We start from the raw sequence: 72,089 nt of genomic DNA, 5'->3' as shown, positions 1-72,089 counted from the left end.
GAAGAGCTATGCAGATAAAAGGAGGAGAGATCTCGAGTTTGCCGTAGGAGATCACGTTTTTATCAAGATAGCACCTATGAAGGGTGTTATGAGATTTGGAAAGAGAGGCAAGTTGAGCCCGAGGTTTATTGGACCGTTTGAGATCTTGGACAGAGTTGGGACGCTAGCGTATCGTGTAGCCCTTCCGCCGAATCTGGCCGGGGTGCACAATGTGTTCCATGTCTCGATGCTGAGAAAATATTTGGCTAATCCTTCTCATGTTCTGAGTTATGAGCCGCTGCAGTTGACTCCAGACCTGTCTTACGAGGAGAAACCAGTCCAAATCCTAGACAGACAGGAGCGCAGACTTCGGAACAAGACGACTAAGTTGGTCAAAGTCCAATGGCTGAATCAATCGGTGGAAGAAGCCACTTGGGAGTCAGAGGCCGACATGAGACTTCGCTACCCGGAGTTGTTCGGTAAGACTTAATTTCGAGAACGAAATTTTTATAAGTGGGGGAGGAACTGTAGTGCCCAAATTTAATACACGTATAACCCATGCATTCATTTAATTATTAAATCATCTAAATTAAATTTAAATGAGTTTTGGCGATGCATGATTTATTTAAATGCATTATTTTAAATTATTTATGTTTATGTGATGCACGTTAAAATGTCTTTCGAGCTTAATGATGCAGGCGATTATTCGAGGCGAGATCGAAGAAGAGACCGGTGACGATTGTGACCAGTTAAAATATGGTATTTTATTTTAAGTTGAGTTTGGGGGCATTTTAATTAATTTAGTAAGTTTTAGCATCTTTGAATCCTAAATTAATTATTTCGTGAGTTTATGATTTTAGAACTTTTAAAGTCTAGTATGGTGTGTGTTATATTTTAATTAAAGAATTTTATTTAAAAGTGAGTAAAATTAGTATTTCTTTTTGTAGAGGTTTTATTATTTGAGGGAGACTAGCATTTTAGATTAGTTTAGTAATTATTTTAATTAGCAAGTTAGTCTCCTAAATATTTAAAACACACGCACACACACACCAACACACCTTTACACACACTAAAAATCGGTTAACACACACACACATTCACAAATCAGAATTTTTATTATTTTTGAGAGCAAAAGCTAGGGTTTTTGAGGAGTATAGCAGCCGCCCCTTCCCCTTGTCCTTCCATCGGGTTTTTGGTGGGTTTTATTGCAAGAAATCGGTGTCACGTTCGTCCCGGATCAAGCCTCTCTCTATCTCCGCTTCGGTGTCGTCTTTCGGTAACGTTATCATCAAAAAGGCACGTATAATCTGTTCTTACTGTGTCGATCAAGTCATATATTGTATTGCATTGTTTTTATGCGTAAAAGTTATGTATGATGATAGTAGTTTGAGCGGATCATGAATCGGATCGATTTCGAAGGAAAATTTTTAGATTTGAAACTCGTTTTTACTGTTCATGTCAAAACTGCGATTTTTCTGTTCATATTTTGGGAAAACTTTCAACGGAAAAAACGTAGAAATTTTCGATACCTTCGATTTGTTATATGATTCGAAATTTTTGGACGAAAAATGAGTGAGTTATGATATTTTCCGTGCGACTGCGCAAACTGAAATTTTCAGAAAATTATGTTATTGATACGTTCTTGAAGTTTTAAGTTGCAGGCTTCGTTGGAAATCGACGGGCGATTGTTGCTGCGTACGGGTATGTTAGTGATGATGTTAAGAGTGTTTTTTTTGAGGTTACGTTTCATGTCGATAGGCACTCGAGCTAACTAGAAGTCGTAGGAAACAGTTTGATGTCAATTGCCATATTTTGGGTCGTGTGTGTCGTAGAGCGAACACTGTTGTTTTGAAACGTTTGTACAATTTGGGTTTTATGTTGTGGTATGCTAGGATGAGTCTCGAGGTGTCGGTGCATGGTCCGTATAACCGAGTCTAGAAGGATGAATATTAGGTGTTCAGAATTTTCGTAAGTTCGCGATTACAGTGGGTGCACGGACCTGTACACGGACCCTGATACGGGGTCCGTGCCTTTGTTGTCTTCTCGGAGTCTTTTTCCAGTATCTACACGGACCCCTACACGGATGAGGGCACGGGGTCCGTGCCTTGGGGTTTCACTTAGTGTCTTTTTCCAGTGCCTACACGGACCCTCACCCGGACCCTGACACGGGGTCCGTGCCTTTGCTTCCTTTCAATGTCTTCTTCCAGAGTCTACACGGACCCCCATCCGGACCCGAGCACGGGGTCCGTACCCCTTCCGTTTCCCGACACACTCTAGGCAGTATGTACACGGGCCCTCTCCCGGACCCAAACACGGGGTCCGTGTACCCTTGTTTTGGGAAATATTTGTAAGTTCATTTTAAGTTTGATGTTATGGGTTAGTGCAAGGATTGTTAAGGGCGTGTCGTGGCAAATCGTAGAAGGTCCTAAGGTATGATTGAGCTTGAGAGTAAGCATGTGTTTTCTATGTCTAAGCAATGCAAGTTAAGTATGAAATTCACGTTAGTAAGTTGCAGCAACGGCCCTAGTCGAAGTCCAACGAATCCCTCAACGCCAAGTAAGTATGTTGACGTGCAAGAAAACATTTTTTAGTTTTTGAGGTATGCTAAATGTCTTGTGACCAAATTATGTTAGGATTGGAAAGCGTTAAATTATGAACGGGGACCAATCCGCCCGTTAAATTATGAACGGGTTAGATCGTGGTTGTGAAGCGTTAAATTATGAACGTGGATCAACTGGCCTGTTAAATTATGAACAGGGATTTTATGTATGCGGCAGCGGATACGTCCCTGTCAGCCCAGTACTGTGGTATAGTCTGATCAGGCTCATTTATGTTACGGGTCACTCGCTTTGAAACATCCTCTACGCAAATGATGAAGTTATGTATGTTAAAGTATGTTCACGTATGCAGCATGTTTATGAAAAGTTTAAGTTATGGCACGTCGAAGTATGTATGTACGTATGTTCAAGTTCATTATGCAAGTTCAAGTTCCAAGTATGTATGTCCTATTTTAAAGTTGCATGCGACCTTAATATGTAGTACTCGTTATTCCAGTTTATACGTGTTGAGTCTTTAGACTCACTAGACTTGATCGATGCAGGTGACTATGTTGAGGAGACAGGAGGTGATGACCAAGGGGCAGGCTTGGGCTGAGTGGCAGGCTAAACCCGAGGACCGCAAGTTTATGTTTATGCAAATTTGTAAAATACTCTGATGTTTTGATTTGAACGTGAGACGTTTTGAGACAGTTTATTTTAGCAAGATTTTATTGGTGACGGATGATGGTGAGATTTATTTTTATGAATGTTGAGTGACGACTGTATGAATGTTTTTATTTAAGAAAATTTTTAATTCTTCCGCAAATTTTAAGTAGTGTAGAATACGGTTCGTTACAGTTATAATAAATATATTGGTAGGATAGAAATGTAACATATTTTTATCGTACTCATATGATAATGTTTTATTGTATAATTATGACATATGTTATATTTTTCAATAAATTTTATATTTATTGTCAGTAAATTTTTTCATTGCATTTTTTTTAAGTTCAGATATGGAAAATGCTATGAACTAAGCTAAACAAGAATTAATCCTATGGAAATTTGCATACCTGATAGTTTTTCTCGCGAACTTTCAACTGTCTCGACGCATAGGCTATAACTCGGGCATTTTGCATCAGAACTGCGCCCAAACCAATTTTAGAAGCGTCGGTATAAAGAACATATTCTCCTTGCCCTGATGGCATAGATAACACTGGCGCTGATATCAAGGCTTTCTTCAACTTATCAAAACTGTTTTGACACTCGGATCCCCATACAAACGTTGTATTCTTCTTTGTCAAGGCTATAGATATCGCAATAGATGAGAATCCCTGAATAAACTTTCGATAGTAGCCCGCTAGTCTCAAGAAACTACGAATCTCGGTAACACTCTTCGGCACGGGCTACTCTCTCACTGCCTCAACTTTACTTGGATCAACTTCAACTCCATCACTAGAAATGGTGTGGCCTAAGAATGCCACTCTATCAAGTCAAAACTCGCACTTGCTGAATTTTGCATATAGCTTTCTATCTGCAGTACTTGCAGTGATGTCCTCAAATGACGAATGTGCTCCTCTTTATTCTTCGAATATATCAATATTGCATCAATGAAGACTATAATAAACTGATCCAGATACAGCTGAAATACGTGATTCATGAGATCCATGAAGATTGCTGATGCATTGATCAACCTAAATGGCATGATCATAAACTCATAGTGCCCATATCTAGTACGAAAAGATGTCATGTGAACATCCGACTCTTTCACTTTCAACTGATGGTATACCGAATGAAGATCAATCTTCGAGAATATCGATGGTCCTTGCAACTGATCAAATAAATCTTCAATTTTTGGTACATGATACTTATTCTTGATAGTGACTATATTCAGCTTTCGATAATCAATACAGAGTCGCATACTACCATCCTTCTTCTTCAAAAATAATATCGGTGTACCCCATGGAGAATAACTAGGGCAAATAAAACCCTTGTCTAGCAATTCTTAAATTTGATCTTTTAGTTCTTTCATTTCAGCAGGTGCTAGTCGATAAGTGTTTTAGAAATAGGTACTGTGCTCGGCATTAGTTCAATAGAGAATTCCACCTCACGATCAGGTGGAATACCAGAAACGTCCTCGGGAAAGACGTTAAGAAAGTCTCTGACAATATCAACATCTTTCAACTTCTGACTGATAGGAGCATGTGGGGTAGTGACACACGCTAGAAAGGCTTGGCATCCACGTCTAGTAAGCTTCCTCGCACATAGACAAGAGATAATGTGCGGTATTTGCTTGTTCCTCGCCGCCTCAAAGACAAAAGATTTACCACTAGGTGGTCGAATAGACATTGATCGCTGACGAAAATCAATCGAAGCTCCATTCGCTGATAACCAGTCCATACCGAGAATGATATCAAATTCAAGCATAAAGAATACAATAAGATCTGCCCGAACCACATATCTGTATAAACGAAGCTCCAGATTCTTGACAACTTTAGACGTGAGCATTTGGTCACCAGAAAGAATATAAACTTTGAAACCCAAACCCATATCCTTAGGAATAATATTCAGTCGCTTGATGAAGGTTTCAGATATGAAAGAATGTGTAGCTCCTAAATCTCGCAGTGCATGGATAGTTACAACTCGAATGATAATCCTCAATGCGGCGAAAATGTCTTTTAAATCTTTTCGTGTTGAAGTTTAAGGAATTTCTATCATTATTCTCCCAAAGTTATGTGAAGATTACGTGTTGAACTTAAGCATTTCTTGAAAAATTGTGTTGTAGCCCTTCATTTTTTGGAATTTGCATTTTAGTCCCTAGAATTTTCGAATATTGCAATTTAACCCTTAAATTTTTGGAAATTACATTATTTGTCCTTAAAGTTTTCAGTAATTACATTTTCGGTCCCTCAGCTTTTTGATAGTTGCAATTAAGTCCCTTATCTTTTTGATAATTACATTTTAGTCCTTAAACTTTTCAAAAATTGCACATGACCCCTCAAGAATATTCGAAACCCCTATCAACCCTTAGTTATGATTTTCTTTTAATTTTTGGCCATAAAACTTTTTATTTGGAATTATTTCATTCTTTACATAAAATCAAGGCTCACAAATCAATACCAATTCTATGGTTTCTAAAATCATACCTTGATTTACAACTAAGGTAGATAATGTAAACTAATTTCTACTAGGTTAATCTTGATCCTAATTCAATTCTAGTAACCAATTTACCATTTCATGCAATTAAAAGCAATATAAAAATGTTAAAGTTACCCGTAATGAGCGTAGTGTCTGGCTCTTCTTCTGCTTCTTCTGCATGCATGACATAAGCTCTTCCCACCATAAGTGCTATCTTCTTTGGACAATCAACAGCTTTGTGCCCATCTTCCTTGCAAATAAAACACTTTTATGTCCCCCACATGCATTTGCCAAAATGTGGGCGATTGCACTCCTTACATAGGGGCCTCTCAGCAGGCTTTGGTGCTCCTGGTTGTGGTGGCTTTGGTGGTCCTTGCTTCTTGTCTTGACCTTGGGGCTTTTGTGGCCCTTGAGGTCTAGGAGGACCCATATACAACTTCTTATTTGGCTGCGAATTATTTTGGTATTGCTGCCTCTTGTGCTGCATCTCAAAATCGACATCTTTCAAAGATTGCTCAGTTTGAAATGCATAGGTGGTAGTAGTAACATAATCCAGGGGACGCATCCTCGTCACATTGTGTCGTATTCGTAGACCATCCATGAAGTGTCTAAGCTTTTCCGCAGCATCCCTCGCAATAAGGGGTACAAGGTGACAACCCCTATCAAATCTCCTCAGCAACAGTCGAGTCTCCATGACGGAGGCTCATAAACTCCCTCTTTTGTCGTCCTCTAACATCAACAGCAAAATACTTCTCATAGAATATCTCCTTGAATCGAGCCTAAATAAGAGTAGCGATGTCAATACCATGCTCGGCTCTTTCCCAGCATAAAGAAGCATCATCCCTAAACATGTAAGTGGCACACCTCATACGGTCAGCATCCCCCATATTCAGATAACGAAAGTGCACCTCGAGTGCACGAGTCCAAGCCTCACCAGCAAAGGGATCAGTTGTGCCAGAAAATTCCGGCACTAGCCTCCGAAACTTTTCATAAATGTCGTGATGTGGCCTAGGAGCATGCTGAAACTGATCAAAGAAATGGGTCATGCCCTCAAGTGTGCGAACAGCAGCATCCCCACTAGGAAGTGGGGTGGATTCTCTTGAAGGTTCTCATTATTCTCAACCTGATTCTCAATAAAAGGGGTACGTCTGGAGGAATTTTATCCTAACTTTTCCAAATTCTAACGTAACCAACATACATTTAAATCTAAGTTTTCTAATCATGCATCATATCCTAATTCATTTTAGCAATTTCAAACATATAAAACATTTATTTTCATATAGCTTATTAAACATGTGACGTAAACATATATTTCATGTAACCATGCAGGTAACAACATAAAAATCATATTAAAACATGTAAACTTACAAGTTTGAGGCTTGACGACTGAGCTTCTCGGCACCGATGGTAGAACAACCCTTTACAGAACCATTGCTCTGATACCAACTGAAACGTCCACTACTCGTTTGGCTTAAAAAATACTAATTTTTTTTATATTTTTCTACTAATCGGCCGAAATACATATATATTTATAAAATATTATGCCACAATTTAAAATAAAACCAACCAACTAATATTTGAAAATCAAAGGAAATATCTCAAAACATAAAATCATCCAACATTTTACCAAACTTAAAAATAATATTTGAAAAGTATAGCCCATACTATCACCTCTCAAACCACTCAACACATAAAAAAAATTTCATAAAAATCTTTAACATAAATCATAATAGTAAGTTCAGAAAAATAGAAGCGCTTGTCCTCGGGTCATGTGCACCTTCAGTCCACTCAGATCAACCCTCAAGACCTCCACTACCATCGACATCAAACTCACCTGAATCGTTCACACCTAGTGAGTCTAAAGACTCAACACAACATATTTTTGATAACAAATAATATATATAAAAAAATCACATGTATCAGTGAAAATACTTGTACGCAAAATAACATTTTCATGAAGATGCATAGACTTAAACATAAACATTTTTCCTTTTCATCAATCCATATCATTCATCATTTTATTATAAGCATTTTCCTTGTTTCATCAAAGAATATATGTTTTTCTTTTATTGAATTTGGATAGTTAATTGTGACTTTCATATAATCATAAGGTCGATTGATCCATCTATCATGTAACCACAGTACTGAGCGGCGGGGACATCAGCGACACTCCCACCCGTCAACTAAGCCTTGACCTATCATCATCATATGGAAATACGATCGTTCGTGCTCTCTCTTGGGCCTTCTCCCATAGACGGGTTCTCTCTGGGGCCTTTCTCCCACGAATGGGCTCCCTCTGGAGCCTTTTCCCTCACGATACCCCAATCATAATATCATAATAGTTATTATTTCTTCACCTCCTCCAACGTTTCATATTATCATAACTTTACAAAAATCATGCATAAAAATATCATTTTTCTTTTTAAACCAAGCATGCAACATATCTTTTAATTGTTCATATTAAATCGTAAAAATCAATAAACATTTAAAATAATCATTTTAATATATAAAACAGCATTCAAAGCACTGCCATGACGTTTACTAATTTCTAGGTGTAAAATTATCGTTTTACCCCTAGATGTAAAAAGCCTCGAATTTGACATTTCTTAATTCCATTGACTCTAATATGTCCCAAATAATTGTTTGAGCTTAAATTATTTTTCTCATAATTTTATTTAGCTTAAATACTAGACTTTTTAATTAATCCTAAATTATTTTTTTTTGAGGCGTTTTAATCCCGAATTAATTCCAAATTTCCTAAATTAAAAACTTAGATTTTTTATATTATTTTAGCCATTGTGAACCATAACTCGAACAAACCATAATCGACTCCTATGCTTACCTTTCGAGCCAACTCTCAGTTTTGTCGAGCCATGCCCGAGCCAACTTGAGCCAACCCCGAGCCAGACCCTACTAGACCCTTAGAACCCATAGAACTTGACCCTAGTCCCAAAACCAAACCACCAAACCATAGCATGAAGCGGCCGAGAACTCCCTACTCGACAAGGACTCCTCGATCATCACCTAGGACCTAGCCAACCGACCCAAACCCTGAACCAGCCCCTTGTGCACCCTCTTAGGACCCTAGTGAGCCAACCTAACCCAGCCCAAGCCCCTTGGCCAAGCCTCTTCTTCCCTGCGCAAGCTGCAAACCTGCGCTTCTTCTTGTTGGCTCTCGGGTGGAAAAAGCTAGGACTCCTCCCCAGCCGTGACCCTCGAGTCCTAGCATGGCTATGAATCCTTACCTGACTCAAGCCAGGCCCCAGCCGTGACCCAAGCCAAGCCATGCAGCCATACACCCCTAAACCCGAGCCTTTCAAACACATAACAACAAGATGGTTGCAGCTTGTTTCTTCGTGCGTGTAGCCTGTTTTTGTGTGTGTTCTAAGACCCTAACTCGTGTAAAAAAAAACTTGATCAATACCCTAATCATGGAAGCCCCTTGACAACAAAATAAACATGATTTTTGCATCAAATTCAAGCCTTAAAATTAACATATGACATAAAAATGAAATTATTTCATGATGCACTTAATTTTCATGCAAAAACTCAATTAAATAAATACTATGGTGTGATAGATGAGTGAAAGAGAGAATATGGCGTGCCTTTGAGTATATTACTCACGATTATACGTTGACGATTGAAGAACGACGACACTAAGATCCTTGGCTTGAAAAATTATGCAAAACTTGATGCTATTTCCTCAAAACCTTTGTGTGCGTGTCCTGTATTTGAGAGGAAAGTGTTTGGGATTTGTTGGGGTGTAGGGCGTGGGAATGGTAGGGTTATGGGGTAGGTTTTGTATATTAAATAGTTAATTAAACACTAATCAAAGTCTTGACTCATTAACAATACTAATTAAACTCATTTAGCCCATTAGTGTTTAATTAAAATATTTTGAGTAGAAAAATTTGTGAATTTATTAGCCGGGTTGCCAACCCGTTCGTATTTTTGTTGAAAATCTAACACCGACAAAATTTACGTCCCGACGTATAAAATCATCTCAAAGACCCCTTATTTTCAAAAATAAGAAAAAGCATCAATCATATTTTAAATAATTAAAAATAATTATTTAATAAAAACATTTTTCATTTTTCAGTCATCGGTCTCCGTTCCTCAATCGCAACTCGAATAACCCTTAAAAATACATTTTAATCCATGTACGCAGAAAAACTACTAAAACATCATATAAACATGTCACACAATCAATTTAACAATTAAAATCAATTATTTAACCATTTTCCATATTTCTTAAATTTGCATGCAATTGTATTACGTCGTCTTAATTTTGGACCTTACAACTATCCACTGGGTCAGCTGCTCTGGATCGATAACTAAAGTTTTCTAAGGGATCTAGTTTTCTTGGGGAGCCTCTAAGTCTGTGATCTCCCTTCTCGAAATCATCGTCACGAACTGATTTTCGAGTAGAAACCATAAATATGTCATCTCTCATGATCAGACAACTGCCCACACTTGCCCTTTGATATTCTTATGACTAACAACCCATACTGCTCCTAATCTTGTCACATCATCCCTACGTGTGTTGATTGATATACTAGTGATATCTTGGTATGGTGATCCATAATTGTGGGCTCAGAGTCGATGTCTATCTCGAGATTCTCGGACAGTGGTCATTATGTGAGGGCATATATATGATCCCTCATCTATTATCTTGGCCTTCTTACTTAGCCCGGGCTAGGCTAGGAGCCCAGACTTTTATGAGTATGTGTTGGTCTAATCCGCTTCTCTAGTTGTTGCTTACCCATGGATGATTTATATAATAGCACTTTCTTTACCCGAGCTGGTTTACCCCTCGATAGCCACAGACTCCCGATCTCTTACTCTGCTAGAGTCTGAGGATGACCCGAGCTCTTTTCGAGCATCAAATAACAAGACTGTATTTTTTTATATCAACTTTTTTGACCTATCAATTAATGTCACACATATAAATAGCGTCAAATTTTGGTATACTGAAAACAATAAAAATATAATTAAATTTAATATGATTAAATAAATAATCGAGAATATTTTATATAGAAGATGAATCCCATTTATTTGGTATTTGTGATTAGATTATACTTGTATATTTTTTAAGGTAAATTGAAATATCAAAAGAGATAATAATCTATAAGCGCTTAAACTCATGCGCTTTTTAAAAATATGCTCACAGGCCCGTATAAAAATATTAAAATATTTAATAATTTTTCATCATAACTTTTTGTATATAATTCAAAAACTAATCGGTGTAAATGAATATTAAATCACATTATTTTTTATGTTTTATTTATTATTAAGGTTGTGGTATTATAATTTTATTTCTTTAATTATTTTCTAATGTTATGTTACAAAAATTATTAAATTTTTTAACTTTAAAAAAATTTGTATGATTTTAACGACAATTTTCCTACATTTAAACTCATAAAATGTGAATTACATATTATCAAAAGTATTAAAATAATTTACATCTAAAAAATAAAAGACAACACGTTATAAACTATTTTGATATTTCAAAGAGAGTTGTATGCAATTTACTCAATAAAATTATATGTAAAAAATTCTTTGTTGTAGGTTGTAATCGTTTTATCTTATTACCTTAACCTTATTAAAGAAGAGCAGCACCGTTTATATTATTACCAAAATCAATTATTTGAATTAACTAAAAGTTTTCAAATATCATAATTATTTAAATATTTTTTATAATAAATTATCATTTATAAAGGAAACAGGCAACACAAAAATCCAACCTAATAAATGTTAGTATATGGGCTGTAACACGGCCCATATACTGAAGTTAGGATCCAGCCCAAGTTGATGAATCGTTAGTTGGTTTTACGTCTTTAGCTTTCTGTAAACATGTTTCCTTTCTTGTATTATAAATACATGTACAGGACATTACAATTGAATTGAATCAAATAAATCAATTTCTTTCCCAACAGCGGTTATCAGTTTAACATGGTATCAGAGCGGATTGTGATCTTCACCACCGCCGATTCCCTATCTCTAGTTCAAGCTCACAGCTGAATTTGTGCTCTATCGGTTGAGGTCGACGAGTATTTCTTCTTCTCCTTGTAAATTCGAGTGATTTTCTTTACTCCGAGCAGCTGTGTATATGGCGAACAACACGAATTCAATGATCCATTGTTCTTGCACCCGTCGGATGCTCCATGTATGACTATCGTTACTGAGCAATTAACAGGGGTAGAAAATTATAGCGTATGGAGCCACGCTATGCTGATAGCACTCCGAGCCAAAAATAAGATAGCGCTTATTGATGGTACGTGTAAACGTCCAGCTACACGGCATGTTACATTACATCAGTGGGAAAGATGTAATGCATTGATATTATCATGGATCATGAATTCGGTTTCAAAAGATATATTCGGAGGAATTGTATATTCCAGCGAGGCTTCTATGTTTGGTCGGATTTAAAAGATCAATTCGATAAAATAAATGGCTCCAGGATCTTTTCTCTTCACCGAGAGCTTGGAAGATTGACTCAATGAAATAACACAATCTCTGTGTATTTTTGTAAATTGAAACAGCTGTGGGATGAATATATTTCTTTGGTGACTTTACCATCATGTGAATGTGCTACAGCACGAAAGTACGTTGAGCATGATCAGCAACAACATTTATTGCAATTTTTGATGGGGCTTAATGATAGTTATATGCATGTTCGAAGCCAAATTTTGATGATGGTGCCTCTGCCAACAATTGGTCAGGCCTTTTCCTTGCTATCTCAAGAAGAACCTCATCGCTTGCTATCTTCAGTTGAGCACCCTGCTGCAGTTTTCTACTCAAGACAGGGGCGGGATGATGAGCGAAGGAGAGATGTGCTGACATGTGACCACTGTGGGTTGAATGGTCATGTTAAAGCCCACTGCTTCAAATTGGTAGGATATCCGCCAGGACACAGATTGTATAAACCACAGCAGGGGAAAGAAAATTTTAGGCGTCCTAATCGAGACATTGACAGGCCCAAACTTGGTGCTATGGCTCACAATGTGACTGGAAATGATAATGAATCACCACCACAAGCCACTGAAGGGGCTAAATCTAGTTTTACACCAGCTCAATATGCTGAAATACTGAAGTACCTAAGCAGTAGTACCATGCATTCTTCAAACACTAATGTTGTCAATAATCTTCCATCATCGAGCACCAATGTTGCTAATATGACTGGGCATGTCATTGAAGAAACTCAAGCAGATTGGATCACCGATACAGGGGCTAACGAGCATATGACTGGTAATTATTCCCTCTTACATGGTGCTAAGTCTTTGTGTGCTTCCCCTAGTTCCGTGAGGTTGCCAAATGGTGATTACCTCCTCGTTAGTGATAAAGGATCTGTAGCCATTTCAGAAAACATTCTTGTTCATGATGTGCTATTTGTTCCTAACTTTCGATACAACCTCCTCTCCGTTTCCAAGTTCACAAAATCATATAATTGTTGTGTTACATTTCATCCCAATTGTTGCACATTTCAGGAACGCACAAGTGGGAGGATAATTTGGACTGGTAAAGAGCGCCATGGACTTTATTACTTGTCTACAGCATTGTCCTAGCCTTCCTCCATCCACCATAATACACCACAATGTAACGCTTTCATTTCTTGTACTTCGGTGAGTAGTGACTTGTGGCATCAAAGACTAGGACATATGTCTTTGTCTAGAATGCATTTGTTACCCTTTTTGTCAAAGCAATTAGATTTGTCTCATTGTGGGATTTGTCCTAAGTCGAAACAAACATGATTGAGTTTTCCTAAAGCTAGTTTGTCTAAATCGTTTGGTTTGTTCGAATTAGTCCATATGGACATTTTGGGCCCTTTTAGAACACCAACCTATAATGGAGAAAAGTATTTTCTCGCAATTTTGGATGATTTTTCTCGAGGGACATGGATTTATCTTATGCGGTCTAAGATGGATATTCTTCGGCTTTTAAGCCAGTTTATTGCTATGGTTACCACACAATTTTCGTCCAAAATCAAAACAATTCGGACGGATAATGCTTCTGATTTCTTTAAGCATGAATGTAGTTCATTGTTTATGTCACTTGGGATTGTGCACCAAAGCTCATGCCCATATACTCCTCAATAAAATGGGGTAGTTGAAAGAAAACACCGCCATATACTTGACTTAGCCCGAGCTTTATTTTTCCAATCATCCATTCCTCTTCGTTTTGGGGAGATTGTGTTCTCACCGTGGTGTACCTTATAAATCGCACTCCCAGCCCCCTCATTACCAATAAAACTCCTTTTGAAGTCATTTCTGGCAAGCCTCCTTCCTATGATTTTTTAAGAGTGTTTGGTTGCTTGTGTTATGCGATGTCTCTACATGTCGATCACAAATTCTCACCTCGAGCTAAGGCCTGTGTCTTCTTAGGATATTTTGTCCATCAAAAAGGATATAAGATTATGGACCTTGACACCAAAAGATTTTTTGTTTCCAAAGATGTTGTGTTTCATGAATCTTGTTTTCCATTTGCCACAAACTTTCGGCCCAACACCATTTTCCCTGCGTCCAACCCGATTACTGATTACTCTCCACTGGAAGACCTCAACTTGTCAAATATTACCACCCCAGTTGATACATCTCCTCCTTCCTTGCGGAGATCGTCTCGGTTTACTAAGCCCCCAACTTGGACAAAGGATTTTTCTTGTCCCTCTTTGTCTCAAGTCCACACCACTTCATGTACGTACTTCATTTCCAACCATATCAGTTATTCTCAATTTTCTCCATCCTATCAAAGTTTTCTCACAGAGATTTCTTCTACCACCGAGCCACTTTCTTACCACGAGGCAATCTCATATCCTAGGTGGAAGCATGCAATGGAGTTAAAACTCACAGCTCTTGACTCTAACCATATATGGGATGTAGTTGATTTACCTCCTTATGCCAAGCCTATCAGATGTCAATGGGTGTATAAATTGAAATTCTTACCTAATGCAAAAGTTGACAAGTTTAAGCGCGTCTTGTTGCAAAGGGCTATACACAACAAGCCGGAGTTGACATCCATGACACATTCTCCCCTACAGCTAAGATCACCACCATCTATTGTTTGTTGAGTACAGCTGCCGTCCGTGATTGGAATTTGTTTCAAATGGGTGTTGCTAATGCTTTTCTTCAAGGGGATTTGGATGAAGAGATTTTTATGCACCTTCCCCTTGGCTATCATGTTAGAGGGAAGAATCGGGTTTGCCGCCTTCGCAAGTCACTATATGGGTTGAAACAGGCCTCCCGTCAATGGAGTCAAAAAATTTCTGTTGTAATGATTGAAGCAGGTTTTGCACAGTCGCACCATGATCACTCCTTATTCTTCCATCACTATGATCATGCTACCACTCTTTTAGTGGTCTATGTCGATGATATTATCATTACTGGTAGTAGCACAAATGCCATTACTGGTTTGAAGAAATTTTTACATTCTAAGCTTGAGCTTTGGGACCTTGGACCATTGAAATATTTCTTTGCATTGCAATATCATGCTCAACCATTGGGATGTTTTTGAATCAGCGTAAGTATGCCTTGGATCTCATTGCTGCAGCTGGCATTCTGGGAGCTAAACCATTAGATAGCCCTGCTGAACAACATCTGAAAATCACTTCTCATGAGTTTGATCTTTTGTTCCCTTCTCCATCACTCCCTGCCTCGGATGGCATTCTTGCTGATCCTGGCGCCTATAAGCGGTTAGTTGGGAGACTGATTTATCTAACCATTACCAGGCCCGACATTTGCTATGTTGTTCAACGATTGAGCCAATTTATGCATTCTCCCAAACGCTCTCATATGGACGCTGCTATCCGCATTGTTAAATATCTCAAAGGCTCTCCTGGTATGGGCATTCTTTTGTCCGCTAACAGTTCATTCCACTTGTCTGCCTATTTGTGACTCGGATTGGGCCTCTTGTCCCATGTCTCGTCGATCACTTACTGGTTTTTGCATTAAAATGGGTGATTCCCTGGTGTCATGGCGTACAAAGAAGCAAAGTGTCATTTCCAGATCCTCGGCTAAGGCGGAATATCGAGCCATGGCCACTACCTCCTGTGAGATCATTTGGATACAAGGCTTGCTCACTGATATGGGTGTGCAGCTCACTGGTCCTACTATATTATACTGTGATAACAATGCTGCTATGCACATTGCCTCCAATCCAATGTTCCATGAACGCAGCAAACATATTGACATCGATTGTCACCTCGTCGCGACAAGATCAAAGATGGGTGCTTTCAGACGGCATATGTAGCTTCTTCGCAGCAACTCGCGGATATCTTCCCCAAAGGCTTGAGTGCCGATCAACATCATTTTCTCTTATCCAAGCTTGGTGTCCACAACTTATTCCAAGCTTTAAGGGGTGGGGGGGGGGGGGGGGGTGTTAGTATATGGGCCGTAACATGGCCCATGTACTGAAGTTAGGATCCAGCCTAAGTTAGGGGTGTGCAACGGTCGGTTTGGTTCGGTTTTAATAAACTTCGGTTCGGTTTACGGTTTTTCGAATGCTTAATCCTAAACCAAACCATTTTAATTCGATCCGGTTTTGTTTTTTTGTATTACGGTTTGGTTATTACGGTTTATGTAATAAATTTAGTTATAAATGAAGTTGTACGTCATAAATTTTTAAAAAATATAATAAAAAACCACAATCAAAATTGTTTGATTATCTTACAAAAACAAAAATAAAGTAATCAAAAACATGCATAGCTATCATTCGTGTTACCAATTTGCCAAGTATATCACAAACATCAAAATAATAAAAATTACAGCTATGACATTATAAGGAATTTGGAATTTGGATATGTTGATAGTGAATAATTCCAACAATAGATTTATCAACTCCTACAACAAATATATTCATGTATATGGAAATTAAAATATCAACCCATTATATATTTTTAAGTTTTATTTTTAATTTTTAAGTTGGGACATTTTTGGAGTACAATATAATAAAAAAAACAAATAATTCTCAGATATTCGGTTTTTCGGTTATTTCGGTTTTTTTTTAAAAAAAAACCGAAAATGCGTAATATAGAAACCGAAACCGGTCAAATAACCGAAAAAACCGAACCGCAAAAACTGAATTTTACGGTTCGGCCGGTTTTTTCGGTTTTAACCGAAATTTGAACACCTCTAGCCCAAGTTGATGAATTGTTATTTGGTTTTACGTCTTTAGCTTTCTGTAAACACATTTCCTTTCTTGTATTATAAATACATGTACAGGACATTACAATTGAATTGAATCGAATAAATCAATTTCTTTCCCAACAGCGGTTATCAGTTTAACAATAAAAATAAATCAACTATAAAGTTTGCCGACCATCAAATAAATGAGGGAATATTAACTATTGAGCACGTGAAAATTATTCTAGAAATATATTTTAGATTAATATATATATATATATATATATATATAAATATATATATATATATATATATATATATATATATATTTATTTATTTATAAATATGAATGCCACAAAATGTTAGTGCGAACGACGTAAAAAAATTTAATGCAGCACGTTTCTTGATATTAAAAAATTGTATCAGAAAAAACTTATGTGACATTCTTCAAGATGTTTATGAGAAGTCCAATGAGAGACACTCACAAAAGTTTGTCATAATTTCTTGTCTCAATTTAAAAACTTTAATCATTTTCTAGAGTCGCTCAAATTGAGACAACTATTTAAGTTAATAATTAACCTATTTTTTAAGAAAACACTGCTAGGATAACATGGGTTTAACAGATCTCTACCTATATATAAACATAAAAGAATATAATAAAAAAAATTTCGAGAAAAGATATTATGTCAACACCTCCTCAAATGTTATACAAATAAAATCATAACAACATTCAGATTAGGGTAAACACGAGTAAACAAATACACAGACAGTTCCAGATATAAAATAACTTTATTACCATGTGTTATTAAAATTAATATATATGTGTGTACATCTTTTAATTAATTTAATAAATGCTTATATAACATAATATCACCAATAATTTTTATTTTCAAACAATCGAAACTAATTTATATAACATTCTCTAACGTAATCTCTTAAATATATATTTAAAAATTTCCACAACCGTAAAAGATACTAACAAGGGTAATATGCCGAAGCCTCAAAAGCAAACTGATCTTTGCTTTCAATTTCAAGTTTCGCGTCAAAGAATTTGTATGCTCAGTCCATCTTCCTATTTATTTGTTCGTTTGTTTGAGCTTCCAAGTAGGCACCAAACTGCACTTAATAGTTAATTGGGAACCCACTGTTACTTTATATAAAAAAGCACTAACATGTTTTTATATATTATTATAATAAGCAGAGGCATAGTCAGGATTTTGAATCTAAAGAACCAAATTTAATGTTAAAACATTTAATTGATAAAAAATGATGAGTTTGTTGGGGAATTTACCTGAAACGATGCCGATCACGATGATAATAGCACCCCAAAAATTGCGGAATAAAACAACCAACAAGAACACAAAGATTTACGTGGTTCACCCAAAATAGGCTACGTCCACGGAGCACTGCAACTTTTATAACCGGAAGAAATATTACAACAAGTGTATACACCAATACACTCAATATCTCACGATTCCAACCCGAGTATACCGAGAAAATAATTTCTCTAACTCACCAAAGAGAATTCCCGCACTCAAGAAAAAAAAATACACTCTTTTTTTCTATGCACTCTCTTTTTATCAAAGCTGAAAAACTTTTGATTTTTGGGATACAATAACTGAAAGAATTGAGCTCTATTTATAACTAATTCCTACGATCAGTTTTTTTTAAACATTTCCGATGTGGGATTCTAAATTCTGAATATAAAATTCAGCGTGGGCCCCACATCATTTAAAAACTCACCTAACAATTCTCCCACTTGAAGACTTGATTCCAATCATGTCTTCACACCATCAGTGCAGCAGCTCATACCTCCTTTGTTAGTCCAGGAGACCAACTGAAGTCAAACACAACTTCAGTTTTTCAATGATAACTGCCTTCGTGAGCACATTAGTTGGATTCTTGCTTCCAGGAATCTTCTCAAGCTTCAAGACTCCATTCACCCGATCTCTAAGGATCCTCATTCCAAGGATTTGTTTTGCAACACCCAAATCCTTCAAAGCAAATTCTTTTGATAACTCTTTATCGAGTTTATCAATCTCCTCCAGACAAGCTCCTGCTATCAACATCTCATCTACATATATCAGTAGTATGATATAATAAACATCAAGCTTCACATAACAACAGTGATCAGCCTGATACCTCCGAAAACCATCATTATTCATTACACCATCAAACTTCTTGTACCACTGTCTTGGAGCTTGTTTGAGACCATACAAGCTCTTCTGAAGTTTGCACATCATTTTCTCTTTCCCTCATACTTCAAATCCCTGTGATTGATTCATTTCTTCATCTAGCTCACCATGAAGAAAAATCGTGTTTACATCTAATAGTTCAAGATGTAAATCTTCTTTTACCATCAATCCAAGTACAGTCCTGATAGTAGTTAACTTTACCACCAAGGAGAAAATATCAGTGTAACCAATGACTTCCTTTTCACCTTTTACAACAAGTATTTCTTTGTACCGCTTGCTACCGTCATGTTCTAACCGGTACTCCTACTTGCTATGTAAAACCTTTTTACCTTCAGAAAGTTCTGACAACTTCCACATGTAATTGGATGACAGTGAATCCATCACATCTTCCATGGCTAACTCCCACTGTTTAAGGGTCTCACAAACATCCGATTTATTTTCCACAAAATAAACCCAAAATTTCCTGCTCGAATCGTCAACAGTAGTGCCATAATATCTTGAGTGATCTTCAAGAGATGTCACAGGAGATGGTCCACATACATCAGTATGTACCAGCCTCAAATCCGTCGATATCGGTTCTCTGACCTCTTTTGAAAAGCTCACCTTTTTCTGCTTTCCAAAAAATACAGCTTCACACAGCTTGTGTTCAATGATTTTTAATTTCGGTAGCTTTCCGTTTGAAACAAGCATCTTCATTCCCTTCTCACTCGTATCCCCAAGCCTACTATGCCATAGACTTGAATTAGCTCCAGCATCCACAACCGCTAATTTACCCCTCAAACTGGAAGTCATATAAAGTGTTCCAGTTTTCTTTCCTCGAGCAACAATCATGGCTCCCTTTTTCACTTTCCAAGAACCATCACCAAAGGTCACCTTGACCTTCGTCATCAAGCTGTCCCACTGAAATCAGATTGTGTGTCAACTTTGGTACATGCCTGACTTTGTTGATTTTCCAGACAGATCCATTTGACATCTTCATTCGTACATCACCCATACCAACAATTTCCAAGGGTTTTCCATCAGCCAGGAAAACTTTTCCGTAATCACCAGCGATGTAATTATCAAATACATCACGATCACCAGTGGTATGAAACGAAGCTCCCGAGTCCATAACCCAAGAATCAACAGGGCTTTCCATGGATAATAGCAGAGCGTCATGTACTTCCTCAGTGACAGCATTGGCATTATTCTTCGTCGATCTGCAGTTCTTTTTCAAGTGACCAGTCTCACCACAGCTCCAGCACTTCACATTCTTTTCAAATGTCTTATTGTCTTTTTCATTTCTTGACTTGGATCTACCATGCCATTGGTTAAAACTCTTTTCGCCACTCCTGCCCCTTCCTCTATTCTCGAGATTTAGAGCAGAACTTGATGATGTTCCTTCACCAGAATCCATCTTGCGAACTTCCTCGGCAAGAATTTGATCTCTGACATCATTAAATTGTAGCTTTTTTTCCCAACAGAGTTGCTAACCGATGCCCGCATTGGTTCCCAATTGTCTGGTAAAGACGCCAAAAGAATAAGTACACGAATCTCATCATCAAAATTAATTTCAACCGATGTTAGCTGAGAAACAATCATGTTGAACTCATTGATGTGTTTAGCCACCGAAGCACCTTCTCCCATTTTCAAGTTGAATAACTTTTTCATGAGATGCACTTTGTTTCTTGCTGATGGCTTCTCGTACATGTCCGATAAAATGGACATCATCTCCTCCGTTGTTTTTGCCTCCGCCACGTTCTTCGTTAGGGTCAATCGTATTACACCTAACACTTGTCGGTCAAGAAGCTTCCAGTCATCATCCTCCATCTTTTCCGGCTTCTTTCTAGATAGAGGTTGATGCAACTTCCTACTATACAGATAATCTATAATCTGTAACCGCCAGAACGAAAAATCTGTTCCGTCAAACTTTCTGATTCCCGGTCCCGATCCATCATCTCCGACCATCACTTCTCTAGCCTTAAAAGAAAATCAAAAAAATCTTTTCTGATGTGGAAGATCAGACAAAGCTGCAACCACAGAGCATACTCAGAATTCTTAAGAATTTTCACAACAAGTCTCTGATACCAGTTTTTGGGGAATTTACCCGAAGCGATGCCGATCACGATGATAATAGCACCCCAAAAATTGCGGAATAAAACAACCAACAAGAACACAAAGATTTACGTGGTTCACCCAATATAGGCTATGTCCACGGAGCACTGCAACTTTTATAACTGGAAGAAATATTACAACAAGTGTATACACCAATACACTCAATATCTCACGATCCCAACCCGAGTATACCGAGAAAATAATTTCTCTAACTCACAAAAGAGAATTCCCGCACTCAAGAAAAAAAATACACTCTTTTTTTCTATGCACTCTCTTTTTATCAAAGCTGAAAAGCTTTTGATTTTGGGATACAATAACTGAAAGAATTGAGCTCTATTTATAACTAATTCCTACGATCAGTTTTTTTTAAACATTTCCGATGTGGGATTCTAAATTTTGAATATAAAATTCAGCGTGAGCCCCACATCATTTAAAAACTCACCTAACAGAGTTAACACATTAGAAATACATGTTTTTCAATCTTTTAGTCTCTTAACATATTTATTCGAAATCTTGTTGGAAAATTACAAGTTTCGTATTTTGACAAACCAACCAGCAATCGAACTGTTGGAATATTTCATGTTCGCAATCTTTATTTTGATGCTAACAAAACTTGTTATTGTGTTTCTAACATATTTACTCAACTGTGAAGTTGTTAACACAAGAAGCAAACTGAAACCGAAAACTGCGCAAACTGAATTTCTGGAGAGCTTTGGTGTTTTGATGATATCTCCCATTTGGATAATCCAAATGACAATCCGCCAATTTGACTGATCAGAAAACTCAATTTGGAACAAGTCGTATTGCACGTTAGTCGGTCAAATTCGGAATTTATCATGGTCTAACTGATTGCTGATTACCGAACCGATTGCACGAAAACAACAATTAGTTGGGTATAACCAGTTGCGGTATTTTTGTCATATCTCTCAGCTGGGTTATTGAAATGAAGCGATTCACTATGCGTTGGAAAGATAAGACGATGTTATGCAAATCCTCTTCAGAAGTCAAAATCTGAATCAAAGCTTAAGATACTGATAAATGATGATGAAGTTACAGGTTCTGCACAAACTGAAATCAGCTAGGCTGATTTCAGTACACCAGCTGAAACTGAACTGAACCGAACTAGTTGAACTGAACCAGACTAGCTGAAAACTAGTTGAATTAGATCAGTTGAACTGAACCAACGGAACTGGACCAAACTAGCTAAAGACCAGTTGAACCCAACCAGCTGAACTGAACCGAATCAGTTGAACCGAACCAGATCAACTAAACCAGCTGAACTGAACCGAACCAGATCAACTGAACCAGCTGAACTGAACCGAACCAGGAGCTGACCAACTGAACTGAACTAGACCAGCTACTGACCAGTTGAACTGAACGACCAGTTGAGTTGACCAGTCGGGAAAATGCCCAGCAAGACGAATTTGACCGTTGCAATTTCAAAAACAGTACAAAAATTTTCCAAACGATCATATTCTTGTGTCTAACGTATATATCATTGTTGGGGTTTATAAATACAACATCTTGAAGATCAAATAAGAACTTTTGAAGGGGATTAAAAGCATGTGCAGTTAGCATGAATATATCAGCTAAGTTGAGAGCACAAGCCCTTGTGTGAAGATACATTTGAGATATACAATGTGAATGATAAATTTCTCACACACAATCACTCACACATATACAAGAGAGTTGAACTTCAAAGTTTAGTTGAGAGAGTCTTGCACAAAGACAATAAACTTGTGTATGTAGTCTTTGCATATGAGGCATTAAACAATATGCTGATTGTGAGGTGCTGTCTACAATCTTGAGTGCTAGGAGTTCAGTTTAGGCAGTGGGTAAGTCCTAGCTGAGTGTGTTTGTACAAAGAATTGTATAAATCAAATTCTTCTAGTGAATATCCTTCCCAAGGGGAAGAAAGAGTGACGTAGGAGCATTTGAAGTCTCCGAACATCTATAAACAAATTCATGTCTATTTGTTTATTGCATTTACTTATCATTTTCATAGTTTTAAAGAAGCATCGGCATACCAATTGTTTGATAAAATGCTTCAACTAAAATATTTTTACTCATTCAACTTGCATATATTTTAAATGATTTAAAAAATATTTATTCCATTTCTACAAAGGATTATTTCGAGTATTTTCCGCTTGGTTTAAACACCAAGCTCGATTTAATTCATCGGTGTTCAATAATTCAAGAACCGAGCTATTGTAGTTCAACGGTGATCCCCTTAACCGATCCTAACACGAACTGAAGACCAGAACTGAACAGTGACCGAACTGATATCACATAAATGATCATAAAACTGAAGAAAACTTATCGGACCAAAATGAGTTAAGTAGAACTTTAAACTTTAATAAGTCTCATAACTGAAGAACATAAAAGATTCAGAGATTGACAAACTGATCGAAAGATCAGAACTGAATGTGATATTCGCAGAACTGGTATATCAAACTGGGATACTCAAACTGAAGCTAACAGAGCTTTTAAAACTGAAAGGGCATAGTTAGAACTGATTATCAAATATAGAACAACTTAACTGATCAGTCGACCAATTTAACTCCTGATCAGTTGGTCATGTCATCCGTTGTAGTTTGAATTCCAGTAGACAAACCGACATTCTGTACATGAGCAAATCAGTCGGCGTACAATAATACTATTGTCAGAAGAATGTCTACGTGGACAAAAGAACGACCCAACGCATACTATTTCTTGAACGCATTCAATGTTAGTAGCAATCAGACTACTATTTGAACAATTCAGTTATTAACTGATAAGTTTAAAAGAAGCTAAAAGTTTTAATTTGACAGTGTTTAAGTCCAAATTGAAGTGAATTATTATTATATCTTGTTGTATTAATCAAAGTTTTTTAATAAAAACAAATAATTGAGATAAAATGAGTGACATATGAGCATTTGAAGTCTCCAAACATCCAGAAAAATCCTCGTGTTCAATTTTCTTATTCACTATTTCAAATATTAAGTTTTTACAGTATCCAAGCCAAAATATTCAAATCTATCTCTCAGTTTATTTCCGCACTATTTTTAGTTAACAGATTGATATTGACATACAAGATTTCGAGATCAGTTCTTCAAAGAACTGAGTCACATTCGAAAAAGAATTCAAAAAGTCTAAATGTTTATTCAACCTATTTCTAAACACTTTACCTGAGTTAACCGATACTAACAAATCTTATGTTTTTTTTTTAGCTTTGAATAATTATCTCACCAGTAATTATTAAAAAACTAAGTTTTATCATATAAATATTTTGAATTTGATAATACTAATGTTTTCTAATTTAAATATGCTAAGATCGGTGCCATATGTGTGCACGTGAATTGATATGATGTGAGCTTGAACTGGTGCTGCCTTGACTAATCTCCTCGAATATCCATTTTTGGCATTCATTGTGTGGGAACCCGGACGCAAATCATCTTCTTAATCGTCATTGGGACTAATTCAATTATCAATTAAGATAAACAGGGTCTAAAAAATGTTTCTTTTTAAAATGCAAGTGCGGAAGGTAATGGAATGTAACTCATATACATCTCAGTACAAAAGTACAATAAGGTACAATAATTATTCAAACTAGTCTAAGGTTCAACTACTAAATTTCAAGTATCAAACCAAGTCTACATCCAAGTCCGGAATCACCACACTAATCTCGATCTCCTCTCATCATCTTCTTGACCCCGATCCTATCCCACCTGTTGTCATGCACACATACAAAACAAGACAACAGCCGGATAACTCCGGTGAGATATAAATATCCCAGTATAAACAATGTAAGCATGCAATCATATAAAACATATATAAGAGCATAAACAAACATTGAAACATGTATCAAATCTGACCACATGAATTAATACAAATCTGTATTTAAGTCCATGACTTGTTATCTTATCTCAACTTATTTCTATCCTAGGGATCCCAATCTAATTTAGACTTCGGCATGCTGTATCGAATGTCTACAATAGAAGTCGATCTACATCTAAGCTCATCGATACATCGTAAGTCTAGAGTCTCAGCTGTTCTGACAAAGACTCGGCGGTTCTGCCCTAGCTAGGCAGATCTGTCCTAGACTCCAACTATGACTCTGCTCTAAGTCGATAGATTAACATATCAATCTGATAATCTGTAAATATCAATGCAATAAAATAAAGTATGTGATTTAGGGAAACTCAAGTCAAACCTAACTTGAGTTGTACAATCCCGAATCAACATTTATTTATACCTTTATCTTCTTGGTCTGACGAAATCGAAGTCTCGAAGTCAAATATCTCCATATCCAATCTAACATGACAATATCGAATAGACACAATATCAATATACAACTTATTCAAGATCTGTTCTGATCAATACTCAAATCAGTATATAATCTGATCCATATCTGAACAAGGTACAATCTAATTCATATCAACGATATCATCGAAATTATTACTGAATCTGATCACTCTAAATCAACTGATGTTTCGACGGCATAACAATACAGTTTCGATAACCCCGTCAATCTCAACATCGCGAGTATAATATCAGAATTCCTAATCAGTATCAGTATAATTCATAATCAACAACAATAATACAAATCTGATATCGAATCTCAATCAAATCAACTCCGAAAATCATAACAATGACATAAACAGTCTGTTCTTCAATCTGTCTTCAATTATACAATGTCTACTGTATCAGAAACACCATATACGATTCATATTCGATTCTGACAATATCATATTTTCAACTCGTGCCTAAGCGTAACAAAACTTACGTCCAGTTGTAGCTGTCGTCGCTAGGAACTCGGTGCTGTACTCGGATTCAAAAACAGACGGGCGGATCGTTCACAATTCCCAAATCTCCACGTCAAACTCTCTCCTTCGGTTGTCTTTTTTTTTGTGTTTCCTTCATTACAACTGATACGGGTGTGTGTGTGTGTGTGTGTCTATATATATATATATATATATATATATACACGCGTTGCATGTATAGCCAAGTGGCTCGTTCTTGTTTTGCATGATCCGCGCTCGGGCGGTCATGAATTTCCGCTTGGGCGCTTGTTCGGCGCTCGGGCGGTTAAAACTTACCGCTCGGGCGCGACTGTTTCTGTCGAGATACTCGGCTGAACATCTCCTGGCGCTCGGGCGGTAATATTCTACTGCTCGGGCGCCAAACATTCTGTCCAATAAGTAAAATTGGCGCTCGGACGGTTCTTTTCTACCGCTAGGACGCGAGATGTTCGGTTCAACATCTTGGCTTAAAATAAACCAATGCCCGGCTTCGTCACTTGAACTCCTAAAACCTTCATTCATCAAAATCTTGTCAATTAATCAACATCTGATTACAGTAATTAAATCTCAGGCCTTACATTTCTCCCCCTCTTAGATCTGAGTTCGTCCTCGAACTCACAGGCAATCAAATCAGGTATATATACGCCAGAAATGTATAATAGAGGTTAATCAGAAAACTCATCTCTCTGAACCAATCCTGAAATCTCAGTCTTATATTAGATTCTATCTCTCAAATAGTTTCTTTGAGATTCTGATAATCTTACTATATTTATAATAACAGAATAATTTTTGTTCGGAAATATCTTTCTTTTACATATTTCCGATTCCAATCTGGAATAAGAATTCAAGAGTATAATATCGTAATACCCCTCAAAATAGCTCTGACAAAATCCATCTCGCAATACTGGCTATACAACATCCGTATATACCAATCAACAACTCATAACAAATCAACATCATCAGCTGTTATCAAATCTGTTTATCCCGGTCAAGGATATACTCAATCTCCGGCTTCAAATACCAATAGTCATCGTCCGACTTTGGCATATTCAGTCTGTTTATTCGAAGTTGGTTTTCATTCTTTTCTGAATCAGCTTCATTTTCTTTATCAGATTTCTGTTTTTCTCAACTTCAATCTTACATATTACCGTAACATCATTCCCATTCAAAGGAAATCCGCAGTACTCACTGTACAATGTCTCATCTGTAGCTATCCTAATACTCATTGGATAACTATCATTATACAATAATTCATATAGTGACAATATATCATGTCAACTAGTGCTAGCATCCAACACTACAGCTCCATAATTATCTTCCAATATCTGGATAGTACAATCTGGCTATCTGTCAGTCTGTGACTAATATATGAATGAGTTCATGGTATGTTCTGTCACAAATACAACATCAATCAAAATCACAATTTGATATAGTCCACTGCTATATTCTGGTCAATCTGACCATTTCTTTGACATCGATCTTTGTCATCTGGTCATGTTTGTACGTCATCTTGTACAAACTAATAGATATAGATTGAACAATCTGTCAATCACAATCATATCATATCACAATCTGGAAAGTATTGCAGTGATCTCATTTCGAAATTTATCGAATTATACTCCCCATGTCTAGTCAGAAATATACAAATTCTGTAATAAATCTTCTGATTTTTATCTTTCTATCTTCATTTATTGGCGATTCAGACATTTCAGTACAAATTCTGCCAACATTTCAGCATAAATTCTGCCATAACTGAGTTAATCTGTCTATATCAAAACTGTCTGTTCGAATATTATACATTCTCAGTCACCAAAATGAAAACTGAATCCACCACTGTGTGTTGCTGACACTGTCTGTCATTTCAAATTCGAACTATTTTATACAAACAACCAGTTAATAATGTAAATTAAAGAAAAATATCTACCTGGTATTCGGTTCTGACTATCGATATCAAATTCTGTTGTACAATTCTGAAACATTTGACATCACCAGATACTCATTCTCATACAGTACGAATCACATATCTGTCACTCTGATCGATGCTCTGCTCTGATTATCGAAATCTAGTTATGAACATTCTGATCAAATTTCTAGACTGCTGTAATTCTCGAATTCAATTCTGATTCAGTTTGAACGGTATATAATCACAACGGTTCAAAAAAAATATTTGTATCAAACATGGATTTAGCACAACAGTACTATCAAATCAGATTCAGAATATCAATAATCTATACTGATCTAGAAGCTAACAATTCTCAAGAAGTTCAAAACATAATCAGATAAGATAATCTGCCAACTCAGACAAAATAAGTTTCTGCCATTTCTGACAATTCTGAAATTTCTGATATTTCTGATATCGGTATCATTCTCAGCCACTGATCATAATCTCAACTGTGTCAAAATCAATCGGTATACTAACTTTAGATATCACATACTCTGAATACAATCTGTTTCAAGCAGGATTATATCTGAATAATTTCTGTATACAGTAATCGCAATTCTCGGAGTATTCAATACAATCTTCGGATATTCGATTCAATCAATCAGATACTGCAAGTATATCAACATATCATAGATACAACAAGCATGAAATCAACAGAATATCCCTGAACATACTAAAACATGCCAAAGAGAAACACTAACTCAGATGTAACTCTTGGTCAGTACTCTTCTACTGATCTTTCAATTCTTTTAATTCATTCTGTATCATTCTGTATATTCACTGTCATTCTGTGCTAAATTCTAAAGCACAAACAGTACCTGATCTCAATTCAATTCTGGAATCTATCTTTCTGATATAAAGCAATTCTGAAATCTTATCTGGGCAACATCAGCCAACTCGTATATCATTGGCAAATCTGTCAATGTTAGGCTCGATTTCAGTAGGTCTACTGAATACATAAGGATACCATCTGTTCCTTTCTGTAACAATCAAGTCATAACCATACAGATATCAAAGGAATTCTGAATCTAGAATCCTTACCGTAAAATCTTTACTCATCAGCCATATCTGGTCTGAATATCATATTCTCCTAAAAGGAATCTATAATAGTTCTGTACTTGTTCAGCATATTAATATCAATAATGCAGTCAAATCAGAAAACACAAGTACACTACAATCTAACTCGATCTTATTCTCATCTTACTGTAGTATATAATATGTCACAGAAATCTCTGATATCAATCTTTCTTTCCCAAAAGGTACAGAGATTAATACTACAGCAATACAGACCCAATAGGTACCATATATATCAATGCAACTCAGTCAAAGATAACCATAAGAAATGCATTAGTAAATATCAATACATATGCAACATAATCATAAAAGAACAGTACGTGTGTTGGAAACAAGATTCTGGAGTTTGACAAAACGTAAATCAATCAATTAACAAAATATGAATCAACTGATGAGCACAAGCATATTCGGCAACTGAAGACAGTTGACACAATGATACGAAGTAAAATGATCAGTTGAAAGTGATCAGTTAAAAACAGAATGTCTTAAAAGCTTCTCAACTGAAGACATCTCGGGAAAGACCAAAGGAGACAAATGAATTACAAGAGTGTCGCACCTCGATCACTACAGCATAGAACAATGTGTTTCGGCTATTGCATTTAAGACGCCGTATCACAATCAATGAAGAAGAACTTTGCCCAAGGAATGATGAAGAAGAAATCAACGGATACTAGAATTCAAATGCATATCAAAGTTACCGTTGAAAAAGAAGTATAAATACAACTGAAGAACAGCAGATGAAGTAGTGACAATCATTCAAATCTTAAGCTTGTTGTTACTCTGTCAAGATTCTGAAAGCAAACACAGCAATAGCTATAACTGAAGGGGCACCACAGAGAATTCAGAAGCCCAGAGAAGAGTGGACAACTGAGGACAAGAGAAAAGCCAACCTTGACAACGTGGCCAAAGATACTCTATACAAAACATTGGATAAAGCAACCTTCAACAAAATAAAGATGTGCAAAACAGCAAAAGAAATTTGGGAGAAGTTGACTCAGTTGTATGAAGGAAACGACCAAACAAAAGAAAACAAACTATCTGTTGCTGTCCAGAAATTCAACAATATCAAAATGAAGGTTGGAGAGTCAATGAATGAGTATGATGAAAGAGTGAGCAGTATTGTAAATGAATTAAATGCACTCGGAAAAGTGCATACTAACAAAGAAGTTGCATTGAAAGTAATGAGAGGTCTTCCAAAGGAATGGGACGTCAAAACAATGGCTATGAGAGAATCAAAAGACTTGAATCAGATCGAAATTCATGAACTGTTCGCTGACTTAAAAGCTTATGAATTTGAATTGCAGAACAGAGAAGGAGAAGCATCTACTCCCACAACTACAACTGCCTTAGCAGCTATCAGAACTGAATCAAACAGTTCAACTGAGAAATCTGCTGATCAATTAAGCAGTGATGCAATGCCATTATTCATCAAAAAGTTCGGGAGGTTCATGAGAAAGAACCAAGGAAACTTTCAGAAGCAATACCAGAAAAACAATCCAAAAGAAGAAACAAATGCTTGCTACAATTGTGGCAAAACATGTCATTACATTGCAGACGGTCCTAAACCTAAAAAGGACAGTCAAGGATCAACTGACAGAAGAAAGAAACCATATGATCATAAAAGAAGGCCCAGAGAAGATAAGAAAACCTACAGAAAGAAACACGAAGTTCTACTAGCTGAAGAGAGCAAATCCAGATGGGCAGAAACTGATAGTGATGAATCAGAACCAGAAAGTTCAAATAGCTCAAGTGATGAAGAGGAGGTCAAATGTCTAATGGCAAATCAAACTGAAGAAGAATCGACAAGTCACCAGGTATTTGATTTTAGTTCAATTGACTTTACAAGAGAAGAACTCATCTTGACATTGCATGATATGGTAAATGAGTACCAGAAACTTGCATCATCATTTGAGGAAATGAAATCAAAGCAAAATGATCCCATAGACAACAAAACCAAAACTGATGAGTCAGTTGATGTGTGAGTCTAAGAAGGGAAATTGCTGAAATGAAAGAAGAAAGAAAGAAAGATCAGTCACTGATCCAGAAATTGATCCTTGAAAATTCAAAACAGACTGAACTTATTCAATCCTGGAATAAGTCTTCTACTGCATTAAATGAAATGCATAACTCACAAAAATCAGTTTGTGACAATACTGGTTTAGGATTCAGTAATCAAGGAGAAATGTTTTCAAATGATACACAACCATTGTTGACAGCAAACAAAGGAAAGTATATTCAATTTGTCAGATCAACAGTAGATCAAGAAAAATTTGAGCCTAGCAAAATGAATAAACAATCCATTGAGAATATGTATAAGGGCAAAAGACATGGAGTTGGTTACAGTCCAAAAATCTCTACTGCCTCAGTAGGTCAGTCATCAAAAATGTTTGGAAGGAATCGTTCAAATAACTACTCGAATTATTACAACTGCAAACCAGTTCAGAAAAGATACAGACTAAACAATCAGTCGAACCAAATCAAAATGTATACTGTGTCATCTATACAACACACACCTAACACACAGAAGCCAAGAAAAACAATGTGGAACACAGCTACTGGAAAGACAGTTAGACTAATCCAAGTATGGATTCCAAAGGGACTAATAAATCGTGGCCCCAAATAGATATGGGTATCAAATCATATTATGTATGTGCTTGCAGGTAACAGGAACATATAGAAATTCAATATGGTATTTGGACAGCGGTTGCTCATGACATATGACAGGAGATGCAAATGTGCTATCTCAACTGACCAAATATAGTGGTCCAAACATCAGCTTCGGAGATAATTCCAAAGGTAAAACCGTGGGTAAGGGTAAGATTATCCATGGTAACTTTACTATTAAAGATGTTTTATTGGTAGAAAATCTAAAGTATAACTTGATTAGTATAAGTCAATTATGCGACAATGGATTTCTAGTACAGTTTGATAAAAACTCATGCTCAGTTAAAACATCAACTGATGAAATCATACTAACTGGAAAAAGATGTGGAAACACATATAAAGTCAGTTGGAATGAACAGCCTCATGCACCAGTCTGCTTCATTGCTTCAAATTCATCTCAAAACTGGTTGTGGCATAAAAGGTTAAATCATTTGAACTTTAAATCCATTGCTTATCTGAGTAAACATGAACTTGTAACTGGTCTGCCCAAAATAAATTTTTCAAAAGAAAAACTTTGCTCAGCATGTCAATATGGAAAACAAGTACGATCTTCTTTAAAAAACAAGGGCTGTAAATCTTCATCCCGATACTTAGAACTATTGCACATGGATCTCTTCGGTCCAATTTCAGTCATGAGCTTAGGGGGAATGAAATACACCCAGGTGGTCGTAGATGACTTTTCAAGATTTACTTGGGTTATATTTCTAAAATCCAAAGACCATACGGCTGCCCAACTGATTAAACTTTTCAAAAGACTTTTAAATGAAAAATCAGTTGGGATTGATCGAATCAGATCTGATCGAGGAACTGAATTCATCAATCAAACACTTTCAAATTTTCTAGAAAACGCTGGAATCAAGCATGAGCTCTCAGCAGCAAGAACTCCTCAGCAAAACGGTGTAGCTGAGAGAAGAAATCGGACCCTAAAGGAAGCTGCTAGAACAATGCTTGCTGATTCTGGGATTTCTCAAAGATTTTGGGCAGAGGCAGTAAACACTGCGTGCTATACTCAGAACAGATCGATGATTAATAAGAATCATATGAAAACACCATATGAGATTTGGCATGGAAGAAAAAGTATAATCACCTATTTTAAAATATTTGGCTGTAAATGCTTCATTCATGATAATGGTAAAAATTATTTAAAGGCATTTGATGCAAAATCTGCAGAAGGAATTTTCCTTGGATATTCATCAGTTAGTATAGCCTATAGAGTCTTTAATAAGAAAACTTTAAATGTTGAAGAATCTGCGCATGTTAATTTTGATGAACATGAACTAACTGACAAGCCAACTGATCAAGTTGAGTTAGCTGATCGATTGACAGATATTAGCTTGGACGATGATGATAGAGATGAAAGTCATAACATTCAAGACATCTTCCAAACATCAGAACCAGAGATTCTAGACCAATTAAATGAGCATGAAGTCAATAACAACAATCAGTTATTAGGGAAACTGATAGCATTCAAATACCAGCTGGTGAGAGATCAACTGAAACTGAAAATCACACTCAGATGCCAACTGAAGAAGTTGCAGATGCAACAAATACAGAATACAGATGGAAAAAATCACATCCACCTCATCTGGTAATAGGAAATCCATCTGATCCTGTAAGAACTCGTAATCAAATGTTAAATTTATTTATTCACTCAGCTTTTGTCTCACAACTGGAACCAAAGAAAACTGATGAAGCTCTTGTTGATCCCAACTGGGTAAATGCTATGCAAGAAGAGCTAAATCAGTTCACTCACAATAACGTCTGGAACTTAGTTCCAAGACCAACTTCAAAAACCATTATAGGTACGAAATGGGTTTACAGGAATAAGCTAAACGAGGATGGCTCAGTTATACGCAACAAAGCAAGACTAGTGGCACAGGGATATAGGCAAGAAGAAGGAATTGACTATGATGAGACGTATGCTCCAGTTGCAAGATTGGAAGCAATCAGGATATTTCTTGCTTATGCATCCCACAAAAACTTCAAAGTTTATCAGATGGATGTGAAAAGTGCATTCCTAAATGGTCAGTTACAGGAAGAAGTATATGTCGAACAACCTCCAGGTTTTATTAATCACAAATTTCCTGATCACATATATTATTTAAACAAAGCATTATATGGTCTTAAACAAGCTCCCAGAGCTTGGTACGAAACTCTCTCAAAATTCCTAACTGATCATGATTTTTCAGTAGGATCAGTTGATAAGACCTTATTCAAATTTACTAAAAATAATCATATCTTGTTAGTTCAAATTTATGTTGATGATATAATTTTGGGTCAACTAACCCCAAATTGTGTGAAAAGTTTACTAAGTTAATGCAGGATAAATTTGAAATGAGTATGATGGGTGAACTGACATTCTTTCTTGGACTGCAAGTGAAGCAACTGGAAACTGGTATATTCATTAGTCAAACAAAATATACAAAGGAGCTGCTAAAGAAATTTGGTATGGAATCATGTTCAGCAGCAACAATACCCATGAGCTCATCAGTTAAGCTAGACATTGACGAAGGGGGAATATCAGTAGAAGCGACATTATACAGAGGATTAATAGGTTCATTGCTATATCTAACAGCCAGTCGCCTTGATATTGTTTTTGCTATCTGTATGTGTGCCAGATTTCAAGCAAACCCTAAGCAATCACATTTCTCAGCAGCCAAAAGAATGCTAAGATATCTTAAGGATACACAAAATGTTGGATTATGGTATTCCAAAGACTCCACCTTCAATTTAGTTGGATACTCAGATGCAGATTATGCAGGATGTAAGCTTGATCGCAAAAGTACAAGTGGATCTTGTCAATTATTAGGAGATAGACCGATCTCTTGGTTCAGCAAGAAACAGACATCTATAGCTACATCAACTACTGAAGCAGAATATCTTGCTGCTGGTAGCTGTTGTGCACAACTGATTTGGATTCAGCAACAACTGAAGGATTATGGAATCAAGTCAACTGAATCGCCCATATTTTGTGATAATACAAGCACAATTGCCATTACTTATAATCCAGTTCTTCACTCAAGGACCAAGCATATAGATGTCAGGCATCACTTTATCAGGGATCATGCATTGAAGAAGGATATTTGACTAGAATATATTTCAACTGAACAGCAAGCAGCTGACATCTTCACAAAACCATTACCCGAGGCTAAGTTTTCTTATTTTAGAAATATACTTGGCTTAATTGATTTGTCTTAGAAATTATTTATTTTGCTTCACTAACAGAATTATATGCAGAAAATAAGAACACAACAAATAAAAAATAACACTTTATTAATCATACCAACGTTTCCAGTTTACAGAACATATCATTGCATAAATTGAATCAAGCCATGCTCTAACCCAATCATTTAATTCATAAATTCGAACTCTAGCAAATGCCCTAGATTTCGAAATCTTATCAACAACATGCCACTCCTTCCACAACAATGCCTCCAAAAGACAATCGTCTTCAATCAAATCTCTAACATGCCTAACTTCAAAACGAGCAAGATACTTCAGTGCTCTTGCCTCCTGAGCACGAGTAGGAATAGCACCACTGTCACTAACCCTTTTCAATTTATGAATTTTCTCCCATGTTGTCAACACCTTCTGCAGGACATATCTTTCCATCTTTCTTTTGATATCTGCTAACCGAGGAGCTGATTGCTCAGTCACATGTACATGAGTACTGCTGCATGTATCAGAATCGGACATATTGAAATATTTTGCACTAATACTGCATTACACTCTAATCACTATCATCCTATTTATAGGACAAAGACATTGGAGAAGCTGAAGAGTCTCAAGTCAATTAAAGAGGCTTTCACATATACCGAGGACTATTAAGTTATCAGTTGTTCACTATCAACTGACACTAGTTTCATTTTCATTAACAACCGTTTAAATAGTATCAGTTCATAATAAATTTATGATAATTAGTTTCTTAAACAGTTTACTTAATTACTTATATTCTTTGTTCATAAGTTTGCAAATGATGAATTTTACACAGATCATTATGTGCAGAAAAGAAGAAAAGTGACGCATCATCAAAATAAACATTTTATTTATCCATAAATTTTGTAGAGAACAACATGTTGATAAGTTTCTTCAACACTAGCTATCCACATCCTCATCCAAACAGCCAAAGCTGAAGAAGAAGTCTTGGAGAAGCTGTGAGAAGAAGCAATGTCGTTAAGGATCTCCAGCTCCTTGCGAAGCATTAGCTCATAGAGATGGCCTTCCTTGAAAGCATCCACCTCCACAGAAATATTTAAGTGCCTTCGCACCTCTCTCAGCTAGGCCATCCGCTTGAAAGTGGTAACCCTCCCAGAATTGTACAGAAGCTCCAGCTCCTGTAACTCTTCCCAATAGGGAAGACTGGCATAAAAAACCTTGTCTTCTATGGCAGCTTTTTCAGCCTCAAGCAAAAATGGAGAAACGTTTGAACTGCTTACTCCTTCCATTTTTTTTCTGATACTTGTGACTAACTCCTCTACTTTTATTTATAGGTCAAGACGAGGAAAATGAAAAGACACTTCCTTAAATGACGATTACTCTACTAAGCCTCAATATTTTCTTAATTAATCAGCATTATTTTATTTTAACACATTTATTTAGGGGGAATGGTGGTTTAAGAGGTTAACTGGGAAGACAGTTGTTAGTGTATTCTCAACTGAAAGGACTCAGCTTCACTAACTGATCGATCAGTTGACAATTTCACTAATCTTCTCATATAAGTTAATTAATTAAATCTATTATATTCCAAATCAAATGACGTGACTGTCTGCCAAATCATGATGAATTTCAGATTATAAAGTGGACACATTTTTAACCGTTCAAAATTGTTCACACGCTTACAGCACACGTACACACATTTCTTATTCAAAATTTTTCCTGGACTGACACGTGTCCAATAATTCAAACAGTCACAAACAAAAGTACTTTACCCGCTTTGATTCAGTTCGTCTTCCTTACATTCACGATTATTTTCTATTCTCAAAGCAAATCTATAATTTTTGTCTCTAACAGGAAATCACTCAGCTATCAATGGCAACTCAAATTCCTGCTCATATATTGAATGCACTGGTCATCGATTTTGACTCCGTTCTATCGATTCAAGAAACAGCTATTAAGGATGTATTTCTAAAGCTTGAATTAGCAGGTCTCAGGAAATTCTTAGGACAATCTTCCCAGAAGATATATCTCAAAGAAGTCAACGAATTCTACAGAAAAGGATTTATCACTAATAATGACACTATATCTGTGACTATCAACGATCAGTTGTTACGTCTTTCTGAGGAATCTTTCGGAGAAATCTTTTCTCTACCAACTGATGGTTATGTGAATTTTTATGAAGTGAAAACTCAGGACATTGAAGAAATGCAATCCCGACTATCTGCTGATGGACAAAAAAATCAAGGTTTCCGATCCAAAGAAGGAACTGAAACCAGAAATTCAGTTGCTAGCTGATATCGTAGCAAAGGGAATATTAGAAAAAGCCGGTTCTTACGCTGCTCTTACACTCGAAAAATTCCAGGTAATGACCTTAATCATGAGTGAAAAGAAAGTAAATTGGAGATGTATTCTGTTTAACATCTTGAAGAATATGCTCAAGTCATCCAAACAATCATGTGGCTTTGCTATCCAGATCAGTTATCTATTAAAACTGAAAGGTTTAGTAACTGAAAATGCTGAAGTATCATCAAAATTCAAAGTTTTTACTGCCAAAAACGTCTTGGTATCAAGGACCAAACTGGAAGTTGAATCATCACCAGTTAAGAAGGTCAAAACGACAAAAAGAAAACTGATTCTCAGTGAATCAGACACAGAGAAAACTCCTTCACCGAGGCTTGCCAAAAGACCAAGGACTAAAAGAACCAAAACAACAATCACAATGGAAGTTTTCCAATCAGCTGATCAACAACCCATTCAAGCTATACCCTTGCAGGTACTCTCACCTGATGAACCAGTTACCAAAGCCACGACAACAGCTACAGTTAAAGCCCCATTAACCCTTGTGAATCACCCTACCATCTTGCCAAGGGCCAGATCTAAAGGAATAATATTAAGAGAACCAGTGCAATCAACACACTCAGGGATGGATCTTCCTCACATTCTTTCAACTGATAAAGGCTAAGGACAGCTAGTTGAAGAATCCCGACCATCCAATGTGATTCAAACACACATTGACCTTGTTTGGGAACAAGTTAATGCCTTTGCCACATCACAATTAAAATCTTTTGACCGTTGGAAAAGCTTCAGAACAGAAATCTTTGCTAAAGAACTAAAGCATAGATCTCAACTGAAAAAGTTCATCAAATTAGAAGCAATTGTGATGAAAGTAGTCAAAGCTGCTACCATTTCACAAGCATTAGAAAGACAGAAATACTTCTTTGATCAAATTCGCGTCAAAAAGTTGGCAAAAATGGTAGCACAGCTGAAGTCCAACTACCATCCAACAAGTCCAACCGCATACAATGATAGAGCTGTGTTCACTCAACTAGACGCAGATCTTAGTAGCCTCCAAAGGGAAATAAGATTTTGGGAAGAAGATCAGGAACCGGTTATTCATGAAAAACTTTTCAACTCAAATCCTGGAAAAGATTCATCCTTCTCTCCACAGAAAGAACCATCTCCACCACAGTCAACTGAATACCCAGTTCAGAAAATGCCTCAATCTTCTCAGCAAGAAAAACAGTTATACTCTGAAGAAGATCTATCTTTGGCAAACATCGATGAAATCATTCAAGCCGTTGCATTAGAAACTCAGTATGACCCAGTTGCTCAGTCAGCCGAACAACCAGAGCAAGATATTAAAATATCATCTGAAGCTCCAACTGAGTCACTCATCGATGAAAAAGTTATATCTGCTCAAACTGAAGACCCAACTGAAGAACCAATCCAAAATTCAGAAAAAGAAACAATTGCATCGGAAAAAGCTCAAACTGAAGTACCTGTTCAGTCAGAAATTTCTGCTGAACAAGTTACTCAAACTGACGAACAAGCAAAACCATCAGACCCAGAAACTGCTGAACATAAAGAAAGTCAGTTGCTCACTCAATCAAAAGAGAAAGAACAGAGTCCAGCTAATCCTCCACAGGAAGCCTCTATGCATGAACCATCCATCTCCATCATTCAGGCAAACAGACCATTATTTGATCAAATTCAAGAAGAAATTCCAACTCAATCTGCGGATGGTACAATGGAAACTAACCAAGCATTAGTTCTTTTTGGACAACTATCAAAGCATTCAGATACACCCAACAAGCAACCATCAATTCAATCTACAGAAATGGATACTGTTCTTGAAGAAATTCAGAATATACAGTACAGCATGCAGCAGATGATAACTGACATCAAGAAAATTCAACACGAACAGTTGACGCATACTGTCAAATTAGATTCTTCGATTGAATTTGACTCAGCAAAATAAAAAAATCTTCAAGCCAACATGGACTCTCTTAGCAAGACTATTCAAGAAATGAAGCAAGGGCTAATTGGATCATTCTTTACAACTCAGAATATAATCAGTCAGAGAGTGGAGCGACTGAAAACCTCTGTTTCTAATCAAACCACATCGCTACAAACCTTCTTCACAACTGTCGCCTCAAGTATCTCAGCAGATGTAAAACTATTATCCATTGACGTTCGAAAGTTATCAGACCAAATGGAAATGTTTGACAAAAAGGGGGAAGGACAAAGCAGCTGAAGAAGATCTAATCAAATTATTCTCAGATTTTATGTTATCTACAAGGAATCCAGATATTATTCTCAGTCTTTATGTTATCTACAAGAAACCCAGTTATTTTATAATTCAGCTGCATAGTCTACAAAGAGCTCAGCTATCCGACCTTAAATCACTTGGTTTTGTCAAACACCATAAAGGGGGAAATTGTTGGAAACAAGATTCTGGAGTTTGACAAAACGTAAATCAATCAATTAACAAAATATGAATCAACTGATGAGCACAAGCATAGTCGGCAACTGAAGACAGTTGACACAATGATACGAAGTAAAATGATCAGTTGAAAGTGATCAGTTAAAAACATAATGTCTTAAAAGCTTCTCAACTGAAGACATCTCGGGAAAGACCAAAGGAGACAAACGAATTACAAGAGTGTCGCACCTCGATCACTACAGCATAGAACAATGTGTTTCGGCTATTGCATTTAAGACGCCGTATCACAATCAATGAAGAAGAACTTTGCCCAAGGAATGATGAAGAAGAAATCAACGGATACTAGAATTCAAATGCATATCAAAGTTACCGTTGAAAAAGAAATATAAATACAACTGAAGAACAGCAGATGAAGTAGTGACAATCATTCAAATCTTAAGCTTGTTGTTACTCTGTCAAAATCTCAGCTCACTCTCATTTGAATTACTCGTAGCAATCAAGGCTACAATCTGAGCTTATTAGCACTCTCTAAAAAGTTGTTAGACTCAATTGTGCAAATATCAGTTACGTACTGAAAACATTGTGTATAACTAAGAGTTTCAGTTTTGGCAGTTGTAAGTCCAAACTGAAGTGGGTCTGTACAAGTATTGTATTTGATCAAAGTATTTTACTGAATATCTTATCCTTGTGATAGAAGGGGTGACGTAGGAGTAATTAAATTCTCCGAACATCCAGAAACAACTCTTGCATATTTATTTCAGTTTTGTATTCTATCTTTCAGTCAGTTACTTTCCGCAACTACTCCAGTTTAACTGATTGTTGTTGACCAACAAGATTCCGAGTTTCAGTTTGTCACTAAACTGAACTCAAATATTCTTAAAGAACAATTTTAAGTGTGAGTGTTTATTCAACCCCCCTTCTAAACACTCTTAGTGTGATAACCGATCCTATCAACGTGCCACTATATCATTAAGTGCCTCTTGAATCTGTTCCTCGGTCACTGCTACCAGATGGTCCTGCTCCCTGAAATCTTCGAGAACTTTTCTGGGGACAAACTCTAGCAAAGTGTCCCGGCTGTCGACAGATACGACAACTACCAGTCACTCCCTGGCATTGCTCCGTGGAATGTCTCCCTCCGCAAGTTCTGCAATACACTCCGGTATAATTTGGGCTAGAACCACTGGAGCGAGATGAACCACTCAGTCCGCTCCCTAACTTCTTAAACTGTTTTTTTCGAGCTTTCAGCAAATCTTGCTTTCCACTCGTGCTGCCGCGATCAAATCGGAGAGGGGATTGCTGTGTCTGGGGTTGCATCGTACACACCCTTTCTAGTTGTCTAATCAGACTCGCCTCTGCTCTCTTCGCTCTACTCAAGACATCAGCAAAATGGTAAGGTCGTTGTATATTCATCAATGCAACTATCTCCGAATTCAATCCTCTGATGAACTGATCCGCTACAGCTTCATCATTTCCGACTATATGAGGAGCAAAACGCAGTAGAGTAAAGAATTTAGTAACATATCCTTCAATATTCAGTTGACCTTGTCTCAAATTCTCAAACTCTGCTTTCTTGTCCCCTCGGTACGAAAATGAGAAAAATCTTCGATAAAATTCAGTTCTGAATATTTCCCACGAAATCACTGTACCTCTCTGTTCTAACATTCTTTTACTTGTAATCTACCAACTTCTGGCGGCTTCTCGTAACTGGTTAGGCACCATTTTAACTCTTTGTTCATCTGTACAATCAAGTAAATCGAAAAGTATTTCTAAGTCATCAAACCAATTTTCACAATCTTCAGACGTCTCGATACCACTCAGAATCGGCGGCTGCAATAACTGAAACTCTTTCAACTTTATTTCCATCTGAGTTTCTGATACATCTATCTGTTCAGTCGAAGTACTACCCCTTTCTGGAATTCTTCGTGGAGGTATATCTGATTATCAAAACATTAGTACCCAAATACTACAAATCTGTTCAAATCTTTCTCTGATCATCTTACTGCGGATCAAGAATCAAATCTGATTCATACTCAATAATACATATTACCAATTTAATCAGATAATTAGATAACATGTATTTCAAAGCAGTAAAGCATAATGTCATGCTAGCATACACCAAGTCAATCAACATTAAAATAAATCTCATGCTAACAATCACATGCAAGGAAAGAAAACTTAATCTACCCCGCTCATTCTCTTCTATCTCAGTCTAAAGGATCTATCGCTCTGATACCACCTGTTGTGGGGACCCGGACGCTAATCATCTTCTTAATCGTCATTGGGACTAATTCAATTATCAATTAAGATAAACAGGGTCTAAAAATTTTTCTTTTTAAAATGCAAGTGCGGAAGGTAATGGAATGTAACTCATATACATCTCAGTACAAAAGTACAATAAGGTACAATAATTATTCAAACTAGTCTAAGGTTCAACTACTAAATTTCAAGTATCAAACCAAGTCTACATCCAAGTCCGGAATCACCACTCTAATCTCGATCTCCTCTCATCATCTTCTTGACCCCGATCCTGTCCCACATGTTGTCATGCACACATACAAAACAAGACAACAACCGGATAACTCCGGTGAGATATAAATATCCCAGTATAAACAATGTAAGCATGCAATCATATAAAACATATATAAGAGCATAAACAAACATTGAAGCATGTATCAAATCTGACCACATGAATTAATACAAATCTGTATTTAAGTCCATGCCTTATTATCTTATCTCAACTTATTTCTATCCTAGGGATCCCAATCTAATTTAGACTTCGGCATGCTGTATCGAATGTCTACAATAGAAGTCGATCTACATCTAAGCTCATCGATACACCGTAAGTCTAGAGTCTCAGCTGTTCTAACAAAGACTCGGCGGTTCTGCCCTAGCTAGGCTGATCTGTCATAGACTCCAACTATGACTCTGCTCTAAGTCGATAGATTAACATATCAATCTGATAATCTGCAAATATCAATGCAATAAAATAAAGTATGTGATTTAGGGAAATTCAAGTCAAACTTAACTTGAGTTGTGCAATCCCGAATCAACATTTATTTATACCTTTATCTTCTTGGTCTGACGAAATCGAAGTCTCGAAGTCACATCTGTCCATATCCAATCTGACATGACAATATCGAATAGACACAATATCAATATACAACTTATTCAAGATCTGTTCTGATCAATACTCAAATCAATATATAATCTGATCCATATCTGAACAAGGTACAATCTAATTCATATCAACGATATCATCGAAATTATTACTGAATCTGATCACTCTAAATCAACTGATGTTTCGACGGCATATCAATACAGCTTCGATAACCCCGTCAATCTCAACATCGCAAGTATAATATCAGAATTCCTAATCAGTATCAGTACAATTCATAATCAACAACAATAATACAAATCTGATATCGAATCTCAATCAAATCAACTCCGAAAATCATAACAATGACATAAACAGTCTGTTCTTCAATATGTCTTCAATTATACAATGTCTACTGTATCAGAAACACCATATACGATTCATATTCGATTATGAAAATATCATGATTTCAACTCGTGCCTAAACGTAACAAAACTTACGTCCAGTTGTAGCTGTCGTCGCTAGGAACTCGGTGATGTACTCGGATTCAAAAACAGACGGGCGGATCGTTCACAATTCCCAAATCTCCACGTCAAACTCTCTCCTTCGGTTTTTCTTTTTCTATATATATATATATATATATATATATATATATATATATATATATATACACACGCGCGCGTTGCATGTATGGCCAAGTGGCTCGTTCTTGTTTTGCATGATTCGCGCTCGGGCGGTCATGAATTTCCGCTCGGGCGCTTGTTCGGCGCTCGGGCTGTGAAAACTTACCGCTCGGGCGCGGCCGTTTCTGTCGAGATACTCGGCTGAGCATCTCCTGGCTCTCGGGCGGTAATATTATACCGCTCGGGCGCCAAACATTCTGTCCAATAAGTAAAACTGGCGCTCGGGCGGTTCTTTTCTACAGCTCGGGCGCGAGATATTCGGTTCAACATCTTGGCTTAAAATAAACCAATGCCCGGCTTCGTCACTTGAACTCCTAAAACCTTCATTTATCAAAATCTTGTCAATTAATCAACATCTGATTACAGTAATTAAATCTCGGGCCATACACATTGGAATGATAAATAACTTCTCCAGCTTTCGGTCTTGGCAAAAACTTGTGTGAGACCGTTTCACAGGTCGTATTTGTGAGACAGATCTCTTATTTGGGTCACCCATGAAAAAATATTACTTTTTATGCTAAGAATATTACTTTTTATTGTGAATATGAGTAGGGTTGACCCGTCTCACAGATTATAATTCGTGAACGGTCTCAAATAAGGCTCACTCTTCAGCCTTTACACTTAACCTTTCAAGAACTGATTTGCCATTCAAATTAATCTCATAACTCATTTGGCTTCAACTACATGAACTGATCTTGGACTCAAATGATTACTTGTAGATTGTTCCAAGAAGCTTAGAACCAAAATATTTCCGCACCAAATATAATATCTCTTTACGTTTAGTTCAAATTATTGGACTAAAAAATAATTTTGGGATGTTTTGTTTTTAAAAAATTACTAATATTTTATTTCAATAGAGTTAAATCATTTATTTTATGAAAACAATGATTGTAAAGATCTTATAATTTTTTAAATTATTTTTAAAATATAGAAAAAAATGCACTGTCATATAATTACTACTTTTTGAAATTAAGTTAATAAAGATAATTTGTGGAAATCGAAAAAAAAATGTAAATATGGATGGGTTTTAATTATTCTAAGATTTTATGTTTAGAAAAAAAAAAAAACAAGTATGTTTTCTTTGAATTTGAAAAAAATTTCAATGTTTTAAAGGAATTTTTTCTAACGTATTTGTAAACGGTTTGGCAAAGGAAGCCCATTTGTCATGTAAAGCCCATTGGCTTGTAAAGCCCATGATGCTCAATAAATTTAAGCTTCCTTCTCCCAAAACATGAGCCGCAGATTTCCATTCTCTGAACCTTCTTCAGTTAATCTCAGGCTTTTTAGGGTTCTTAGGCTGCAGGTATTTTACCCCTTTCTGAAATAAATTTGTCTAGGGTTTTCTGAAATAAATTTGTCTAGGGTCTTGTTTTATGTTCGTTTGTAGTTTGCGTCTTGATTTCAATTTTGGATTTAAGATATGTTAAAATTGGAATTTTATTTTCACGTTATTTTACTTGTTTCGAAGTGTGGTGTTATCTTCTGATGAATTTTTGTTGATTGACGCTTTAATTTTTGTTTTAGATCTATCATGGATGATGAAGAAAATCAGAACCAAATGAAAGACGAGATCAAGGATGATGTAAGTTTATGTTGAAGGCCTTATTATTTTTAGTGAGAGTTGCTTAATTTTCATCCTGTTTTGTTTCTTTTATACTCTGTTAAAGAATCAGGAGCCGAGGTTTTTATGCGGTTATTTTTGGACCTAGAATCCTTCATTGCCAGTCAAGAATCATTCACTGGAAGTCATTAATTATAAGCATTTTGATGAAAGAGATATGGCCTTTTGTTCTTTTCTTTTCCTGGTTTTATATAGATATGGCCTTTCATGTTTACTGCTTGTGGAGAGTACCAAACCTTATAACTCTATTACACATTTGAGATCAATTTATGTTATTCGAAGTGAAATATGTTCTGATATTCATCTCATTATCGATGTGTAGCCATGTGAAAACTATATAATTTTGATTACAGGGAATTATTTGTTATTTTGTTCTTTAATAGTTGCAGATTGCTCCTTTTGACCCCACAAAAAAGAAGAAAAAGAAGAAGACTGTAATTCAAGATCCAGTTGAAGAGGAGTCTGTTGAAACTCTAGCTGAGAAAACAGAGAGCTTGTCTGGTACATACCTTTTCCTGTTGCAGAAGTTTTTATAACTATTTTCTTTTTGGAACCCCCTTTCTTGGGATGGCAATACATGTGCTCATATTTGTACTACTTTGTCATGCAGTTTCTGATGGTCTTGAAACTTCATTTGCTGGTCTGAAAAAGAAGAAGAAAAAACCAGTTAGTCATTGTGTTATCTTCCCTTTCCCCCCTAAAATGATGACTTGTTTGTGACTTTCTTTTGAATTAACCTTATGTTTCACCTTTGTAGGTGCATACTGATCTGGATGATGAACCAGAGAATATTGAGGATGAATTGGATGGTTGGGTTTGTTTGGAATTCTTATGTGACGTTGCATTTGATTTTTGCATTTTCTTATCTGGAAGAATAGTACCTCTTAATTTTTAAAATTTTAGATTTAGAAACAATTGGAGAGGATGAGGAAGGGCAAGGAATTATCCTGCAAAGTTACCCTTGGGAAGGAAGTGATCGTGATTATGAATATGAAGAGGTATTTCCTGTTCACTGCCTTGAGCTTAATAAAAAAAAATTCCAAACATTTAGGATCCCTTAAATTAATCGTGGAACTATTCCATGGTTGTGTGAGCGCCTCGCTCGCCTGAGGCTGAGGTTCTGAGAGGAGCCAGGTGTGGCCCGTGCACCTAGGAGGTGTCCGAGGCGCAGCACTTTAGAAAGTTGTGCTGAAGTGCATGCCTCTCATGGGGCTCAAGTTGCGGGTGAAGCTCAGTGAGGCGCACTTCAAACTTGTGCCCGAAGTGCAGTGAAGCGCGCTTCAAGAATCTCTAGTAAAAAAATGTAATATCCAAAGTTTTACATTAAATAAATCCCAGATCTCCCAGCCCAGTATTTGTTTATTGTTAAAAATAGCTTTAAACCAGTGCACATTCACCAGAAACTGTGATTTACCAGCCTTTCCTAAACCCTATAACCTTGTGATTAACCCTCCCTTGCCTAACAATTAATTTCCAAAGTCTGCATTTAGTTCCCTACACCCTACACTCGATGCTAATTTATATATACCTCTGTTTTTGCACCGAAGACCTCCAAAAAATATAATTTTGGTGCCTCATCCTTTCATCCGCAAATCAGTAATATTAGTTAACAAAGAGAGCTTTACTGATTTAGTTTAAATTATTTTATATTTATTTCAAAGCATTACTATTTAGCTTTTGATTTATATTATTATTCAATTGCACGTGAAGTATAATTTTTTGTTGCTAATAATATTAACTAAGGTTCCATGACATCATTGCGTCTTGCGCCCTAAATAATTATGAATTATTCAGTGTTTTACTGTTATTGTTAATTTTGTGGTTGATAGAGCTATTTCTTTTTATGGTAAATAGTGGGGCGAAGAGAATGGTTTTTACATATTTAATTTTGCGGACCTTTATAAATTATGGGGTAGTTTTGCTGGCCAAATTCATTTGATATATGCTATGTTTTATAGCTTTTCGGTTCACAGATTGCTGTGAATTGTATGAGTAAGTATGGAAAAGTAAGAACATGGAAAGTAGTATCAAAGTACAGAGTGCAAAGTTTTGCATGTATGTACTATGTACATCCCATAATATTTTTCTGGGAAATGCCCCGACATTTAACAACCTGCAGAAAATGGTGACTTGTTTTTTGTTTAAAAAACATTATGATTTAAAGGGAGAGATGATGAGCTATGATAATTGTTTGGTAGGTGGCCTCGGAGCTTTGTGCTTCTTGATTAATTTAATTGTGGACAACAATGGCGTGTTGTGATCTTTTCTTCTTTTTGTCTAGCTTGTGTTAGTCTGAGATTTGATCGACTGTTTAGTCTGATGCTTTGTTTTTGAATTAAACTATGTATTCTCAATTGTATGCAAGTATGGAATAAAAAACTTCGGCCTTTGGGATATAGTTTGGAATGAAAATATACAACTATTAATTTCTCAACGATCTCATTTTAGTTCCAGCATTAAGCTGTGTTGTAACGAGTTATACAATCACTGTTTCAAGTACCGGGGGAAGATTTTTGTGAACCTAGAATTTTCTTCACTGGGAATGCAGATGGGCCTTTTAATGTTAGTTGCACGCTCATGTATGACCCAATGGCATTATATTCTTGTTATGTAATCAGTGATTTCACAAGATGTTTTATATTATAAAAATTATGATCTTGTATGATGTCCTTACTATATTATTTAAATTTATTTTGTTATGTCTGATCTTCCTATATTATGCATTTTTGCATCATTGATTATTTCTCTTTAGGTAGTTTGGGAGATATGCTTATTTTTATATTACCTTGTGTAGCTTCTTGGGCGAGTTTTTAACATCCTCCGAGAAAATAATCCCGAACTTGCTGGTGATAGGCGAAGGACTGTCATGAGGCCTCCTCAAGTTCTCCGCGAAGGAACAAAGAAAACCGTTTTTGTCAATTTCATGGATCTTTGCAAAACGTATGTTATTTGTGATCTTGTGGTAAAAACCATTGAATTTCTGACTGGATTATTTGTGGATTTCTGGTTTTGTCTTTTGCTGGTTTTCTTTTGTAGTTTTGCTGCAAAAGACTGCTTGATCTTTCAAAGATTAAATAGTTGCATTTTATTGTTTCGTTTTATCTATCTGCTTGGTTATTTGTTTAGTAATTTAACACTATATTTTTATTGACCAGGTAGTGTTTTGGGATGTTCAAAATTTTCCTCCCCCTCGTGACATTATTATATGTTAATTGATCATCCCATGTCTCTCTCTTTTATAGGATGCATAGACAGCCGGAGCATGTGATGACTTTCTTGCTGGCTGAAATGGGAACAAGTGGGTCACTGGATGGGCAACAAAGATTGGTGGTCAAGGGGAGGTTTGCACCTAAGAATTTTGAGGGAATTCTCAGGCGTTATATCAGTAAGTTATTGCCTTGCTCTCAAATTCAATAGTAGAACATGCCGAAAGTGGATTCAACTATTAGGTGCTTATTTGTTATTGCCTAATTCTGAAATTTGTTCAGTAAGTTTTAGATTCTAAATTTTTGCTTCCTTTTGCATTAGTTCCGGTTAAAAACCATATTACTAGTAGTGCATATGTCATAACTTTCATTATTGGGTGCTTTATTTTCTTGTCTTGTTATTTATTGACAATATACTTGAAGAACCACCTAATTTACTCGTCTTGGAACTCTTTTGTTTCTGAATCTTGTGTCCAGATGAATATGTCATATGCAATGGCTGCAAGAGTCCAGATACCATCCTTTCAAAGGAGAACCGTCTCTTCTTTCTCAGATGTGAAAAGGTAGCTGTCAGCTCTCATTTTCCCTTCTATGATTTATGATATGATGAAAAACTTGTTGCAAATTCAACAATCTAAAACCGTTGACTTGGTGAAATGTTGCAACTTTGGGAATTACATCAGCTATAATTTCATGAAGCAATTATTAGTTGACTGCATCACCTGAGTATTCTGAAGAGTTTGCTGGTCCCATGCAAAATTGAAACTCTTTCTCGCTTACCCCTTCTTCACCCTCTTTCTCCCTTGTCTCTTGGGGAAATTGTAATCTCTTGGGGAAATTGTAATCCTCTTTTTGGTCTTACAATTTTATGCAATTCCCTCCCCGAAGGTGTTGCAAGGCAATCCATTTTTTATGAAGACCATGTTATTAAAATAGGTTCGGGCATTGCCTGGGTTGAAGGATGCTTTTGAACTATGTTTGATGCCTTTATGGAGAATTCCTGTCTTGGAAAGAAGGCCCTTGAATTCCATAGGAATTTTTCATTTCTAACTGAATGCACATATAATGTCGCCAATTTTACGGAGGGCTGTCATTAGACAATATATATATATATATATACATATATTGTCTAATGTTCCAGTAAGAAATTGGTGCACGACCTATCTTTGGTATATATATATATATATATATATATATATATATATATATATATATATATATAGTCTAATGTTCCAGTAAGAAATTGGTGCACGACCTCATCTTTGGTTCATTTTCTTGCTTTACAGAATTTGGGCTCAGTTTTCCCTTTTTTACAATATAGATAGTTTTATACCCCTCTGAATGTAGATAGGCTGGCTATTTGCTTTCTAGACATTAAGTAGCAATGTCGAATGTTAATGGATGATATGCACATCTTTGATCTGCATCTTCGAAGAGACTCTTGCGATTTGCATGTTAGAGGAGAAAACTGGGGATGGGAAGTAGCTTGCTTCTATGTAGTTTCACACATGATTTGCGCTATGTGATGTATATATATCAAACTAATAAAATATTTGTGCTATTGTTCAGTGTGGTTCGGGGAGGTCAGTTGCCCCAATCAAAGCTGGTTTTGTTGCTCGTGTTGGTCGTCGGAAAGCTGGAACAGGATGAAACTTGCTGTTCATCTGTACCTCACTGTTTGTATGCGGGAAGCCACGGATTCATAACTGTGTAGCGGCATGTTAAGTACCGTTCCTTCAGTTTTGCTTCGCAAGACATATATTTGCGCTTTTACCTGAAGACTTTGTGCTTCTATCCAATGTTCAACAGTTTTGGAGTTAACATTTGAACTAGTCTAGCTTTTTCTAAATCCATTCTAAATTTTAATAAATTCAGATCAATCTAGTTGAATCTATTTATAAAGATAATCTAGCTAGTGGATTGAAATTTCCTAAAAATCGAACTGATTAACTTTTATTTTAAAATAATTTCTTTTAAAACAAACTCTCATCGAAATTTAACCTTTTTTGCATTGGGTTTGACTTGTTTTTGGGAAAGGCAATTGAAGCAGCGCTGAATGAATAGATGTTTTGAAATTTTTTGATTTAATTGGATCGAAGTGATTAATTTTCTAAATTAATAAATTTTGAGTGTTGTAATATTAGTACGTCGGATAATTAATTATTTTGTCTCCATTGTTTTCATTAAATCTCGTATGCCTTCTTCAAGTTTTTAGTGTACTAGTTATATGTTTCATGTTTTCAATTTTTAATCAATTATGCCATAATTCTCATATTACCTGTATTTTCTACTTTTATTTATTTTAATTTTTAAACTTTTTGTAAATTTTTTTTTAATCTAAGTACGTGGTACTATTATACTTATCGAGTCTATTTAAAGGCATATTGCCTAAATACATAAAGATATGCAAAGTTTCTAACTTATATATTATAGATATGTTTTTACTTTCTATCATGACCGCAAAAAAAAAAAATCTTATATTTTTTTACAAAAATGCTATTGAATCATGTCTACCGAGTTTTATATATTGTTCCTCACAGCCCAATCGGACGGTCGCAACTTGATGGTCCCTGATGTCGATTTTTTCAGCAACACCTAGTACAACTTTGTTTAGTTTCCTACCTCAATGTGTATTAATGAATTATTTTGAAAATAATACACGAGAGAGAAAAAATTTATGAATTTTTATCCGAACACACTAAATATTATTACATTAGTAACATGATGTAGAAGAGGAGATAACTGGTTTAGTTACTTATGGTCGCTGAAATATAATACACAAAAAAATATGAAAATATTACAACGATTTTTTTGAAAGAAAATTGGAGAGGATAGTTGATTTCCCCAACTTCCTTCTGTTTTTTTAATTGTAGAAGTTCTATTTGGATTTCGAATTCGGACTTTAGACCTGTAGATTACCTTTTGAATTATTGTTTGTGAGTTGATGTTGAAAGCCTCTTGTAGTGAGTGGTTGTGTGGTCCAATCATCTACTAGCTAATGGTCCAACATGTTTGTTTGTTTGTCTTTTTTTTTTTTTTTGTGTGGTGGAGAGTCACATCTCACCGGCCTCCTTCCTTTATTTATGTTGAGCAATCTTTTGCTTTTAAGGTTCCAGAGAAAAATGTTTTTTCTGTGGTCCTCGTCATTTGGTTATGTTTTTGCAAGATGGTTTCGATAAGTTATTGGCTGAAAGTAATTCCCAAATTTTGGTTCTTTCTGATTTAGGCACTCCGGGCATATCTCTTTTGACCATCTACTAATGTGAGCCATGTTACATTATTTCTAGCGAGTCTCTTTGCTCTGTGATAGAATTTAAAACGAAAATTGACCATGTCCATCTATGTGAGACAAACCCATAACCATCATGCTCTTCTGGCGGATATGTTATCTTTATTAAATAAAATAACAAGAAGTGTTTCATTTTGTGGAAAGATCCTTGATGAATTTATGGGCATTCATGTATGGCCTTCTAAGTTTGATGAAATGAAAAGCATCTTGTGAGCCGTTTACAGCAGTTTCTGGTGCTACACTAAAGAAGTATAGTTCTAGAATGTCTCATCTAGACAAATAATCATTATTCGCTCATGCCTCACGAACAACTTCATGGATCAATGTATAGACTCGTGCTAATTATATCTTATTTGACAATAATTTAGTTAATTATTTTATGTTGGAATTTATGAGTTTCAGAGTTTGACAAACAAATTCGTAAAATAACTGAAGAAGCAAATTGAACTGACACAACTGAGAGGTCGTAACTAAAAGAAGACTTATTAGACTTAAATGGATTAAGAACTGAAGTTCATAGACTAAAGTTCTTATAAGAATAAATAAATCTTAAAATTGATGATTTGAAGCTCATTAAACAGATTGAAGATCAGAAATGAAGACTTCACAAAATTGAAATGAAATGACCAACTCAACTAAAGTATTCAAACTGAGAAGACATCAGTTAGAATTGATGTAATCCAGCTAAACTGATCAATCGATCAGCTTGACTCCTGGTCAGTTAGCCACATCATCAGCTACATTTTGAAATACTTAAAAGACAAACTGACAGTTCATACCAAAGCAGAATAGACAAAATAAAACAGCCTGATACATCGTATCTCTATTAGAATAAAGTCTTCTATGTGGACTAGAAAACGATTAAACGGATAAACATTAAATGCATTCAATGTGACCGTTGGAATCGAAGACTATTTATAGCTGATGAGTTCAGTTGAAGAAATGTTACGAGACAAAAAACGAAATACCAACAGAACAACTATAAGTTATCTGTGATTTACTTTCAAGTTTATCCAGTTTACAAAGCACACAATTTAACTCTTACTTCATTGTTGTAATCGCAGTATTCAGGCTACTTATTAGAGCTATTAAGTTATCAAACTATTAAGTAAGAAGATAGGCTAAGAGTTTCAGTTTGACATTGTATAAGTCCAACTGAAGTGAGTTATTACAAATCTTTGTAATCAATCAAAGTTCTTTAGTGAAATCTTATCCTTGAGATAGAAGGGTGACATAAGAGCAATTGAAGACTCCGAACATTCATAAATTTTTTTGTGTTTATCATTCTATTCATTCTGTTTTCAATACCTTATCGAAACATATTCAATCTTTTAGTTTATTTTCGCATTACAATCATTAGTTAACTGATTGATAACGACACACAATATTTCTGAATCAGTTCCTTAAAGAACTGATTTATTTTCGAAAAAGATTACATAAATTGAAGTGTTTATTCAACCCACATTCTAAACACATCATTAGCCTTAAACGATCCTAACAAGTGGTATCAGAGAGGTCAAAATCTTGTCTTGAATATTCCATACGCTCAAACTTATAACCATGTTTTCATTCAACAAAATCCTTATGTTTTCCAGAGAGGAGTTTGATGATTGAAAAATCAGAATGCAGACTCATTTAGCTGCACAGGATGATGAAATGTGATACATCATAACTGATGGACCCATGAAAATTATGAAAGCAAACACAGTTGTTGCTCTAACTGACGGAGCACCTCATCGTATCGAAACATCACGGGATGAGTAAACCACATAAGATAAAAGAAAGGCAAACTTGGATAATGTTTCCAAAGACATTCTTTACAATACGCTAGATAAAAAACACTTTCAGCAAGATCAAAATATGTAAATCAGCTCAAGAAATTTGGGAGAAGCTGATTCAGTTGTGTGAAGGCAACGAGCAGACTAAGGAGAACAAACTTTCAGTTGCCGTTCAGAAGTTCGATAACATCAAAATGAAAGCTGGAGAATCAATGAATGAATTCGATGAAAGAGTGAGTTGCATCGTAAATGAAATGAATACACTAGGAAAGGTGCATTCGAACAAAGAGATTGCTCTAAAAATAATATGTGGCCTTCCCAAATAAGGGGATGTCAAATTATGGTCATCAGAGAATCAAAAGACCTAAACCAATAGTCCCATCAGTTACAACTGCCCTAAGCGCACTGAAACTAGAGCCAATAGTTTCAGTTGAGAAGATAGCTGAACAACTGAGCAATGACGTGATGCCATTATTCGTAAGGAAATTCAGAAGATTCATTAGCTAATAGGGAGATAATGCAAATTTTGGAAAAAATTGTTAATCCAGATATAATAGATTGGTCTCTGCGACTTAATGATGCACTTTGGGCATATCGAACAACTTTTAAAACATCATTAAATATGTCTCATTATAGGTTGTTTTACGGAAAACACTGTCAGTTGCCTGTGGAATTGGAACATAAACTTATTGGGCGATCAAAATTTTAATTAAAGCATGGATGATGCAATCAAATTTTGCAAATTGCAACTTAATGAACTTGATTAACTTAGAAATGACGCGTATAAGAATTCAAAGATCTATAAAGCAAAAATCAAATCATTTCAAGATAGAACAATTCTTAGAAAATCATTTGAGATTGGTAAAAAAGTTTTGTTTTATAATTCTCGACTTCACATATTCCCAAAAAAATTACGATCAAGATGGACAGAACCATATGTTGTAAAACATGTGTACCCTTATCGAGCTGTGGACATTGAAAATCCTTAAAACAGTGATGTTTTTAAAGTAAATGGACAAAGACTTAAACCATTTTCAGAAAATGAAATCATTCAAGGAGAGTTTATTTCTCTTTCTGATATTTGAGTTTTTGTGTTGTATTTAATTTTTCTAGTTTTTATTTGAGGTTTCTTTAATCTTTTTATTTTCTCAGTTAAATGGTGGATAACGTACTCTGTGACTCTCATAGTCGGTTAAATCAGTTTCCCACAATTGTTGGTACAAAAAAATCATTTCTTTTCTTTTCAAAATGGAAGAAATTCTCTCAAAAAATTTGTAAGTATTTTCCATCTGTTTCCAAAAATGTTCTAAGAAAAATTTATGCAGGTAGGTGTGAAATATTGAGATTGCTAATGCAAAAAGAATTCTAGAAGATATTCGTCTTGTAATAGAAGCTAAGGTCCGATTAGGAGGAGAAGTTCCACAGTCATTGCTCATCCGGTATATGCCTGGATTAGGAAAAATCACTATGCGAAAAAACGAAGGGCCAAAAGGTTAGGGGTTTGTCATAAGTTTGCAAGATGGACTTGTGACAAACGATGCAGATATTTGGGGATGTGTTTCCAATAACAGAGAAGATAAAATTGGTTTCATTATGAATGGGTTGAGTATGGATTCTTTAGATAACATCTTATTGACTTTTGAGACGCATTCTAGTTGACACGTGCATATTGAACTTCTTCGTTTATGGAAAAAATTCCAAGATGAGTGTCATCGTAATAGTCTTGAGAAACCGACTAAAAAAGATCGTGTTTGCCAATTTATAAGAAAATTGGATGGAAAGCATATCCTTGACTCATAGAAGTCGTTGAAGTCGTTTCTGGACGTAAAACCAGAGGAAAATTGTGAGCCACGATCACACTACTGTATATATGCATGTATGTCATTATTGTTTTCAATGTTTATTCTGCTTACAGCTGTGACCCATAGTTTTGTCATGATAACATATTATCCCTATAAAATCTCTCATCTTTCTATTTATTTTCGCAGACCAAAAAGAATATAAAAACATGGCTGGATCCTTTGCACATACATCGAAAAATATGTGTGTATTTTATGGGTCGAGTCCTGGAAAAAATTAAGTTTTTGTAAAAGCAGCGAATAATCTTGGAAAGATATTGGCTGAAAGAAAAATTCACTTGGTATATGGGGAAGGTAATATTAGGTTAATGAGATATGTTTACATCTGCTCATCTTGGAGGTAGTCAGATTTTGGGTATTATTCCTATAACCTTAGCTGAAGGAAATTTTCTTCTATGTATGAAAGAATCACCAAAATGATTGAAAATTTTGATGCTTTTATCGCACTACCAGGTGATTTTGGTACATTAGAAGAAATTTTTCATATTGTTTATTGGGCACAACTTAACATTCATAATAAAAATGTGTGCTTGTTGAATATCAATAATTATTATGACATTTTGTTGACATTTCTAGATAAAGTTGTGGAACAGAATATCATTTCAGAAAATTCACAACGAATGCTCATCTCTGCTTCGACTGTTGACCAATTAATTGATGATTTTGAAGCTTTTTTCATAAGCCTGATCCGATGATAAAAAAGATCAATTGGTCACAATCAAGTAGTAAGAAAAGAAAGTTAGATCATTGATTTAAAAGTCGTGGATTGGTTTCTGTTAGTTTCAGTTTGTTATCTTCAATAAAATTTCAGGTGATATCTCTTTTATTATGTACTCTTTATTAATAGTTATTTTGACATTATGGACAATGTCATATTCTGATTGGGAGGAGAACAAACTTATAAAAAAAACTTTTATATTAAAAAAATTTATTTTAAAATAAAACCATGTTTATTGTTTGTATCTTAGTAATTTTTGCAAAAATATCACACATTACATGTTTGAAAGTTTAAATTAGAAAATTTATTAATCTATCTAAGGATGTTTAAATTTTTATTTGGAAAAAAAATAAATTTTAATATTCTAATCACTATAAAAATATGATTTATGAAATCTTTTTGAGTGATTAACTATCGTGATAAGATCAGTTATTAAAGTATATAGCCCAAGATATACCTGATAAGATTGCCTAAAATTTTAAACCCACACATACTTTGCGAGTGAGTGGAAAGGATTAAGAAAAAGTTTTCGAGCCTTTATTGATTATGAGAGAGGCTATCTATTGTTTAGATCTCGAGTTCTTATTTTGACGGAAAAAATAGATATTTCTTGAAGAAAAAAAGAGAAAAAAAAGGTCGAAGATCTATGTAATTTTAAAGTTATATGCTATGACCCAATTATCTCTCATAAAAAAAAAAGAGAGAAATATATTGTACAAATTAAATAAATATGTGGTCATGGAGCATATACTTAGTCTGATTCTATGATGTTATGAAAAAAAAAGATCGGAAAATCAATGAATTTCCTATCTTTTGATTAATCTGGCTCGTTTGTCTGTCTGCATTTTGTAAACTATTTTCTTGAGCATTTATCTGTATTCCAATCCCAGGAGAGAAATCGTTCCCATGAATTGAAAAATTTATTAACCTGTGAATATATGGAGTTGACTCTGTTGGAAACTGAATTTCGGATGTTTGCCAAACTGAGCGTCTAACTGATCTAAAAAGAATGAGAACTGATCTAAAACATGTTGTCATTAACTGAAGAAAAACACTCATACTTTCGAAGGCAACTGAACCAGCAACTGAACTACACAGACAACTGATTGATTAGTTGGGAACTGATCAGTTACTACAAACAGTTGTGAGCTTCTCAACTATGGACTATAGAGTCATTGCAAAATAATCACCAATATTTTGTGATAATACAAGCACGATGATTACATACAACCCAATTCTTTATTCCAGGACTAAGCACATTGATGTCAGACATCATTTTAGCATAGATCATGCTCTGAAGATAGCAATAAGGCTGGAATAAATTTATCATTTTCGAAATATTCTTGGTTTAATTGATTTATCTTAATATTTGATGGTGATATGTCAATTGTCATTTTCTTTTATATAAATTTTCAGTTAGTCATTATCAGTTGTCATTTTTTTATAACTGTTCAGTTAGCCATTATCAATCGTCATTTTTTATTTAAATAACAATTGTTCAGTTAGTTATTGTCAGTTAATTATTTGTCAAGTGATATCAATTCATTTGCTATTAAGGAAAGAACAATGAATCGAAACAAAAATTTTATTGGTAAAATATAAACCAAGTTACACGATCCATTTCTTCTCCAGCGGCATCTTGCCAAAAAGTCAACCAATTAGTCAAATCATGACTGTTGATACTCTTGAAGGCTTCTGGAAAAGAAATACTTTCAAGTACATATCATTCCTTCGTGAGCATCAGATGAATCAACACATAATCTTTAACAAGCTCAGAAATATGATCGACCTCAGCACGTCTCTTATACTTCCTTGTAATTGATCTCTGCTTAGCAGTAGCAGGAAACTCATCACAATGAATTGATTGGAGGTCATGAACCGTGGTCCAAATGGACATAACTTTTGAAAAGACGAACTCTTCAAGAGCCTTCTTCCATATATCCAAACGATAAGGTGTCCATGAAGGATGAGGGATGTTGGAACTGCTTGAACAATACATCAGTGTTTAGATGTTATTATCAAATAACAATGGTCATATTTATAGACAGCCCTTAAAGAGACAAGAGGAAGACGAAGAGTCATCAGTTACCAAAATGGACTTAACTAATCCAGACTAAGTTTCTCCTACCCTTCTTTTATTTATATCCATTTATTGAGGGGGGATATTGAATATAAATGGTTAACTGAGAAGACAATAGTAAGTTGGTCCTTAACTGAAATGATTCGGCTCATAACTGGTCGCTCAGTTGCTGGCCTAACTGATCTTCTCCAATAATTCAACTGATAAATCGATAAATATTCCATAATAAGTGATGTGACTGTTAATTACGTATTTAATGTACATCTTTCAATGTATAGTGTTTTTAAATCATGGCCCCACGTAGTTCACTTAAATTCTACACACGCTTTAATCACACGTACAAACGATGTCACTTAATTTTTCATGGACTGACACGTGTCCAAAAATTTGAACAGTCACATACAAATGTACTTATCCCCGTCCTATTTCAGTTCTTCTTCCTTTACGCGCAATTTCAACCTCTATCGAAATTTAATCTTTTTTTGCATTGGGCTTGACTTGTTTTTGGGAAAGTAATTGAAGAAGTGTTGCATGAATTGATGTTTTGAAAAATATTGAAGCAGCGATGAATGAATAGATATTTTGAAATTTTTTGATTTAATTGGATCGAAGTGATTAAATTGAATCGAAATGTTTTCTAAATTAATAAATTTTGAGTGTCGTAATATTAGTAAGTGGGATAATTAATTAGTTTTTCTCTATTGTTTTCATTAAATCTCGCATGTGTTCTTCAAGTTTTTAGCGTACTAGTTATATGTCTCCTGTTTTCTATTTTTAATCAAGTATGCCATAATTCTCAATTTACCTCTATTTTCTACTTTTATTGATTTTTAATTTTAAAACATTTTGTAAAAACTTTTTTTAATCTAATATGTAACAATGTTATACTTATCGAGTCTGTCTAGAGGCATATTGCCTAAATACATAAGGATATGCAAAGTTTCTAACTTATATATTTTAGATTTGTTTTAACTTTCTATCGTGACCGTAAAATAAAATAAATCTTATATTTTTTTCGAAAATGCTACTGGATCATGTCCACCGAGTTTAACATATTGTTCCTCACAACCCAATTGGACGGTCGCAACTTGATGGTTCTGATGTCGATTTTTTCAGCAATACCTAGCACAAACTTGTTTAGTTTCCTACCTCAATGTGTATTAATGAATTTATTTTGAAAATAATATACGAGAGAGACAAAAACTTATAAATTTTTATTCGAACATACTAAATATTATTACATTAGTAACATGATGTAGAAAAGGAGACAACTGGTTTAATAAATTATGGTAGCTGAAATATAATACACAAAAAATATGAAAATATTACAATGATTTTTTTTTTTGAAAGAAAATTGGAGAGAATGGTCGATGTCCCCAACTTCCTTCTGTCTTCTTATTTATAGAAGTTCTATTTGGATTTCGAATCGAACTTTAAACTTGTAGATTAATTTTTGATTTATTGTATATGAGTTGGTGTTGAAAGCGTCTTGAAGTGAGTGGTTGGGTAGTCCAATCTTCTACTAGTAATGGTCCAACATGTTTTTTTTGTGTGTGTGTGGTTGTGAGTCACATCTCACCTGCCTCCTTCGTTTATTTATGTCGAGTAATATTATGTTTTTGAGGTCCCAGAGAAAAATGTTTTTTCTGTGGTCCTCACCATTTGGTTATGTTTTTGCAAGATGTTTTCGATAAGTTAATGGCTGAAAGTAATTCCCAAATTTTGGTTATTTTTGATTTAGGCACCCCGAGCATATCTCTTTTGACCATCTATTAATGTGAGCCATGTTACATTATTTCTAGCGAGTCTATTTGCTTCCTGATAGAATTTAAAAAAAAAAAATTGACCATGTCTATCTATGTGAGACAAACCCATAACCATCATGCTCTTCTAGCGGATATGTATCTTTATTAAATGAAACAACAAGAAGTGTTTCATTTGGTGGAAATATCCTTGGTGAATTTATGGGCATTCATGTATGGCCTCTTAAGTTTGATGAAATGAAAAGCATCTTGTGAGCCATTTACAGCAGGTTCTGGTGTTACAATAAAAAAGTATAGTTCTAGAATGTCTCATCTAGAGAAATAATCATTATTCGCCCATGCCTCAGGAACAACTTTTTGGATCAATGTAAAGACCCGTGTTAATTATATCTTTTTCGAAAATAATTTAGATTAATTATTTTATGTTGGAATTTATGAGTTTCAGAGTTTGACAAACAAATTCGTAAAATCACTGAAGAACCAAATTGAACTGACACAACTGCGAGGTCATAACTGAAAGAAGTCTCGTCGGACTTAAATGGATTACGAAATGAAGTTAACAGACTAAAGTTCTTATAAGAATAAATAAATCTTAAAACTGATGATTCGAAGCTCATTAAACAGACTGAAGATCAAAAATTAAGACTTCGCAAAACTCAACTGAAATGACCAAACTCAACTAAAGTATTCAAACTGAGAAGACATCAGTTAGAACTAATATAATCTAGCTGAACTGATCAGTCGATCAACTTGAATCTTGATCAGTTAGCCACATCATCAGCTACATTTTGAAATACTTAACAGATAAACTGAGAGTTTGTACCAAAGCAGAATAGACGAAACAAAACAGTCTGATATATCGTACCTCTATCAGAATAAAGTCATCCACATGGATTAGAAGACGATTAAACAGATATTAACCATTAAGTGCATTCAATGTGACCGTTGGAATCGAAAACTATTTATAGCTGATGAGTTCAGTTGAACAAATGTTACGAGACAAAAGACGAAATACCAACAGAAAAACTATCAGTTATCTACGATTTACTTTCAAGTTTATTCAGTTTATAGATCGCACAATTTAGCTATTACTTCATTGTTGTATTCGTAGCATTCATGCTACTTATTAGAGCTATTAAATTATCAAACTATTAAGTAAGAAGGTAAGCTAAGAGTTTCAGTTTGACATTATATAAATCCAACTGAAGTGTTTTATTACAAATCTTTTTAATCAATCAAAGTTTTTTTTAGTGAAATTCTATCCTTGAGATAGAAGGGGTGATATAGGAGCAGTTGGAGACCCCGAACATTAATAAAATTCTTTGTGTTCATCATCCTATTCATTCTGTTTTTAATACCTTATCCAAACATATTCAATCTATCTTTTATTTTATTTTCGCATTACAATCATTAGTTAACGGATTGATATGGACTACAATATTTCTGAATCAGTTCCTTAAATAACTGATTTATTTTCGAAAAAGATAACATAAATTGAAGTGTTTATTCATCCCTCATTCTAAATACATAATTAGCCTTAACCGATCCTAACAAGTGGTATCAGAGAGGTCAAAAAGTCACATCTTTATTATGAGAATACTCCAACCACAGAAATGGTTCAAACCAACATTTTTGAAATAGCCAATATTGTTCTTTTAATTTGGTTCGCAGATATTCCATAACAGGTTTATATGACCCTCTTAAGCTATAATCTCGTCTGATTACATCTCTTTCATCGACAAGACATTGCCATATTGATATCCCAGCATTAGTTGGAGAATGCTCCTCTTTAGTGGATGTACTATCTTTTGGTTTAAAAAATAAAAACTTATTTTTCTTCTCGTCGCCTTGAGCTTCCATTAGAGAAACCAACATATTAGATCATGAAAAAAGTTATTATTGTGAAGGACTAATTTACTTACCTATCACATGCTTATTTAAAAATAAAAATTTAAACAATTCCAAAGACTTTAAATGATGGTACACCACTATGCTTTTAATAAATGATTATTAAAGTACATGAAATCCTTTCTTCATCTCTAGTGAAACTAGTCGACTGGTGAAACTTTTCAATCTTAAATGATATTGAATATCATTAAAATAGTAAATATCAAATTTTAACAAATTTTTCCCACAAACCCAACACCAAAACCAATCTTTAACCAATGAATTGAAATGTTCTTGAACTAAATAATTTTTCATTTATCGCTTCATTCATTTTGACCAAATGTAAAGAAAGATAATTATTTTAATTGGATTGCTTCGATCAAATGTAAAGAAAAATCAAATTCTAAATTTTATAATATTAGTTATTTTTTTTTATATCAAATTTCCAATAATCGAGTTTATTAATACTTTAATAATATCTTATTTAAATAATAATCCTTCAATGTTTCCTATAAAATCCAAGCTTTTAAAAAATTCAAAATGATAATTTCACATAATAAAATATAGCAATTATAGAGAAAAAAAGGACAGAAAACTCAATAGAGGGTAACAAAAAACCATCGACAGCGTGTGAAGATCCGATGAGCAGTCCACAAGATAATGACTCCAATTCAATTGAAAACAGAGAGACAAAATTGAGAAAGGAAACAGAATTGAGAAGGCTGAAGCCTAAAGGGTTTCTGTCTGATGTCAAAATAATAATTATTTAGTCTATTAATGGGCTGGACCAAATCTTGATTGGACTATACAAAAAATTTAACAAATCTATAATTAAAATATATATTAATCTTATTAATTTTTTTTCTATTATTGGCTGGAGCCCACCCAGCTTTTGAGATAGTTCTGTGATTCAAACCCGAGAGATGGCTGAGAAACAAAGATATATAAGCGAATCGGCCTACAAGTTCACGACATTTAATGGTGGCCCTCGACTCGACTCTGTCTAGGCAAAGATTTTGCTTATTATCAGATGAGATTCGTGGCGGCCTCTATCTTCTACCGGACCGTTGTCGAAGATCATTCCGTGGAGCCGAAACCGGCACCGACCATGTAAAGATGGAGCTTTCCACAATGGATAGAAGCTAAATAAGTTTCATAAATCATTGGGTGTGGTAACTTTCTATGATGTAGTTATGTGTGTTGTATGTTAATATATTATGTTCTTCGTTTTAACCTCTTCTTAATTATATCGTTCGAATAATTATATAAATTAATTTCAAATTAAGAATTTTTTTAATTTAAAATATAGACAAAAATATGCACATTTGTTGTTGATGAATGATGATTGTAAACATACTCGTGAAATGATCAAATAATTTAGTTAAGTCCAATATATATCTATTTTAAAATTTATATGTGTGTCAACTGTCTGATCTTATAAATTATTTAAAATATCTTACTATATCTCTACTATCTCTACTATTTTATTATATTTGAGACATCTATAAAAACTGCTCAACGGAGGACACCAACTTTTATTCACTTTTTACCTCTTCTCACTCCACGTCTTCCACCTGCTCGACACTCATTCCACGTTTCAGAGGAAATTCTTGAAAGAAAACTGATTTATGCTTTACTTCTTTGCAAAATTTTGAGCCCTTGAAAAACATGCATTTCCAAAACTCTCACTCCCAAATACAGTAAAACCACGCTCCCACTCTCTCGACTCTAACTTCCATTTATAATTTATTCATCCGCTTTTTATTCCATCTCACATTTCGTCGTGTAAAAATCACTTGAAAGCAAAAAAAGGAGAAAATAGAACAAAATTTCTTAAAGATCGGTTGCATATATCATACGCGGCCGGAAAAACGATTAAGTTTTATTCTCTTCTTTTATTTGACATATTCTTTTCGAAGTCAAAAGTACCTTTCAATGGATTATTTATTCCTCCGATTTATTTTCTCTCTTACCCTTCTCCATTGAAAATCATCTTCTTTAAATTCAAGGATCGAGTGTGCTGTTATCAGGAAAAGCAGTTCGATCATTGCTGCTATGTTATCTTGCAATTTTTTTGTCGTTTTACGTTGCTCACAGGTAAATAAATCCTAAAACCTAAATTCATTTTTCTTCGTGGAATTTTTTTAATCATTCAATGATTGATCAAGCAATATTTCAAATGTATAATATTATGTTATACACGCTACGCATCTGCATCGATCGCTAGTATTTAGAAAGTATTAACATATTCAAAAATATTCTATCCAAAATTTTAAGATTTTTTGAAAAAATAACAAAATGGAACATACTTATTGGAGTAATCCGAGGAAAACGGTAATTAGGAATGTTTATAAAAATATTTTCTGCGCATTTATTATTGAAAATTTTGAAACGATTCTTATTAGGAATAATTTTCTACTTTTTAACTAATTAAAATAATGGTAAAAAAAGTCCGCTGCCGGGACTTGAACCCGGGACACAACGAGTGAGTCGATTCCTCAAATGATGAATTGCTACAGCGGAATCTGTTGGGGGATTGATTTGTTTTTTTTTATATAAATAGTTTATTAGAACTTGAATCACATTTCCTAAATCAAACCTTTAAATTAGAGAAAATAATGAGACGGAGGTGGATTTGTTATTTTCATATCCGCCTCACAATTATATCCCCTTCCACATCTCTTAATCAAGGAATCTACCTCCTCAATTCCGCGGAGATTAAATCACTTTTTATGTTCACATCTCTGTTTCAAATATTCATTAAGTTGATCGATGTATATGTTTATTATTATTAATTATAGGAACGAGTATGAGGATGGGAATAGCATCCCGTATCTGTTCCAATTTGTTACGGAAATAACCTCGAACTCGTACCCGATAACACTGTCCTGGACCTCTTTGTTCTAAGATTTTCACTCGAGGACTCGAAACCGTTGGGAAAATTGTTCTCCCTCTTTTAATGAATTGGAATACTTAATATACAATTATTTTGATTTCTACATTCGGTAACTATCAAGTATTTTTTTTTTAGACTCTAGGAGGAAGCCATCTTACATCCAATGCATGAAAATAAAATATTTGCATGGATTCTAAACAAGGTAAATTTGTTTTATTTATACTAATAACAAAGTATCATTTAAAAATGTAATTTTCTATTGAACTTTTTTTCTTTGCCTCTCTCATTACCAAAATTGAATTTCAAGCCTTTCGAGGATGTACGCTCAATTCATGAGTAAGTTTTTTTCGAAACGGTCACATAAATCTATATTGTGAGATGAGTTGATATGATCGATAGTTGCAACGAAATGTAATACTTTTAATGTAATGTCCGAGAATTAATCACTGTTAATTAACGATTATTGAGTTATAATTCAAGGTGATTATAAAAGGATTAACCGAGACACGGTTTGAGATAACATGTGAAAAGATGTATGTGCGAGGACAATACCTGTAGTGACCCGTTCCAGAATCACCTACTAGGCAAGAACTAAGCATGCAATTAACCTAATTAATAATAATCAGAGATAACAGCGGAAATAGTCAACAAAATAATGGTTATACAACCCAATCGAAGTCTAGAATAACTCAAAATAAAATATCCAGTACAACCATATCGAATCAAAACAATACCGATAAACTAAACCAACCAGCTACTCAACGTCCTCCTCCTGCTCCTCCCGAGCTGTCCAACCTGAGGCCTGCCCCGTGGGAATGGGGTGTCCAAGAATAAACAAAACCGAGGACGTGAGCGATAAGAACGCCCAGTACAAAAGTATGAGTATACAGACCTATATGAAATGCACATGCTATGATCATGATACCGGGGTAGTCAAGAAACAGGAGTCACAAAAGGATCTCAACAATGCTCAGTCTAGAGGCGCCAAGTGGATAGTGCCGCGCGGTACACCTCTGGGTCACTGCATCCACTACAAGACAGACGTGGACCTAAAATGTCCCGGACCACCGAAGCCCTCCCGACCCGTCGGCCACTGTGTACTCTCGGTGTCCATGCGTCCACAAGACAGGGCTGAGCGGCCCCAAGATATAGCTTATCTCGAAAGAGATACAGCTCAACAGCAAAGGCTATCTCGAAGGAGATACGGCTCAACATGATATGCAATATGCATCATAACTCGTGACATAATAGCATGCATCATATGACATATAACAATGCAGCAAATACTCATGCAACACATATATGAATGTATACTCAACCAGGATATCTCGGATAGTACTTTCGTACCTCTATCACAGCAAGCCTAGCCTTACGCAACACCGCTAATCAGGTCTAGCACAAGCCTACGCATCAAAAGCATACTCAATCAATACTACCATGCTCGACTAGCAAAACCAGTACTCCCTAGTACTACCAAAGGTTTAGGGTTTACCTTCGTCCGTCGACAGCCCTTTGATGTCGATTGCCTTGAAACTCAGGCGCCGCTACGCTACTACTCCTGGCAGCTCTTGGCTATCGCTCGACCAACAACTAACCCTAGAAACCTTCCAAATCCTCTCAACTATGAGGCAAAATCATGAATTGGCAAGTCACAAATGAGAAATCCGAGCACTATTTATAGGCCATGTTCGGATCCTCCGAACAACACTTCGGAACGTCCGAACGCTACGTGTCCATTGGCTCTTGACAGCTCATGATCGGATCCTCCGATCATACACTTCGGACCGTCCGAACATGCACGTGTCCAGCTGCTCTTGACACCTCATGATCGGATCCACCGAACCCACTTCGGACCTTCCGAACGCTTCGGTGCTTCCGAACCATCTTCGGTCCGTCCGATCATGACTCGGTCAAAATTACACATTAAACCTTCTTAATCACCATTAATCCGTTAATTACCCAATTTGGAATTCGGGCTACTACATTCTCCCCCCCTTAAAAAGATTTCGTCCTCGAAATCTAGGCAAGAGAATAAAACACCATTGTAATACACTGCAAATATTCTTCATTACAACTGTATAACAATTACATTCCAGGCTGATCCTGGTTCAGCGCAAAAACCTGACCTTGGGCACGAGGTCGAAGATTCGAACTACCCACTGCCTGACCCTGTCTCCTCTGCTGAACAGTCGTCTGGGATCCAGAACCAGATCCTGCTCCACCTCGCAGCTGAGGACAATTCTTCTTGAGATGACCCATCTCTCCGCACTGAAAACAAGCTCCTGCTGCTAATCGGCATTGCTCCGATGGATGGTTCTTCCCACAATGCGCACAAGAATCCTTCTTCTCACCAAAGCGAACAACACCGCTAGACCTTGATCCAGATCCAGAAGAAGAAGAACCAGATTTCTTGAAAGACTGAGGTCGAGGGCTCAAAACACTCGGAGGTCTAGAAGAAAGAATAGCCCTACCACGCTGGAGACTGATCTCTGCTTGACGACACCGGTTCACCAACCCATCGTACGAAGTAGGATTATCACAGACAGTGACTCGATCAAAGATCTCCTGGTTAAGGCCCTGAAGGAAATGATCGTACTTGGCTTCAGAACTGCCACTGATATGAGGCGCAAAGGGTAACAACTCGAAGAATTTCTGCTGATACTCATCAACAGACATACTCCCCTGCTTAAGGTTCAGGAGCTCAATCGTCTTGGCCTGGCGAAGGGCTGGAGGAAAGTACAGCTGCATGAACGCTGCACGGAAATCGGCCCAAGTCGCTCTACCCTGGGACTGGACTATCGGCGCAGAAGTCGATCGCCACCACTTGCGAGCACGGCCCTCGAGAAGAAAACTAAGAGTCTCTATCTTCTGCTCCTCGGTGCACTGGAATGCACGGAAACAACTCTCCATGCGCTCTATCCAATCCTCAGCATCATCAGGAGTCTCTCCACCAACTAAAGGCTTAGGCCCCATCTGCATGAAACGATGCATATCGAAACGCCTAGGACCATCCCGACGATGACGATGCTCACGATGACGTCTATGATCGTCCTGATCACCCCATCGACCTACACTCCCCTGACTACTCCCGTCACCAAAGTGGTCAGCCATCGCTACAACATAGAATAGGGAAAATGGTAAAATGGTCAACGGAAATCCCAAAACAGAATCTATATCCCAAAATCATACGCATGCTCTGATACCATAAATGTAGTGACCCGTTCCAGAATCACCTACTAGGCAAGAACTAAGCATGCAATTAACCTAATTAATAATAATCAGAGATAACAGCGGAAATAGTCAACAAAATAATGGTTATACAACCCAATCGAAGTCTAGAATAACTCAAAATAAAATATCCAGTACAACCATATCGAATCAAAACAATACCGATAAACTAAACCAACCAGCTACTCAACGTCCTCCTCCTGCTCCTCCCGAGCTGTCCAACCTGAGGCCTGCCCCGTGGGAATGGGGTGTCCAAGAATAAACAAAACCGAGGACGTGAGCGATAAGAACGCCCAGTACAAAAGTATGAGTATACAGACCTATATGAAATGCACATGCTATGATCATGATACCGGGGTAGTCAAGAAACAGGAGTCACAAAAGGATCTCAACAATGCTCAGTCTAGAGGCGCCAAGTGGATAGTGCCGCGCGGTACACCTCTGGGTCACTGCATCCACTACAAGACAGACGTGGACCTAAAATGTCCCGGACCACCGAAGCCCTCCCGACCCGTCGGCCACTGTGTACTCTCGGTGTCCATGCGTCCACAAGACAGGGCTGAGCGGCCCCAAGATATAGCTTATCTCGAAAGAGATACAGCTCAACAGCAAAGGCTATCTCGAAGGAGATACGGCTCAACATGATATGCAATATGCATCATAACTCGTGACATAATAGCATGCATCATATGACATATAACAATGCAGCAAATACTCATGCAACACATATATGAATGTATACTCAACCAGGATATCTCGGATAGTACTTTCGTACCTCTATCACAGCAAGCCTAGCCTTACGCAACACCGCTAATCAGGTCTAGCACAAGCCTACGCATCAAAAGCATACTCAATCAATACTACCATGCTCGACTAGCAAAACCAGTACTCCCTAGTACTACCAAAGGTTTAGGGTTTACCTTCGTCCGTCGACAGCCCTTTGATGTCGATTGCCTTGAAACTCAGGCGCCGCTACGCTACTACTCCTGGCAGCTCTTGGCTATCGCTCGACCAACAACTAACCCTAGAAACCTTCCAAATCCTCTCAACTATGAGGCAAAATCATGAATTGGCAAGTCACAAATGAGAAATCCGAGCACTATTTATAGGCCATGTTCGGATCCTCCGAACAACACTTCGGAACGTCCGAACGCTACGTGTCCATTGGCTCTTGACAGCTCATGATCGGATCCTCCGATCATACACTTCGGACCGTCCGAACATGCACGTGTCCAGCTGCTCTTGACACCTCATGATCGGATCCACCGAACCCACTTCGGACCTTCCGAACTCTTCGGTGCTTCCGAACCATCTTCGGTCCGTCCGATCATGACTCGGTCAAAATTACACATTAAACCTTCTTAATCACCATTAATCCGTTAATTACCCAATTTGGAATTCGGGCTACTACAATACCTCTGGCGCACATGCGCGACATGAGATGCGCACATGAGCGAAATGGACAGAGGGACTCGCGCATCTGCACGGTGGGTGTGCGCGCATATGCGTGAGCTGTGCATGCCATGTCCAGATAGCCTCGTGCATATGCGCGACGTGGTCCGCGCATATACGCGAGACAACCCGAGAGTTGGCATTTTTGAATATTGGTCTCGCGCATATGCGCCGAGTAAGGGCGCGCATATACGCGAGATGCCGTGTAGATACGCGCCAGGGTTTATCGCCTCGCGCATATGCACGGAGGAGGGTCGCGCATATGCGCGAGACGTGTTGCATGATGGGGGCGCTATTCGCTTGTTGCATGTAACGTGTATATATATATATATATATATATATATATATATATATACACACACATACGATTCTTAAGCTTCAGAAAAGGAAAAATCGAAGGAAACGTTGGTAAAATTGTCCTTGAATCTTAGGATCGCGATTGTGCAAAATCCGTCCGTCTGATTTTGAATCTGACTTCGGTACTGTGTTCATATCAACGCAAGCTACAACTGGACGTAAGTTTTACTACGTTTTAATATGATTTGAAATTATGATGTTGACAGAATTGAATAGAATTCATATATGATGTTCTTGTCATGTTAGACATCATAGAATCGAAGTCAGATTAAGAAACGGACTGATTATGAAATTGTTATGATTTTTTGAAGTTATTTGACTGAGATATGATATCAGATTGTATTGGTATTGATTATTAGTTGAGGGAATTATTATCTGGTAATGTTGTATTGACTGGGATATCAGGATTATGCGGTTATGCCGTGATTATGAATTATTGATCAGATTGATATCAATTTGAACGATATATTGCTATGATATCATTGATATTGCCATTGCCAGATTGAAGGATTGATAGAGTTTGAATTCCAGACCGAAACTACGAACGAAAGGTATAAGTCAATGTGGTATTGGGACATCGACTCAAGTAGGATGTACTTGAGTTTCCCTAAAGCACATACTTATTATTATGTTTTATTATTATGATTATTGGTTTGATTAAATGCATGTTCTATGGAGTTATAAAAGCATGCATTAGACGAGTAATGTGGGGACCCGGACGCTAATCATCTTTTTAATTATGATTGGGACTAATTAATCAATTATAGTAAACATGGTCTAATTTTTTTTTTAAAACGCGGAAGGTAATGGAATCAAACTCCTATACATATCAGTATAAAAGTATAAATCCCATACGTCATACAATAATTTACATCTCAGGTTCAACACCTAACTATCAAGTATTTAAACCCGATCTCTAGTCCAAGTCCGGAATCACCACTCTAATCTTGATCTGTCTTCACCTCTGTGACCCTGTACATGTCCCACCTGTTGTCATGCACACATACAAACAAGACAACAGCCGGATAACTCCGGTGAGATATAAATATCCCAGTATAAACAATGTATTAAATGCAATCATATAAAACATATATAAAAGCATAAACAAACATCAAAACATGTATCTAGTCTGACTACATGAATCAATGACTCGTGATCTAATCTTATCTTATCTCAAATCTAGGGATCCCAATCTAATTTAGACTTTGGTATGCTGTATCGAGTGTCTACGATAGACGTCGATCTACATCTAAAGCTCATCGATACACCGTAAGTCTAGAGTCTTATCGGTTCTGAGAAAGACTCGGCGGTTCTGCCCTAGCTAGGCTGATCTGCCCTAGACTCGGACTCTGACTCTGCTCTAAGTCAATAGATTAACATATCAATCTGATAATCTGCAAATATCAATGCAATAAAATAAAGTATGTGATTTAGGGAAACTCAAGTCAAACCTAACTCGAGTTGTGCAATCCCAAATCAACATTTATTTATACCTTTCTTGCATTCGTTCTGATACAATCAAAGTCCTGAGTCAAAGTCTGTCACTGTTCAATCTGGCAATGACAATATCAATATTCTGTATCAATATTCTAATCAACTCACAACATCTCTGTTTTATCAAATTCTGACAATACAACAGTACAATCTTGCGATACTGGTAATACTATATCAGTCTATACCAATTCCAATAATTTACAATCAACCACCATACAAATCTGACATCAATTCTAGTCAATTTCAGTCTGAAATTCACAACAATTTCCTATTCAGTCCGTTTCTTACTCTGACTTCGATTCTACGCTGTCTAACATGTCAAGAACAACATATATGACGTGTATTCAATTCTAACAACATCATAATTTCAAAACATGTTAAAACGTAGTAAAACTTACGTCCAGTTGTAGCCTACGTTGATAGTAACGCGGTACCGAAGTCAGATTTAAAATCTAACGGACAGATCTTTCACAAAAGGCGTAAGGATTTTTCACTTCTTTTCCCCGAAGCTTTTCCTCGATTTCTGCTGTGTCATTTCTGAAGGATTATCATATATATATCACAAGTTGCATGCCAAGATACGTGGCTTATTTTTCTTGAAATTGGGTCGGCGCTGGAGCGGTGCTAAACTACCGCTCGAGCGCTGCATCCTCTGTCCAAGCAATTTCAAGTCGCACCCTTGGCGCTCGGGCGGTCAAAAACTACCGCCCGGGTGCCAACTCTTCTGCCCGCAACAAATATTTAACGAACATTGGCGCTCGGGCGGTCAAAAACTACCGCTCGAGCGCCAGACTCTCTGTCCCCCAAATTGTGTAAATTATATGCTTGGTCCGATTTGGTCTCGTATGGCCCGGTTATAATCACATCAGTTTAAAATCGATAATCTCAGATTAATATAATCAAAATCTCAGATTAACAGAATCAAGATCTTGGCCCTTACAAGTAATCTTGCGACAGAAGTACCTGATAGTGGCGGGATAGCCACGGGTACATTGCACGATGTCACAAGATAGTGTTTTGGTGATAGGACCACAGTCCATGACGGTTAGGTCAGGACACTGGATGTTTGGTTATATCGACGTGGATAGAACTAGAGTCTTTTCTATTACTGTTGGTCGATATAGGAATACCACATCTGGAAACCGGGATCCCTAGGTTAGGATTGATCAGGGTCCACGAGATGAAGAGAGATCGTGATAGAGTGGAGACCTCGGACTTTGATGTATATAGGGTTTTGACACTTGATAATTGGATGTTGAACCTTAGTTTTTATCTGATTTGTAGACG

At 36.1% G+C, this 72,089-nt stretch overlaps 2 protein-coding genes across 5 annotated transcripts; both read left to right on the top strand.

The window, feature by feature from the left end:
- The first annotated feature begins 11,925 nt into the window (after positions 1-11,925).
- On the top strand, positions 11,926-13,219 carry LOC140824282 (uncharacterized). Its single transcript, XM_073185883.1, has 2 exons — positions 11,926-11,982; positions 12,197-13,219. The coding sequence occupies exons 1-2, from the start codon at positions 11,926-11,928 to the stop codon at positions 13,217-13,219; spliced, it is 1,080 nt and encodes a 359-aa protein (XP_073041984.1).
- Positions 13,220-44,360: 31,141 nt separating this feature from the next.
- Positions 44,361-49,891, top strand: LOC140823103 (eukaryotic translation initiation factor 2 subunit beta). 4 transcript variants are annotated; one of them, XM_073184248.1, is made up of 10 exons: positions 44,361-44,477; positions 44,699-44,756; positions 45,185-45,296; positions 45,406-45,461; positions 45,553-45,604; positions 45,705-45,793; positions 47,590-47,735; positions 48,038-48,180; positions 48,479-48,564; positions 49,571-49,891. In XM_073184248.1, the coding sequence occupies exons 2-10, from the start codon at positions 44,706-44,708 to the stop codon at positions 49,649-49,651; spliced, it is 816 nt and encodes a 271-aa protein (XP_073040349.1). In that variant the 5' UTR covers positions 44,361-44,477; positions 44,699-44,705; the 3' UTR covers positions 49,652-49,891. The 4 variants fall into 4 exon arrangements, with proteins under 4 accessions (XP_073040349.1, XP_073040347.1, XP_073040348.1 ...); XM_073184246.1 differs by having other exon boundaries at positions 45,699-45,793; XM_073184247.1 differs by having other exon boundaries at positions 45,179-45,296.
- Positions 49,892-72,089: the final 22,198 nt, after the last annotated feature.

The sequence above is a fragment of the Primulina eburnea genome, chromosome 2, assembly GCF_022965805.1.
Source record: "Primulina eburnea isolate SZY01 chromosome 2, ASM2296580v1, whole genome shotgun sequence".
NCBI classification, from domain to species: Eukaryota; Viridiplantae; Streptophyta; class Magnoliopsida; order Lamiales; family Gesneriaceae; genus Primulina; species Primulina eburnea.
Note: the sequence above shows the minus strand (reverse complement) of the source record. Positions and strands in the feature narration are given on the sequence as shown.

Coding starts and splice junctions, on each gene's coding strand:
- LOC140824282 (XM_073185883.1), top strand. CDS start 11,926: ATGGTACGTGTAAACGTCCAGCTACACGGCATGTTACATTACATCAGT. Junction 11,983..12,196: donor ATTACATCAGTGGGAAAGAT/GTAATGCATTGA, acceptor AAATTGAAACAG/CTGTGGGATGAATATATTTC.
- LOC140823103 (XM_073184245.1), top strand. CDS start 44,706: ATGGATGATGAAGAAAATCAGAACCAAATGAAAGACGAGATCAAGGAT. Junction 45,605..45,698: donor TATTGAGGATGAATTGGATG/GTTGGGTTTGTT, acceptor TTAAAATTTTAG/ATTTAGAAACAATTGGAGAG. Junction 48,181..48,478: donor AATTCTCAGGCGTTATATCA/GTAAGTTATTGC, acceptor TCTTGTGTCCAG/ATGAATATGTCATATGCAAT.